This window comes from Bidens hawaiensis, unplaced genomic scaffold (assembly GCF_021521415.1).
Source record: "Bidens hawaiensis isolate Kalapana, Puna unplaced genomic scaffold, B.hawaiensis_p1.1 tig00002935_1, whole genome shotgun sequence".
In the NCBI taxonomy this organism is placed as follows: Eukaryota; Viridiplantae; Streptophyta; class Magnoliopsida; order Asterales; family Asteraceae; genus Bidens; species Bidens hawaiensis.
This window is the reverse complement of record NW_027491158.1, coordinates 2,746,789-2,818,411: the sequence shown is the minus strand read 5'-3', so window position 1 is coordinate 2,818,411 and position 71,623 is coordinate 2,746,789. Positions and strand designations below refer to the sequence as shown.

Genomic DNA, 71,623 nt, shown 5'->3' with positions numbered 1-71,623 from the left:
CTCTAACAGCAGGTTACGCAACCAACAAATTTTGGCGACGACATTAGTAACACCTCTGTATTCAGCCTCGACACTGGAGCGAGAAACTGTGGACAGACGTTTCGAGGACCAAGAGATAAGGTTATCCCCAAGATAAACATAATAACCTGATGTCGAACGCCTCGTATAGGGGCACCCAGCCCAGTCGGCATCTGTGTAGGCATGCAAGGATATACTGTTAAGCGGTCCAAGTGTAATGCCATATGATGATGTCCCATGGAGATATCTAAGTATACGTTGTAGAGCATGCCAATGTGTCATCTTTGGGGAATGCATGTGTATACAAATCTGTTGAACTGCATAAGAGATATCGGGACGTGTAAACGTAAGATATTGTAATGCTCCTGCTAAACTGCGGAAAAGAGTTGGATCCTCAAAAACAATGTCATCCGAGTTGCTTAATTTTGACTTCATATCGACCGGAGTAGGTACAGATGGGGGACGAATTTGTTTGGGTCGATGTAGAGGAAGATGTAGGCCCATTATATTGAAGGAGGGAATATCATTTGGCTGGCCTGTAGGCTTTGGTTTACGTGTGTAGACCTGACGAAAAGATTGTTGGGGTGGGCGAGCTTGGGTTTGGGTCGAGGGTTGAGTTTGGGCTGGTGTGGTTGTGGTAGCAGGTGGGATGGGTGTGGAAGATGAGTTGTTTAGACTGTCCACGTGAGGCCAGTGGAGGGGGTGAAGAGAGTTTGTTAGGAAGTCATATGAGGTAAGAGAGGGTTTGTTTAGATTGGCAAACGGGAAGGTGGTTTCATCAAACTTTACGTGGCGACAAATGATGATCTTATGAGTAGATAGATCAAGACATTTATATCCTCGATGTTGATTTGGATAGCCAAGGAAGACACAAGGTTTGGAATGAGGCTGTAATTTATGAATGGTGGTGTGAGGGAGAAGCGGGTAGCACAAGCAACCGAACACACGAAGGTGGTTGTAGGATGGTGTACGATTGAACAGGCCTAGAACCAAGAATACACGGGCTAGGATTTGGAGACCGATTACTGGTGGGATAGGGGCATGGCGGGTTATGGTTTGTAGACCATTGAAGGAGTTGTTGACATTGTTGAGGGGAGAAACCAGTAAAGTTTTGCCAAGGTTGAGGGTAGAACGAAGTTGACTGAGAGGGAGAGAACATGCCTCGTCCACGGCCAGAGTTGTTGCGTCCACAACCCCGTCCCCGAAACGACCGACCCCGGCCACGACCACGATCAGATGATGCGTAATCTGGGCGGTTGTCCTGAAGGTTTTTCGGTGTTATAGTGTCGGTCTTAGAGGCAGAAACTTGGAGGGCAGAACCAGCCACTTGAGCAGCATGAGAGGCTAAGTTATTTTTTCGAGTTTCTTCTTGACATAACCGAGACCGGGCTGTATTAAAATCTGGTAAGGGGATCGTCTGTTGAAGAATTGTAGCAACGGTCTCGTATTGCTCGTTAAGACCAGTTAGCAATTTAAGAACTAACTGTTGATTCGAGAGAGGCGCGTCAACATTGGTTAACTGATCTGCCAAAATCTTTACCTCTCGACAGTAGGCTTCCATATTAGTAAAATTTTCCAACCGGGTATTGGTGAGCTTTTGTTGAAGATGAATTGCATGAGTGGGTTTGTTATCTTGGAACAAATTTTCAAGTGCATTCCAGACATCATAGGCGGTAGTGTTGGGTTTAATGATGGTTTGAAGGAGGTCCGTCGAGATGGTTCCGTATATCCATTGTAAAACAATGGCATCGAGACGTTTCCAGGTCTCTTCGGTAGTCGGGCCTTTGCCACCGGATTCTTTGTCGCCGGAGCCTTTGTCACCGGAGGAGGAAGATGTGGTCGGTGCGGGTTTGGGAAGAAGGTGATGACTGACCTGAAAGGCAGTACAGTGAATGTGGAATAGTTCCGACCAGGTGACGTGGGGAGTGGTTTCATTATCAAGGGTGATTGGGATAATGTTTTTGATGTTAGAGACGGTGATTGCGTGGTGTATTTTGGTTTCTATTGAAAGAATAATTATTCTTTCATGCTTTGATACCATGAAAGAATAATTATTTCCCCTTGAATAATATGATGGGTTCTCTTCCCTTTATATAGTTAAATTACAAGTATATCAATTATATACTAACACAAATTCCTAATCATAAACCAATAAAAATATGAATATACTATATCCGATCTATTAGAATTTGAAGATTTCTTTATGCATACATCAACAATTGCACAAAAGATGGAAGAAAACCAAAGTGATAAACATGTCCAAGTAAGGTGCAATACATATGTAAGTTGCTTTTGTCTTACCTTCATCATTTAATCATTTTATTTGACAGATGATTATGTTGTATTTTTAGTAGCAATGATAATGCACACTTTATCTATTTTCTTTTGTTGCTTGTGGTCTTGCTTATTCAGACATGCTGTGAGAGTGTTGAAGTTGTAACATCCGGACCCTAAAATCCGTACAAATCACAACTTTCTCGTGAATTCAACGACGAAGCAGTTTGCATGAAGTTATTTTATTCGGCTTTTGATGTATTTATGTCTTATTGAGTTTATGAACTTCCAACAAACAAGTTATTTATGTTTTGTAGATCCGTCGTATAGAGAAGAAAAGAAAAAGAACCAGAGCCTTGCTAGAATGGAAATGGAATTACGTTGTCGAAATCAGCAGTTCTAAGGAATCCATTGAGATTGTTGATATGACTGTTGATGCTACCATCCTGTCTGATTATGATTCGGCATGGCTGATTCGCTAGAGAGTTTCTACAAATGACTGAACATTCCAAAAGTTTTCATTAACCGCCACTATCGTGTTGTCAAGCTTTAAGTTGGTGCTTTGTAGTTTTTTTTTGTATATTGTTTTGTGCTTTTTTGTTGGCTTCTTAAGTTGTCTTATGTTTATGTTACAAGATTACTTTATCAGTTAATATTTTAGACTCAACAAATGTTTATGCCAGTTATTACAATCACAGAAAAATCATACTTTTTGTTGTCCCTAAATCCCAATTTATTAACTAAACACATAAGTCCAATGTTGCATAAGCCCAAATTAATCAAAATGGGTGGATTATAATTATAATAATTGGCTATAGCATAGTGGGATTTAATTCTGAACGTCCGATAAGATCTAAGATTGAATATTGGCCGTTTGATAAACATTAAAAACAAACTAGGTGGTTTCATAATAGTAGTTTTTAGACCCATGTAACTACCCACTACACCTATTCACATGAGTAACCAATCACTACTAGACATATTTATATAACATTTGAAGCATTTTTTATACATACATCAACCATTGCACAAAAAATGGAACAAAAAAAGCATACGTAAGTTGTTTTTGTCTTACCTTCATCATTTTATCATATTATTTGAAATATAATTATGTTGTATTTTTAGTTGCAATGATAATGCACATTATATATATATATATGTGTATATTTTCTTTTGTTGTTTTGTGGTCTTGCTTATTTTCAGACATGTTGTAAGAGTGTTGAAGTATCATATGGACCCTACAGTCCGTATAAATCACAACTTTCTCGTGAGTTCAACGACGAGTTAGTTTGCATGAAGTTCTTTTATTCGACTTTTAATGTATTTATGTCTTATTGAGTTTATGAACTTCCAATAAAATTATGTGTACACTGGGGGTGGCTTCTCGGCAGCGAGTGGAGGTAATGCTGCCAATTCCGTTAGTGGAGGGCAACAACATGGTCGTGCCAACAGAGGCAGTGCTAGTGGTGCCGACTGGCGAGTTGTGTTTGTGTTCGAAGATTTACAAAATGGTTAGTAGTTTTGTTATTGTTTTAACAGAATAAAATCTTTATTTACAAATCTAAATTTTGTTTCAAATACCATTAAACTGTTAAACTCCAATAAAAACTTTGATTTTTGCTTGATTTGACTTTTTTCATAAGGAAAGCCCCAAATTTTTAAAAGTTTTTATTGGTTATTTTGGTTTAATTGACTAACCGGATTTAATTTAGCTAGATAACAGGATCAATTTTTTGTTTGATTAACAAGTGAAAAAAGGTTCTTACTTTAAGGGTCAATTTTAACCTGTTAATGGGTCAATATTTTGTTTCATTAACGCGTAAATAAAAATATTTTCTAATGAGTCAAGTTTAAACTGGTTAAGAGTCAACTTTTTGTTTCATCAACGGCTAAAAGAATGGTTTGTATTATTGGGTAAAAAATGTTATCCACCGTAACGGTGAACTTTTATGTTCATTAATGGGTAAAAAATGTTTTTGTTATTGGGTCAAATTTAACTGGCTAATGGGTCAACCTTTTGTTTTAAAGTGCATCATTTGTTATTTTTATATGGTTTGATTGCATGCTTGACATATTTACATGAAGGATTGGAACCAAAAGTTATCCACCGTAATGTTAATCAAGGGATATTCTCCTAGATAGAAATGGAAGGCACGTATCTTTATTCTAGAGTTGCTAAGTTATTAGGACTTGGAAAAAGCCATGTCACCACACGAATACTAGGCACGAACGGGTTAGCATCTTCCAACCCAAAAGGGTATATTGTAAGAAGAGTGAGATATTTATAATTGAAATTATTTGGTTACTTTTCTATTGTATGTAAAAAACACCAAGTATTAGAACCAAAAGAGTATATTATAAGAAGAGTGAGATATTTATAATTGAAATTATTTTGGTTACCTTTTATTTTGTACGTAAACAAAACACCAAAATATTGAACATGGATATGTTTATATGGAGTGGATCAAAAGAAAAAGAGAAATCTGTAACCAAACGTCCAAGCATTCACAATTTAGAGCATTATATTTGATTTGTTGTTTATGGGTGTAGATTCATGAGTCGATTTTTAATTTCTTATTCATCTAAGAGGCCTAAGAAAAAGATATATATGGCTCTCTTTGTGGAGGGCAAGCAAGATGGCAATTCAAAGTTATTTCGTTTTATATAATTAATGATATTTAACATTGAAGTTCTTATTTACTTTAAATGTTGTGTTTTAGCTAGAAGAATACACCCAATTGCATGTGCGGATAAGGTGTTCATACTTTTGCTTATGAAAATAGAATCCATCAAGATGGAATGTTAAACATAACATTAAAAATATGTTTTGAAAATACTAAAATGAATCTAATGAATGTGGTTTTAAACTTGAAATGCTATATATTAGATGTACCTAGAAAGTTACATGAATGCTTTTTGTTACTTTCAATAAAATTGTTCATTTTTTACTCAAATTAGTTTTACTATTATCTTAAAGATATATTATTTTTTATTTTGGTTTTGAATGTAAAGAAAGCTATGCTAGATATTAAACTTCTCAGGATGGGCATAAAAACAAGAGTTGGTTACTATTCTCTATGACCTCAATATTTCATCCAGATTTGTTATATATGCTCATTCATGTTACTGGATTAATGTATCCGTCACATTTTTGTATTTGATGTTCCCGTCCACCGGACGGGAAAAGTACTAGTTTGATTGGTCAACATTAAGTGTTTTTGATTCACTAGATGAACACATTTGTATAGTTTAACAAACCTCTTAGCAATTGAGTTTCAAAATGACGCTAAATGAAAATTTTACCTTTTTTCAGTTCACATTTGTTTATAACTCTCAGTATGCCACTCACGCACCACCTCCTCGACTCACCACCACCAATCACCACCACATCGGCATACTTAGCACTCACTAACTTAGAATCTCTTAACCATTCAAGCCTCTTGCTGGTGCAGTTGCCAAACAACCTCTAAGTAAATGGTTAGATGTGTTGTACCTTGGTTCTATTTTTAACTCATATATACATTCTTATGAAGCAAACGGGTGGCGTGTTATACAAACTCCCGATTTCATTTTTACCCATAATTATATTGTTATGAAGCAAGTGGATTGTATCCTATGTTGTACAAACTCTTAGATTTTGAGAATGAGAAATGTGAGAAAGTGGGAGGTGATGGTTGGCTAATACGTTTCACTAGGACATTAGACATTGCTATGGGTTCAACTTCAACGAAGCCTCTTTTTCTTAAAAAAAAACACCTTTTTTCCACAATAACAAGTTCTTTGTTCATAAGGAAACTGTGCTTGCAACAAAAAACAATTTCCTATCAAAAGAGAATATCTTGAACCCATAGTGATGCTTAATATGCTTGACAAACACCACGACTTATTGTTTAGCATTTAGCTTGTTCAAGCTTATCCTATCATGTCTTCACAAAATTACCTTTTTATTATTTTTATATCTCTCCTTTTGTTGTTTTTCAATATAAGAAAAAAGAAATTTGGAACTTTCAATGGGGTCTCAACAAAGGTCAATTAGAACTTTGATATGCTTTCAATGTGTGATACAAATTTCAAGTCAAGAGTGAGATAATTTATCATTAGTTACTACTACTTTATATGCTTATGTCAGAAAAGGTTATTAATAGCATATTTTTAGAGTTTTAATCCCCACATGGTCTCGAAATAACTAATGACATTTCTTGATTTCTTCACATAACGTCAAGTGTGTTGCCCGTCTATCTGGATCCATGTATGTGCGGCCCATCATTAATATGTTAATGTATTGATTTTATAGAATTGTGACACTTGTTCTTGAAACTTGTTCACAACTTCCTCTTTTCTTTACATATTTTTTTCCATTCACTTGACTAGTTGTCAATAGCCAGGTCCCTGCGTCGGTTCCCCTTTTTGTCTTTGCAGGTGGCTTCTTTCGACCAGTTGGAAGAAAAAATACTTCAAACCCAGCATCGAGATTGGTCCTAATGTCCTCATTCATGTTTGAAGCATCATCGCTGCTTAGGTTGAAGCCAATTTGCGTGTTTGAAGCTTATGTGCTATAGCCCGCAAAAGCTGGTGCCTTTTTCCTCTTTGGAGTATTATTTTTTTAAGAAAATATAGCCGATAAAGGCTAGAACTTTTGGAGAAAAAATTTCTTATAAAAGTTATCGTTTTTGAATAGTTAAAATTTGAAAAATTATTATTTTATTTGGACAAGGTCCACTCTATGCACCCTGCTTTTGATTTGAAATCACGTACCTTGATTGTCTGGACTTCTCTCACAACGCGAGTCATCCACTTCTGGATTGTTTATGTTTTATGGGCGTGTACGTTGTGGCTGCTCTTAGTATTATTTTTTTTTAGTGTAATTTAGCAAAAGAAAATGTTTTTTTCCCCCAAAACCACATGTTTGTATATTATCCAGGGACTAGTACTGTAATTCACCAATATTCTTTTAAGCATATTATATTATTATTTCTGGCGTCAGTAGGCTTTATAAATAAGAGACTCGATTAGCTCGGTCTGAAGCTAGCTACTCAAATGGCCAATGTCCTTTAAAAACTCGTTGTAAAAGAATCAGAATCCAATTCCGAAGATATACACCGATCATCTGTTCCATCTTTCGTTATAACCGTACATTCTTATTTAGGGTTTAGATGATACACTTGTACCGTTATTTTGTAGAATTAGTAGTGTATAATGTTGTAATTGATGCCATCTTGAATCATGTGTTTGCAATTCGCTCGTATTTAACCTTTATTTTTATTTAGGGTTTTGATGTTTAGTATGCTAATGAGGATAGTGAAATTATTTTTCTAGAAAATTAAATGAATCGCCATTGTAGGTTTCAGTTAGGGCTGTAAACAAACCAAATGTTATGTTAGGAAACTGTTCGTTTGTGGTCGTTTATTTATTAAATGAATAGACATGAACAGAGGTCATGTTTGTTGATTGTGTTCGTGAACGTTCGATAATGTGCCCGTTTATGTTCGTTTATTAGAGATTTTTAGTATTTTTTATGACTTTTCTAATCTTAGAGTATACATTTAAGGAAAAGTATTAACTGCCAAACAAAAATATGCATGAATATTATGTGATTAATTTATATGTAAGTGAACATATGAATATAAATGTTAAAAAAAATCAACACAAACTTGGTAAACGGATTGAACTGTTGACACCGACCATTATTGGTTAGTCAGATCAAATAAAACTCTGTATGTGTTCATTTGTGAACATGCATGAACCGTTCACGAATAAGTTCTTTTTCTTAATGAACGAAAACGAACAGGAAATTTCGTTCGGTTAGGTGTTCGTGAACCATTTGCTTGTCCGATAAAAGCTTGATAGACGAACATGAAACAGGCCTTGGTCGGGTCATTTACAGCCCTAGGTTTCATTATTTACCTAACAAATTAGTGTGTCATCATACCGTGTTCATATTATAGCCTTATAGGTGAGCAAAAGGATTTAATATTTGAAACTTTGTAAGTCCAATGAAGCATTCCAAGGATCCTTTTGAAGTAGCATTTGAGGAAATAGACGATTCACCACCCGATACACCCTACACCATGTTGGAATACCGTATGCCCGAGACACATAATTAGGTTAATGTGGCTAGTTGTGTTTGATCCAAGTCGGGTCATACCCAATAACGAGTTAGACACACACCAATTATGTATTTGTTAAGATAAGATCTATGAGACAAATACAGAACACGATACATTCAGAAAATCGGGTTTCTGAATACTTACTTGAAAGTGTTAAATAAATTAATTGGTTAATTTATTTATTCAAATAATTATTATTGGAATGATTATTTAACTATGTGTTCTTTTATAAAATGGTTTATAAAAGATGGGGTGTTTATATATTTTATAAAGTATAAAATAAATAATAAAAAAAAATAATAATAAATATATATTTTTGGGGCCGGTTTTGGGTGGGCCCCACACCCCAAAGTTTTGGTCAAACTTTGTCATGGTTTGGTGGAGCTTGAGTAATCTACACTTGACTAAAATCTAACACCATGTATGAATGATTTGATTATGTGTTGAGTGTGAATATATATATATATATATTCTAACAAGCAACACATGGGTTTTTCAAGTAAGATAACCACAAGACTTTCTTTCTTTCTTTGTTCTTGCTTACGGCCAAGATCAAAAGGAGGCTCGGGTCTCGATTATAAGTGTTCAAGCTCCCTAACAAAGTTCGGTGTGTGCTGGAGGCTCGGGGTATCTTCCGTTTGAGGATTTTCCCTTTGAAAGTCTAGCATCAACATCATCATCTTCTTCAACATCAACTACACTCTTAAAAGGTTAAGAATGTAAGTGTTTATAGCTTTGATAGTTTAGTTTTCCCGTATCATTTGATCCTTGCTTCGGGTTTCTAATATATAGATTATTGGTAATCTTATAACATGAATAAATTAGGTTATTCATGTACACATTTCTTATAAACTTGTAATATATATACATATATATACACATGGATACATATGTTTAGTTTGTTTATATCACGTTTCCGCCTTAATTGTGGCTAGTTAAATGATTAACTAAGTTTAAAATATCCATAGAAACCCAACAAATGGCATCAAGAGCCGGGATACGGGAAACTAAGCTTCGGGTTTTCGGTTTTATATTTTTTCCCCTTGAAAGATTTTATACAAAAATTAACATGCATGATTTTTTGTATTTAATCTTGTTATAATTTTTGGCTTTGTTCAAAAAAAAATATATATATATATAAAACCGAGTAAATGGGCCGAAGCCCAATTCGGGTGAAATTGGGCCGAAGCCCAATTCGGGTGAAATTGGGCTAACCGAAAAAAAAGGGGGAGAAAGCTATATGGGCCGAAGCCCATTTTTGGTTAAATGGGCCGAAGCCCATGAGACTTCCTATTGGGCCGAAGCCCATGTGTTTTGCACATGTGGGCCGAAGCCCATAATCAAATTATTGGGTTGGACTAGGCCCGATAAGGTCAAGGGGTTTTGGAACGGGTTCCTAAGACATAATGGGTTATGTTTGTTAAAACTAGACCGAGCCATAGACCAAATGGATGTTTGTTGTGATTGTTATTAATTATTCAAAGTTTCGGTTTGTAATAATTAATTAGGGGCAGTTTTGTAATTATTTATTCATATGGGTATGTAATAAATAGATTATTTGTAATATCTTTATTTTATAGAAAAAATGTATTAGGACATTTGTTTTGTAAATTTAAAGAAGATTGCAAAATTGGAAGTTTGGGCCTTATTGGGCCGGGTATGGTGATAATGGGTCTCACAAGCCCATTAAGGGGATTCAAGCCCAAAAGGACCTAAGCCCACCCATTGAGCCCAAATGGAAGCTTATGGAAGCTAAGGCCCAAGTTCAAGCCCAATGGATTACAACGGGGTTGAAGAAGATGCTTGACGCATTTGGATGCGGGATCAAGTGGGAGCTACAACATCCATGTGTCGTGTGTCCCTTAGGATCGGACCTAAGACACACACTTGTTTCGGCTAACAAGTGTGGTCTAACTTAGTGGCTCGTGTCTAGTATAATTGTGTATGCTTGTTAATTGATTGTTTGATTGTGTGGTTGTTAGATATTAGGATATCAACTTCGTCACATAGAATTAATTAACAAAGCATAAAACGGGTTCTAACAATTATCGGTAATCACGTGACACGTAGTTTAATAAAATGGATTTATTAACTAGCCGTTTCACGCCCATAATAAAATGGTTTTATTATAAATTAGAATTTTGAAAATGGTTTCAAAATAATCATGTTACTAAATGCATGTTAGAACATGATTTAAAGTTTTACAACTAGAATTATTAAAACTAAAAATCCCTTTTAAAATTAAGGATAACAAGTTAAACACCATCCTTTTGTATAACGCTTAACTTATTAGTAAGCTCTTAGTGGGAAAAAGGTCACCTAACCACATAGAGTAAATTAATATGTTGAGGTAATATTGGCATATAAATGGGAAAAAGGTCACCTAACCGTTTGTATGTTGATATTACAAGTTGATACAAGTAGGACGACTTAAATTAGAACCATGTGAAGAGGGTCACCCAAGCATAGGGTCTAATAGGTGTTGATGGGATAAACATGCCGACACGAAATATGATTTCGAACCGGTCCCATAAACTCTAGAAGTTGCAAAAGGGTTTGCAATTGTTATGAATAACTACCTTGATAAACCGACAATGGGAAAAAGGTCACCTAACCGGAGTCGGGTTTATCGTTGGATTCTAGATTTTAATTATTAATTATATTTGGTATATATAAAAAGGGTATTAATTATTAAAAAGGTAAAACACTAAAATGAACTTAATTAAAATTCTGCAGATGGCCGCACACGTCGACGACAACATAATCCCTAACGTCCAAAATGTATCTCTCCGATCTATTCTCGCTAAAGACCGTCTTAACCACAATAACTTTTCGGATTGGTTCCGAAATTTAAGGATTGTTCTAAAACAAGAAAAATTATATCATGTTTTGGAAACACCTATCCCCAATGAACCGGAAGAGGGAAGTGAGGTCGAATACATGAATTGGGTCAAACACACGGAAGATTCCATTCAAGTGTCATGCCTCATGTTGGTGACTATGGTTCCCGAAATCCAAAAGGATTTCGAAAACCATAATGCGTACGACATGATTACTCAACTTAAGGAAATGTTCCTTAAGCAATCAAGAGTTGAAAGGTTCGAAACGGTTCGAGCCTTGCATGCATGTAGAATGGATGATAATCAACCAGTTTCAACTTATGTACTTAAGATGAAAAGTTACATTGATCGCCTCGCCAAGCTCAATTGTCCCATCTCAAAAGAGTTAGCAACGGATTTGATCCTTAACTCTTTGTCGAAAAGGTTCGACACTTTCGTGTTAAATTATAACATGAACGGGTGGGACAAAAACATTGGAGAACTTCACTCAATGCTTAAAACAGCCGAGGCGAGCATGGGTAAAAGGGTTTTACCCGTGTTTGCGATCAATGAAGGTAAATCCAAGAATCGATCTCAACCCAATTCTAAGGCTAAGGTAGCAAAAAGAAAGGGTCCTCCTGTGCATCTTAAGGGTAAGGGCAAATCACCGGTTATGGCAAAGAAACAAAAGGTTGTGGAACCGAGGGGTCATAAGGATGATCCTTGTTTTGGTTGTGGGGAGACCGGACATTGGAAACGCAATTGCCCGGTCTACCTAAAAGAGCTAAGAGACAAGAGGAATGCGGGGCATGCCTCGGGTAATGTCTTTATGATTAATATTGAGCTAAATCTTATTTCTTCTAACACATGGGTATTGGATACCGGATGTGGAACTCATATTTGCAATTGGTTGCAGGGGTTCAAAAGGAATGAAGACTTAAAGAAGGGCGAAGTGAGTCTTTTCATGGGCAACGGTGCAAGGGTGCACGTGGTCGCTAGAGGAGACTTCACTTTATCGCTTCCAAGTGGTTTGGAAGTTGTTTTGAGAAATGTTTTGTATGCTCCTAGTTTGACTAGGAACATTATTTCCGTGCACCTTCTTAGACAATGTAACTTTGACTTTAAATTTGTAAAATCAGAAATGCATGTATCATCTAATGGTATCTTTTATTTTAAAGCTGTACCAAACAATGGTATTTATGAATTGGTTCATGACAATACCTCAAATAGCTCATTATATCAAACTTCCACTAAAAGACTCAAAAAGGATTTGAGTGATTCCTACATTTGGCATTGTCGTCTTGGACACATAAACAAGAATCGTGTAAATACTCTCCAAAAGAATGGTCTTTTGAAAACAAATGAGTTAGGTTCGTTTGATGAGTGTGAATCTTGTATTCAAGGCAAGATGACCGAAAAACCTTTTAAAGGTACAAATGAGAGGGCTAAGGACTTGTTAGGTATCATACATACGGATGTATGCGGACCTCTCAAGCCCACTAGTAGGAATAGTGAAAGGTACTTCATTACCTTTACCGACGATTTTAGTCGATATGGGTATGTGTATCTAATGAAACACAAATATGAAGCCTTTGAAATGTTCAAGGAATTTCAAAATGAAGTACAAAATCAGCTCGACCGAACAATCAAGGTACTCCGCTCCGATAGAGGAGGCGAATACCTAAGTGATGTTTTTCAAAGTCATCTTAGAGATTGTGGAATTGTTTCACAGCTCACTCCTCCTGGTACTCCTCAACATAACGGAGTATCCGAGAGGAGGAATCGAACACTGTTGGACATGGTTCGATCAATGATGGCACGAAGCTCACTACCACTATCATTTTGGGGATATGCGCTACTTACAGCAGCTCGTATTTTGAATATGGCCCCGACCAAAAAGGTGGATCGAATACCCTATGAAGTGTGGCATGGAAAGGTTCCATCCTTTTCATATTTAAGGGTATGGGGATGCATAGTTTATGTTAAACGTGACACCCCAAATAAGCTTGAGGCTCGATCCATCAGGTGTATCTTCATAGGATACCCAAAGGATAATATAGGATATATATTCTATGATCCTAGTGAACAAAAAATGTTTATTTCATGCAAATGATACTTCTTAGAAACTAAGTTCCTTATGGAAGGACCTAGTGAAAAAAGAGTGGAACTTGAAGAGGTTCAAGAATCACTGGATGATACACAGTTGGTCGATACTAGTTTTCAACACGAGGATGTTGAAGGTGATCAAATGGTTGATCATACACACGTTGCTCGCAGATCTAGTAGGATTAGTCGACCTCCCAAGAAATATGGATTTCTCATGGATGATTGCTACTTGGTCGATTCGAATGAACCGATCTCCTACAAAGATGCTATGTCACAACCTGATTGTGACAAGTGGCTTGAAGCCATGAGCGCCGAGATGCAATCCATGCACGATAACCAAGTTTGGGAATTGGTTGATCGTCCACTTAACTCCAAACTGGTTGGATGTAAGTGGGTCTTCAAGAAGAAGACCGATATGCATGGAAATTTAGATACTTACAAAGCACGACTTGTAGCAAAAGGTTTCACGCAAACTCAAGGGATTGATTATGATGAAACCTTCTCACCGGTCGCGATGCTTAAGTCGATCAGGATATTATTTGCCATTGCAGCTCATTTTGATTATGAGATATGGCAAATGGATGTCAAGACCGCTTTTCTTAATGGATATCTTGAGGAAGATGTCCATATGGTTCAGCCTGAAGGTTTTGTCGATCCATCTAATCCTGATAAAGTATGTAAGTTAAGGAAATCAATCTACGGGTTGAAACAAGCATCACGGATGTGGAATCATCGTTTTAATGAAGAAATCAAAGCGTTTGGTTTCGTCCAAAACGGTGATGAGGCGTGTGTGTATAAATGGGCTAGTGGGAGTATAATCATGTTCCTTATTTTGTATGTTGATGATATACTTTTATTTGGAAATGATATACCAAGTATGGAGAGCGTTAAAGCGTGGTTAAGTAGTCGTTTCTCAATTAAGGATCTTGGAGAAGCGACATATATCTTAGGAATAAAGGTCTATAGGGATAGACAAAGGAAATTGATCGGACTCAATCAAAGTGCATACATTGATAAAATCCTGAAAAGGTTCAGGATGGAAAACTCTAAGAAAGGTTTGGTACCTATTCCTAGAGGAACCGTGTTAAGCTCATCCCAAAGTCCTAGCTCTAAGGAAGAGCAGGATAGGATGAAGCATGTTCCTTATGCTTCGGCAATAGGATCTATTATGTATGCAATGATGTGCACTAGACCGGACGTCTCGTATGCTTTAAGCATAACGAGTAGATACCAGCACAACCCAGGTGACAGTCATTGGATGGCTGTCAAGAATATATTAAAATACCTTAGAAGGACTAAGGATATGTTTTTAATATATGGGTCTAGTGAGGAGGAACTCGTCGTAAAGGGTTACGTGGATGCGAGTTTCCAAACTGACCGAGATGATTCTCGGTCACAGTCGGGATATGTCTTCATTTTGAATGGAGGCGCTGTCTCTTGGAAGAGTTCGAAGCAGGATGTTGTCGCGTTATCCACTACAGAATCTGAGTACATCGCCGCTTCAATGGCAGCCCAAGAAGCTGCATGGATGAAAAAGTTCATCATGGATCTAGGGATTATCTCTACCATTCAGGAGCCCCTAGAGATATTCTGTGACAATGAGGGTGCTATTGCACAGATCAAGGAGCCTCGTGCTCATCAGAAAACGAGGCACATTGAGCGCAGATTCAACTACATAAGGGATGAAGTTTAAAAGAGAAAGATATGTATTCATAAAGTTCATACCGATCAAAATATTGCGGACCCACTCACGAAGCTCCTCGATAGGCCAAAGCATGAGGGTCATGTTTGTGCATTAGGACTTCGGTATTCTAGTGAGTGGATTTAATCTGTATTTAGTGTTTGTATAAGAACGAATGTAATGGGTATCTCATGAAAATTAGTTATGTTTTAATTATTCAATGAGTTATGTTCTATATTTGCATGTTTAATCCATGAATGACTTATGTTGTTCTAAACGTCCGTAGTCGATCATACTTGTGGGAACAAGTATGAAGGTAAGACTATTATGAACCCGGATTGGTTGATATTCATGTGATGAATATAGGGCATAGGTTTGCCACCAAGGTTCATAGATATTTGTGGGATACAATTATTGGACATGATCCACTCTCAAGGATCACTGCATGGAGTTAGTGCAACTGATCATAAGTAATCCTTGAGTAAAGGCGAGTATCATTGTGTCCTTTGACCTGAGATGCATATTGGATCTGGTTTTTCATCAAGTCTGATAACTTGACTCTCTTCTTTGTTATTTCGGTAACACGATGACGTGTAAGAAAGAGCTCAGATATCATATGAGATGTCAACGAGGATGTATGCAGTCAAGATGGGATTTGTTCCTCTTATGTGTTGAGAGTTTAGATGTCTAGGGCCTGTTAAGTTAAATCATTGAGAGAATGATCACTCTGTGTCTCTTCGATTTGACAGGACATCTAGTAACAAAGGGATGTAGTGATAAGACTTACCTATATCATATCAAGTATGGACTTGAAGGGGATGATGTTATTGAATGGCACTTAGTCAAACACACTAGGGGTGGTGACCTGTTGTTAGGCGGTATTCACCACTAGCATTAACATCTTATGAGTCACGAGCAAGTGGGAGATTGTTGGAATACCGTATGCCCGAGACACATAATTAGGTTAATGTGGCTAGTTGTGTTTGATCCAAGTCGGGTCATACCCAATAACGAGTTAGACACACACCAATTATGTATTTGTTAAGATAAGATCTATGAGACAAATACAGAACACGATACATTCAGAAAATCGGGTTTCTGAATACTTACTTGAAAGTGTTAAATAAATTAATTGGTTAATTTATTTATTCAAATAATTATTATTGGAATGATTATTTAACTATGTGTTCTTTTATAAAATGGTTTATAAAAGATGGGGTGTTTATATATTTTATAAAGTATAAAATAAATAATAAAAAAAAATAATAATAAATATATATTTTTGGGGCCGGTTTTGGGTGGGCCCCACACCCCAAAGTTTTGGTCAAACTTTGTCATGGTTTGGTGGAGCTTGAGTAATCTACACTTGACTAAAATCTAACACCATATATGAATGATTTGATTATGTGTTGAGTGTGAATATATATATATATTCTAACAAGCAACACATGGGTTTTTCAAGTAAGATAACCACAAGACTTTCTTTCTTTCTTTGTTCTTGCTTACGGCCAAGATCAAAAGGAGGCTCGGGTCTCGATTATAAGTGTTCAAGCTCCCTAACAAAGTTCGGTGTGTGTTGGAGGCTCGGGGTATCTTCCGTTTGAGGATTTTCCCTTTTAAAGTCTAGCATCAACATCATCATCTTCTTCAACATCAACTACACTCTTAAAAGGTTAAGAATGTAAGTGTTTATAGCTTTGATAGTTTAGTTTTCCCGTATCATTTGATCCTTGCTTCGGGTTTCTAATATATAGATTATTGGTAATCTTATAACATGAATAAATTAGGTTATTCATGTACACATTTCCTATAAACTTGTAATATATATACATATATATACACATGGATACATATGTTTAGTTTGTTTATATCACGCTTCCGCCTTAATTGTGACTAGTTAAATGGTTAACTAAGTTTAAAATATCCATAGAAACCCAACACACCAATGATGTCACTGAAGCTCAAACCATGGCAGGACACTTAACCATCAACTCACAAAGATATGATGCGGAGAATAACATCAATTCTTTAAACCAGCCTAGAAAAGCAGTTAAGTTCTCATCAACATCTACTGCTAATAAGAACAAAGACGAAGACGATGATGAAGAAGAAGAGGAAAACATGGACGTTGAACTCGGAAAGTTTTCATCCACAGGGGACCTGATAAAATGGCTAAGATGCAGTGAGTTTAAACTTTGATACCTAATACTATGTGCATTTGCATTGTTTGATAGTTGATAATGGTTATTCACTTATGTTGCAGATCAATATTGTCTCAGTTCACCGAGGAACAAATGAGTAGGTATGAATCTTTTAGAAGATCTGGATTTCAGAAAGCTAATATGAAAAGGGTATGTAAGTGCAAACTGAGTTGGATCAAGACTCATGAGTCAAAATGAAACTTTGAAACCTAACGTTTGTTATGTTGTGTATGAATGCAGTTACTAGCCAGCATAACAGGAAGTGCCAAAATTTCATTGCCGATGACTATTGTGGTATCTGGAATTGCAAAGATTTTTGTTGGTGAACTTGTTGAAACAGGTGCGCTCACAACTATGTGCACTTGTGTGACATATGTTATATAACTTAAGTGAGTGAATTTTTATTAGCATATATGAACATGTGTATATGTCACATTGCAGCGAAGACGGTGATGACTGAGAGAAAGGAGACGGGGCCAATCAGACCGTGTCACGTTCGTGAAGCGTACAGAAGGCTCAAACTTGAAGGAAAAATACCTAAAAGATCCGTGCCAAGGCTCTTTCGGTAATGAAACCGAGCTAGTCATATATGCAACAGTTTTGGTTTTGACTTTTCTTAAACCATCATAGATATTTTTGCTGACTTTTTGGGGAAGAGTATGGTCAGAAATCATTTTGGTGGTTTATCATATTAATAAGTTTTGGTATTTTTTCTGATTTATGGGGCTTATTTACATATGATAATAAGAAATGTAGATATGACAAATGGGTTAGTTTTTTATTTTGAAATGATATATAATTTTTTAATGTTGTTTGACTTTTTTTTTTAATCATAACTGTGAAATTAAGTGTAAGATATTAGCATCTGTGTCACCATTGTCTTATATTGTTTTAGATATGTATTGGTATTTGCATGTTTAATGAGTCATTGCCATATGTATCTTGTTTGAAATAAGGAGGATACAATGAATATCATCAATGACGGAAAAGTTGGTTGATAGATATAAAGCAGCAGCATTATCAGTTTATCACAGAGCCTGAGCATATGAGAAGGGGCATTTACTTGTATAAATATGCTGTGAACGCTTAATCTTGGGGAGCAAGGGTCTTATTCAACTTCGAACAATGACATGAACCAACATAGTATTGATGGATATCGATCTTCTAGATCTGCTTAATCACTTGCACATAATGAAGTGAGATGCAGGGTATAGAGCTTGCATGATTAAAGATAAGGAATTTGTAGGTCACATATTTTTTTAGGATTTAATTTCATAAATGTAGCCTTTTTGTGTGTTGCTTTAGTGTCAAATTTGTCACAACTACTCACAAGTGGAGTTACAGCCTTACAGGTATACTTTTGGCATCCAGTGATCATTTACTCTTTGGTGATCAAGATTAGATAAGAATGGTAAATTATTTCATATGGGTACTTCTTCCACATGGAACCCTTGAGGGAAGTCTATTGATTTAGATATGTTGATGCATGTTTTGACCCGTTACCCAACCAGCCCATTTTGCCACATCTCTATACACGTCATCTTAGAAAAAATCCACGTCATCTGATGGTGGGCCTTTCCAAATCTTTTCTTGAAGGTCTAATTGCTTTGGCAAAACCATTTCCGTTTCTTTTCCGTGGTCTGAAAAATACCTCTCTAGGACCATCTGCAACGAATAAAAATATGCACGCGCTTTAAAAACAATTACAACCCGTTTATTATGTAATTCAACAAAAAAAGAATGGATAAAGAATTGAAAAGACCAAGTCATACCATGGAAGCATACGCATCAAGACTCTGTTTGCACGCACATATTTGCTGAGGCCCCTGAAATATTATTCACTTATCAAACAAGTCATAAATCTATATAAGAAAATAATATTAGATCAAGTGAAAAAAATTTATGCATGTTGATCATACGGTTCATGGCATCCGTAGATGTTCCGTGTTCATCTTGTTAGTATACTCTCCAACCCCTACATGCATATAATAAAATATATTCAAACTGCAAGTACCCATGACTAAAAAAAAGTTTAGAATAAACTTTTGGAGATTAAGGTGATGTTTGTTTTTGCTTCAAACATCTTCAGGAGAGTAATGTCTGCAGGCGCGCAGACAATCAGCTGTGAAGACAGTTTGTTTTTTTAAAAGAATAAGATCTGCAAACAGCTTATAACTTCTTAAAACAAAAGCTATTGAAACATGCTTCAAACGTCTTCATCCTCCACAACCGGTCGTCCAGTCCTTCCAACCCTAGCCACCGCCTCCGTCGCTCCTCCACTCGCCGGCAGCCATCGCCACCGCCTCTGCTCCTCCAGGTACACTCATTCTCTTCCTCTCTCCCTTGGTTCCGGTCGCCATAACCACCGCCATACCGCCTCCTGCTCTCTCCCTTGGTTCGGTCGCCATACCGCCGCCATAACCACCGTTCGACCACCTCCGTCGACCCCCCGCTGCTTCATCATTAAACCGTTCGACCACCGCCGTTCGACCACCTCGTTCTGGTGGTTGTGTTTTGGGCTGATTTGGTCTGCTTATATAAATTGAAAGAGTCGAGAAGTTTTATCGTGATTCATACAATCCGTTCAGTTTCTCTCTCAAACATCAATGTTGTTCATCTTCTGTTAATTTAGGGTTTTGATTCTTGAATCCGTTTGTTTTCCAGTTTTAGTCTTTATGATTGTTGTAATCAGTAGATAGATTCTAGTGTACCAGATGTGCTATAAGTGTGTATTTTAGAGTTTGATTGTCTGGTTGTTTTTGTTTGAGAGTTGTTGAAGATTTATGAAATTGGTAGTAGTTTTCAGAGATATATGGCAAGATTGGTAGTAGTTTTCAGAGAAGTCAACATATATAAATGATTTCTTTTATTTTGGTCCATAAACTTTCGTCTTTAGGAAAATACATTTTAAGAAAAAAGAGTGTGTCGGTTTATGGTATTTGACCCAAACCACCTTTGATTTGTTTTTGTTAAGCCATTTGTTTTTGTTATGGTATTTGAGTATTGTGAACCCATGATTGTTTTTGTTATGCTATTTGAGTATTGTGAACAAATGATTGTTAAGAATATATATAATTGTAGATGGAAACTAATGATGGTCGACAACAATGGACGGATGACGAATGTTATGATAAGTTGAAATTAGTTGGCTTAGAGCCTATAGATCCCTTGTTTTTGGCAGCATTTAACATTTTTGGTCAGTCGATACAAATGAGACAAGCGTGGATGACTTTGCCATCAGACCCTGAGGTGTTACATATTTTCAGTTTATGCAGACAGTATCAACTTATAAAAACAAACAGTCTTATTTTTTCAGCTTACAGAGCTTCAGACCACATCTTCAGCTGCAGACATAAAAACAGATGAAATCAGCTTACAGACAGTTTATGTATGCAAAAACAAACAGCACCTAAGTCAACAAAATTTTACATCAAATTTCCATATGAAAAGTAAAATGTAACTCTTTTTTTGGGACTTGAACCGTAAAATCACTAGTTTTATACCTCTCTGCAGTTCGAATGGCGATCTACCAGCAACACTACGAATTTTATCGGATTGTGGTGTCTCTTTTCCGTCTGATGAATGGGCAGCCCGACAATAAACTCATCTACCTCCTATTTACAAAGTATACACAAAAATGTTCATGGACAGGCGTTTGGATTTATTAACTTAGAAGTTTGTATAGGAATACAATGATAATAATTCTTGTCATAATCATACGTGAAAAGTACTTAGTTGACCATTATAAGTCAAACATTAACTTCTCGGAGTTAAAAAAATGTTGTACAAACTCCGCCTTTTGAGTTTTGACACTCTTTGCAATGTTATCTCCCTGTGACCCCAAAAGGTCAACGTTTGACTTTTGAAAGCCAAATTAATTAATTCTTCGAATCAAAGCTGATCATTGTTGTTTTGATCCAAGTAAAAAGTTAATCAAAGTTGATCAAGGTTATGGTCACCGAACTGAAACAAAACCCGACGATTCGGTGGACTTTCCGGTTGAGATTATAAAATGTTTCTCTACCCTTGTTTTATGCCATAGTATTCCACCATTCCAATGCTTCTCCTTTGAACATTTGCAAGGAATATTGAATCTTCTTTTCTTATGTACACTTGCAGATGATGACAAATGGATTCAATCTCTTTTAACTTAAGAAGACCAACTATTGCACCTTTATTACCGTAAAACTCTTTAGGGCTATAAACCTTGAAGTCTTCAAAAAATTGCAGCCTGTATGGTTGTATGTATTTTCAACTTCTTTAGCTCATTATCAGCAGTTGAGCTATAGTAGCCTTCTTCTTTCTTGGAATGCACTGATTCACTTTGACTTTGGCTGAGCTTCTTTGTAGGACTTGAAGTACTCGTACTGCCACTTGTCGTGTTATTCTTTATAAGCATTTCAATAATTGGGAATACCGCTTCTTTTATCAAGTCACAGATTCCACCAATATATTCATTTGTAATAGCTTTAATGTTGTCTTCAGCAATTTATCTTATGGAAGGATTGTTGTTTGCTCTTCCTTCAGCCATACTACAATAATATAAGGACATGCTTAATAAAAGAAAAACACACCTTTTATTTATTTACTTTTTATAGTGGTACATAAAGGAAAACGCAAAACAGGACAACTATTCTCTTAGTTTCTGATCCATTTCTTAACAAGATTCTTCATGTTGTCACATTTCCTAACAATTCTCTTTTTCTCATTCATTTCTTCCTCCAGTTCCTTCATCACTGCTTTGGATTGATTTGGATTACTCATCAGTCTCTCCCCGCCCATACAAGGGCTAAACGTGATCAATTGATATCAACTTAATAGCATAAACGTACTTTATTCAACTTAATACGTCGTTTCTTCAACGGTTTCCTTATTTCTTTCCCTTTTCTAGTTTTCTGAAATACATGCTAAAAAGTATTTGTGTCAGCATAAAGTTTAGTGCATCATCTCGTAGACTACAAACAAAGCATGCTTATATACAATTATTATCCCCGCAACAATATATGCTTACATATATACTTTTTAAGTCCGGTTCACGATTCGTGTAATTTCTACTGGTAACATACCACACAACATTTGTATATTTTTATAAATATAGTAACGGTGCTGACTATATGTATATATGTCCCAAGTTAAAGAAATGATTAACATGTTGTCACTAGAATTCGGATAGTCATGTGGCAATTGGACAAATTAAATGCTGAGAACGGACTACGGATGTTGAATTTAGAATAATTTTAGCAATAAAGAAAATATGTATTCAATAGAAAAAGAATACATATATTATTGCATATTACAAATATCAGATAGTGTAAATGACTAAAGCCAAGTCAAACATGCAAATAAAGAATAAACCGTGAAAATCATTTCTCAAAAGTATCAATTCCATAATTTAGTTAATTTAAAAAGAAAATATGGTAATTTTCTCTTTAATAATAATAAAATAAGACTTATAAAAGTCTAGATGCTAGAGATATTTTGAAAACTTAATTTACGTGTTGGATTCGTGATTTGCATGGTTTGAATTTTATGATTTTGCCTCTTTTGTCGGTAGGCATAGATAGATTGATGGAAAATAAGGGCTACAATGTGGGACCAGGCTCAGATTCAAAGCCCGATTTTATATCAAGTTGATGGCTGGGCTTCAACTTTTCTGTTGTTGGTAGTGATCGGTGAGGATGGTGAAGACCGGTGTTTTGAAACCCGGCCCGGCCTAAAATGAAATATGCATGTCGGGATTCAAACTTGGGTCATTTCCGAGATGGAAGCTTTAATATTATCCATAAGCCAACTAACTAAGCTTCATTGATGTCTTTATTGATCAAACATAAATCATATATGCTCAAAAAAGAATGTATAAAACACAATTAAACATTAAAGTTTGTTATTATAATTATTTTTTATATGTATATGAATTATATATATATAAATAAATAGATATTTAAATTATTTATGACGTCATCCGGGTCAAACACCGGTCCATCCTCCCGGGTCGGTCTGACCTTTGACCCAGTAAGGTGTCCGGGTCGACATCCGAGCCGCGTATGAAAACATTGGTGAAGACTTCAGGCTATTTGATTATGCTAGACTATTTTAGTATGCCTATGTTTTATAGTTACAGCCCAACTTTAAATGCCCACTTTCCCCATTACGTTTTCATCAATTTTATTAACATTCTTCTTTACAAATTTTGAGCGGTTTATTACTAGATGTTGCTAAAGTGCAATCCTGAAAGCTTGTATGTACTCAAAAAGAATGTTTAAGCTTTGTCTCCCTTGAATTTTTCTTTTTTTGAATGGCTAACTCGTACAGTTTCTAATTCTATTCTTAAATCTATATCTTATGTCTACCATTGGACTTGAACCCTCACGAGGTACACATTTTTCTAACACCTTGGTACCAATAGGCGAAAAACCCTTTGTTGTTTGTCTCCCTTGATGCTTGCACACTGAAACTAAAAAATGTCCAAAACCGCTAAAAGAATATCTTTGTTGATATTAAAAGTATGAAGTTGCTAGAAAATAATGCTAAGGGATTTAGGAGGTGTGGAGTGCATGTTCGTTTTGAGACAAATCAAATTCCGGCTTTATACGAGGGTTAAGAGGCAGTGTCGCAAGCGATGTCATAAGCTGATCAGTTACCAACGGCCGTTGGTAACCAGACGATCAGCGGTATGCCATATGTGGGTAATTTAATGTAATCGAATGTTTCATCATATAGAAGCAATCCCTAGGAACCATATATCCCAGAATTAACTTTTAAAGTGGTAACTGCATCTTCAATATGTGCCGTATTTACCGGGGAAGCTAGGGGATATTTTTGGGAAAAAAATATCATTGCAAGACCTTGACTTTTCATATTCTAAACTGGAAGCTTTTGTAACGAGAGAAATAATATATAACAAAATAGTGGTACAGAAATAATGCAAAAAGATAAGACAGCCCACTGACTTGAAAATTAAGAGGCCTTGGAGAAATTATCAAAGCAAAAGTTTCAAATGAAGCATCAAGAAACATGTATTCTGAGCTTTATTTTCTTCTTCATTTACATCTTTTCCAATGGTAATAATGGAATATTATTGTCTTTTGTAATTTGTAACACTAACACATAGCATCACACTCTACCTTATATTCTGAATGCATTTTGGTTCACATGCAGGAGCTTTAGGGGCAACTATTTCTGTTATCAACGATTGCGGCTTCACTGTTTGGCCTGGAATCTCTGGCAACCCTGTTCTCAATATCACCGGATTCGAGCTCTCAGTGGGAGATCGGCACACCATACAAACACCAGAAAAATGGGAGGGCCAAATCTGGGGTAGAACCGGTTGCAGCTTCAATGGTTCAGGCCACGGGCGTGTAAAACAGGTGATTGTGGCTCCGGTGAGATGGAGTGCAACGGAAGATCAGCAACCCCACCAGCTACGCTTGCGGAGTTCACACCCACAAAATTCAAAGATGGTTATTATTATAATTATGATGTCAGTCTTGTCAATGGGTACAATTTACAGATGACTACCGAGGCTACTGGTGGGTCGGTTAACGGTTTACTTGGTTGCATGAAGACAGGCTGTGTTGATGATCTGAATAAACGGTGCCCGACCGAGCTGGTGTTAGAGGGAGGGGGAGGGTGCCAAAGTGCATGCAATGTATTTCATAATCTGGAGTATTGCTGCCGAAGCTCAAGCTTGATTTCTTGCAAGCCAACGCCATACAGTCGGCTGTTTGAGTCAGCTTGCCCGAGATCCTATAGTGCTGGCTTCTTGAATACTTCTTATCTGTGTGATAGTGCCAACTACACTGTTAGATTTTGTCCCCTTGCTGACACATTTTCAACGATCAAAGTTGGCGGCCAACTCGGCTACTATGATCAGCTTGTCTCCATCCGAGGAAATTTCACGTTAGGATTTTTCGAAAGTAATGGCAGTTACTTAAGAATTTGGTACACCAGTGATGTTGAAACCCGAAAGGTATGGGTAGCCAATTCTAACAAGCCAATCATGTCCACGTCAGCAGGCGACGTTGCCCTTACCATCGACCCAAACACTGGAAACTTGATCATCACTTCTGGAGGGATGACTTTGATGAATATTACTGATGTTCAAGCTGGTCCAAATCCAAACGTGACTGTAACACTTGAAGACACGGGTAATTTCCGGCTGATCAACGCAGTCGACAAGAGGGTTTTGTGGCAGAGTTTTGATCATCCAACTAACGTGGTAGCAGCATCCGGTTTGCCCCATTGCAGGAAAGAGACAGATAATTTTGAAAAGCACGATGGAGAGTTTGATCCTGTCTCGACAAGTACTACTGATAGCAACTCAAGCCTAAGCATTAGTGATTGTTTAGCTAAATGCTTGAATAACTGCAGTTGCGTGGGGCATAAAAGCCATACCACCAATGGAACTGGCTGTGATTTTTGGAGTGGAAGCAATAGTTTTTTGCTGTCTCCGCACGGATCTTCTGGCTCAAATTCTAGATCAAAGTATGTGATCAGTTCCCTAAATCTAACTAGTTCAAGTACAGGTACAGGTACGAACGATGGAAAGAAAACCGGAAGAAATACGAAATGGGTATGGATATGGTCACTCTTAGGTGCTTCTATACCTTTTGGTTTTCTCTGCTTGTTTATCTTATGTAATTTTTTGAGGAAGAGAAGAGAAGCACGAGAAGGTATGGAACTATAAGTGACATTAAATCTACCTTTTGTTTGCATGTCATAGCTGTTTCTTTTATTAAGTCATTTATACTGATTGTAGCAAACGAGAGACGAAAGAGAGGTGAATCTTTTCTTGAGTTAACAGCTTCGGAATGCTTCAAGGGTGTGCATCAACTTGAAAGCAATATCAGCACCGACGGTTTAACATCATTGAAGGAATTGCTCAGGGATTGCTATACCTGCATAAGTACTCAAGAATGCGAGTTATTCATAGAGACTTAAAAACAAATAACATTCTGTTAGACGAGAATATGAACCCGAAGATTTCAGATTTTGGTATGGCAAAAATGTTCAAGGAAAACGAGACTGAGGCAATAACTAACAGGGTTGTAGGAACATAGTAAGTTTGCTCTTTTTGTTACCAAAAACCACAAAATTGTTAGGAACAAAGCGACACGCAGCGGAACAACACACAAACAAGCACACACGATTATACACGCAGTAAACATAAAATAAATGATAAACGATAAGCACGACACAGAAATTTTACGTGGTTTTGTCCAAGCGAGGAACCTACATCCACAAGCTGTAAATAGGTTATTTCATTGATTAGGTGCAAAGATTACAATTACAACAAGGGATATAAATAGACTAGAATTAGTGTTTCCATCTTAGCGAACAAGAAACATAAATACGGGCCTAATTAACTTAATCATAACCCTGCCCAATAGCTCCTCTATGTAATCTAAAATAAGCTCAAGCCCAAAGGTTTCACTAATCCTAACAATCTCACACTTGAAGCCTTTGCAAATCCACAAATGCTATCCAAGTAAATCTCAAATCTAGTAACTCTAGTAATCTTCAATAATAGAAATCCACCAAGCCTTCAATTCCAAGAACAAGTTGAAACTTCAACAACGAAAGTTCTCCAAGTCTTCAACTCCCTGTGAACAAGCTAAGGTTTCAACAATCCAATCCAACTAGTTGCAGCTCCCGGCCTTTGCATCAGTTTCCCGAAAGGCCCATTGAAGCATCCATCTCCAATACGTTCATCATAGACCCAGTCATGGCAAAACCCGCCAATGACACATCTTCAATCTAAACCGGCACCTACTTACTCGTACAACCGGCTCTAGAAACTTCAAGAAGAAAAAACACTCCCCATAATACAGTAAGCACATAGGAGAGAATTTCCATTCAGAATTCGGGTCTAAAACCCAATGGCACTGTGTAACTATACCTGAACACCCCTGTTCTCCCACTATTACGAAATCCCTATCAAAGTTTAAAAATCAGAATATGCTCAAGCTTCCTTGTGGCTCCAGGATTCATGCTTGCTTTACGAACCCACTTAGCTATACCCAATTCAACAAGCCAAAACTTTTACAAACCCATAAAGTCTTCATTAACATATTCACCGATGCTTCATTGAAGTAGGTAATAAGAAATTGAAGCAAAACAGAATCTTGAACCTAAGAGTCTTCACTGGCTTCCACTGAGTCCCATTGCATCACCACGGACACATTCTCAGAAACATAATTTACCATATTTGGACATCGACTCTAAAGAATGACTCACACCTTCATGCAGCCCTATCAAGTCAAACTATGCCCAACTCCCATTATCCATGTTATCCAAACCCATGCCAAAAATTCATCCACGAGTCGAATCTTCACTCTTACTTTCCCAGCGAAAACCTTCACCCAATACATATACAAAGATCCTTCGAATGTGAAACAACTGATCAACATCGAACAAAATAACTTCACGGTTCCATACCAGCTAATAGGCAAATGGGTATAACAACAATTGAGCTTTCATGGAAAGCAAGCGGTACCAAGGGTTCTATGACCGTACGCACTATCAGTTAACGCAAACCTAACCGAAAGGTCATGTAACATCCCCAAAATTTCGATCCAAATTTGACAATTAAGTAAAATTGGAGGATCAAAATTCCCTAATATAAGTGTTGGGAAAATTTAAATAAAGAAAACAAGATCAGGAAATAAAAATATTCCTTAAACAAAGTTATCTTATGTTAAGGATATGGAATAAGGAAATTCCATCCCACATGGAAAGATGTAAAAAAGTGGAAGCATTCCACATGGGTATAAATAAGGAAAATGGAATCCATCCCACATGGAAAGTGGTAAAGAAATGGAATATCTTTATAAGGAAGAGAGTTTCCATTATAATATTCTTATATGCCTAGCATGCATCCAGTGGTCCTAGCGAAGGGTGCAAAGCACCCGACGCGCACGGGCACGGGCTCGTGCGAAGGGCGTTGGGCGCAATGTGGCGCACTTTGCACTTCGCACGCTCGCATCGCCGTGAGCCGCCTTAGTATTTTTGGACAATGGGAGTTAGGCCTAGAAGTGACAAGCTATCAAAGACAAAGGACTAAAAGTGAAAATTTGAGTTCAGGGACCCATAGCGCTACGCGACGAGCCCAGAACTCAGGTCATCGCGATACGCGATGGACCTTGGTGAGTCAGCGGACACGTGGTAGCTTATGGTATGGCGGCAGAGGAATTGTGGCGTCGCGATACGCGACGGGATCACCAAGACCCATCGCGTACCGCGATGGGTTACAAAATCAGCTATAAAAGGGAGGGGTCACGTCTCATTCATTCTCACACCAAACTTTCTCTCTCTAGAAATTACTCTCTCACTACCTCGGTTTCCGTGCCCCGACCCGACAAACGTCACCTCGTAATCCGTGCCGTACACTGACGAAACCTCGAAGTGCGTGCTACACGAGAATAACCCGACATTCTATCTCGAAGTACGTGCACGTCACGATGGCCACTATATGTTGCCTCGTTTTGCGTGCCAACCTCGAAGTTCGTGCTAAGCCCCGAAGTTCTGATAATCTAAGCACCAGTACGCGACATGAGTAGAAGTACTGCTCATACAAACTTAGGTATCTAACTTCGAATACCCGTGTAAGGTAAGGGTTCTGACCTAAGTCATTATGGTATTATTATTATATGGCTTAGACCATAGTTAGGGGTATAGCCCAAACCTTGATCACAATTATGTTTACATAAGCTTTAAACATACAAAGGATTATAATAGTGTTTCTTTACAACTAAGAAACATCAGTTTTACATTCATAAAAAAATATAGTTTCTTCACGATTAAGAAATATAGCATCCGTATACAAAGAATATAGTTAAAATATTGTTTCTTCATGTGTAAGAAACATAAGATTTTACATGCATAGCAGTCAATGAATGTTTTTTTCTTGAAGAAGAAACAGATTATAGATGTTTCTTCATGAAGAAGAAACTCATCATATGATTTGGTAAATAAACAGAAAGACTACGGGTCTAAATATTTTATTCAAACAAATGATCAATCAAGGTTTAAAGCTATTTAAACCAGACTAAAGGTCTATAGTCGGATCAAGAGACGATCCGGATATTTATATACCTATTTTATTATAGGTCAATCAGTCAGTCAATCAATCAGTCATTCACAGTCAAGGTTTCAAACGAAATCACCATATCATTCAGAACAGTCAATCACAGGTGAATACGTTCAAACCTTTTATAACGTGAATACGTTAGCCTTTTTGATCAGTCAAAAATATTTATACTCAATGAGACCAACGGGTGTTTGTCTTAACAAGTCAATCAATGTTTACATGAGGTCGTATGATCTCTAAAACGTTATAATACAAAGTAGAGAATAAAAACAACTCAGACCGAATACACATGTGTCTGGATCAAAACATAACCGTTCAGCCTAATCATTCAAAGGCTGCGTGGCCGCGGGCTAATGGTCATAACTAGTCTCCCAGTAAAGGGCTACGTGGCTCGGGAACAATTGTGTGTGTAGGGCAGTGGTACATAGACCAGAAGTAGAAATGTTTCTGCTGAGCTTGTAGAGAAAACTATATTTGTATTGTAATATCATTCAAATGCTTTATAGAGTCATAGGTGTTCACCAACATATAGTTGACGTATTTTTCCACACATTTCAGGAAATGCAAATTAGTACAGGTATCAAGATATTCATGGAGTTAGATGCTCGCAAGGTAATGATGGCTCAGTTTTTGATTTTTAAAAATATTGCAAACGGTATTTCAACAAGCTTTATAACTCAAACACGGGGTATTTATTATTCGAGAAAGTTTTCAAATAAATTAATATTTTATTCAACCAAAGTCTTCCGCTAAAATAACCCGCAACTCTGATGTATTACAAAACAGGTACCAACTATTGGTCACACGCCTAGGCCCTAAACCGGGGTGTGACAGGTCAAACAACCAACAGATCACATGACTTTCCACTAACCTCTTTTTTCACTTATGTCATTAACAGCGCACTCACTGGTTTCTTTTTCTCCAGATATAATCACTAGTACCACATCCAAGTTCCCATGACAAACCAATCAAACCAAAAGTCCAAACCGTCGAACATTCTGATCACGACTATCTCGTCTTCAATTATGACAATAACAAACGAATATGAGGTTAACTAACATGGTTTGGTATGACAAGAATGTTCAAAGAAAACGAGACTAAGGCAATAACTAACCGGGTTGTAGGAACATAGTAAGTTTGCTCTTTTTGTTACCGAAAACCACAAAAATTGTTAGGAACAATATGGCACGCAGCGGAACAACACACAAACAAGCACACACAATTATTCATGCAGTAAAAAGAAAATAAATGATAACGATAAACACTACACAAGAATTTTACGTGGTTTGGTCCCTGTGGGTAATCTACGTTCACGGGCTGCAACTAGGTTATTTCATTGATTAGGTGCAAATATTACAATTGCAACAAGGGGTATAAATAGACTAGGATTCGCGTTTCCATTTTAGCTAACAAGAAATAAATGTGGGCCTAATTAACTTAATTATAAACCGGCCCAATAGCTCCTCCATGTAATCTAAAGTAAACCCAAGCCCACAAGATTCACCAATCCTAACAAACATTGCACTACTACAAAACCGGGTATTTGCGACCGAGATTGTCGTTGTAAATCCTTTGTCGCTAATTTTTTATATGCGTATTGCTTCTCCTATTGTGAAACTGCTTTGCAATCGATATAGATGTTGGCAAAATTTGCAACCGTTTTGCACCAAATATGTGACTGTTTTGCAACCGAAATTAAATTGGCTATCTTTGTGACCGTTTTCTTCAGTCACAATTACCCAGTTTTTTAGTAGTGAAATGGTATATTCAGTTCAACACCATTTAGATGAGTATTGTTTGTCCAATTTTTTTTTGTTTGTTTCTTGAAACATAATTAGATCAATTTGTTGTGCGTAGCGGTTATATGCCTCCTGAGTATGCCATGGATGGAACATTCTCTGTGAAGTCTGATATATACAGCTTTGGAGTGCTAATCCTGGAAATTATCAGTGGAAGAAGAAACTGCAGCTTCATTCAAAATAATCGCACATTCAATCTTATCGGTTACGTAAGTGCTACTAAACTCATTTTTTAAATCATTCACATACTATAGTGGCGCAACGTGATATAAACAAAGAGGACCTTTAAAGATTATTTTTTTAATGTTTAGACCGATACATAAAAGTATAAAACCCTTTTTATTAGGAGAAACTAAATTTGATGTTCATAGAAAATAGTAAAACTTATTAGATGAAAATTATATCAAATAACGAAGTAAACTGAAATTCAGAAACACTTACAATAAAACATGTAAAATCTAAAAATTCAAAATAAAGAAGAGATTTGGACCCAAGACACAAACAAACTGAAGCGCCAAGTTTGTTGAGACATTTTCAATATATCTTATGAGTTACATAACTCCAAACATAGCGGAAGCTATGATAAAATTAAGTTGGCAATTTTCTTGCTAGCTTGCTTACTTTGATCTTGGTTGGTCTAAATAGAATATGCTAATTTTTGTATCAAGTCTATATCATAGAGCATCTTAAATGAAAGCGGATTAAGCCCTTGGTCCATTCATTTGGTCAGTTATGGATATATACAGGGGCAGGTCAGAAAATGTATGGAACTATTCATTTTACGTGTAAAAAAATAATATAAAGCTTGATTTCACATGTAAAAAATTAGTTTTAGCGTAAATTTTTTGAGACTTTTTACTTATAATTACATGTAAAAGACATTCCAAGAAAAAAATAAATTTTGTAGAAAAACATGTTTTTTATGTTTTTCTAACTGAAAATCAAAAACTTTTTTTAAACGGTTTTGCATGTGTTTATATTTTTTTAGTAGTAAAACTCTAAAAGTATTATGTTAAAATGTGTGTTTTACAAGAAAAATGAAAATTTTTTAGTATTTTGTTTTTGCATGTAAAATAAAGAGTTTTACATGTAAATAGAAGAGTTCCCCAATTTTTTTTAGTTTCTTCTTGAACATGTCCTTACACACACATATATATATATATATAGCTGCCAATCACTCATTTTCCTCAATGGATATTGGATTTGTTGATTTAAACCTAATAATGGCATTAACTTTGGTTAGTTAAGCCGCGAACTAACGATAAACTAGTTTAATTAACTCTAATGATTTAGGCATGGGAGCTATTACAACAAGGGAATGAGCTGGAGTTGCATGATCCAACAGTTGAAAGTACTTTTGTTGTACCACAATTCTTAAGGATTGTTCATGTGGCACTTCTATGTGTACAAGAAAGTGTAGTGGATAGACCAACAACTTCAGATATGATATCCATGCTTCTTAATGACACCATATCCTTACCCGCTCCAAAAAGACCAGCATTCTGGCATACTCGAGTCGAATTCAACTCATGAAGAAAGCGGATCAAAACATTACTCTTCTAACGATATGACCCTCACTATTGTGGAGGGCCGACTGTAGCTGCTTTTCTTTATTATTGTTGCCATTATGTATTTGTGTAATATTGGTAGATCTCATGCATGTAAACTCCATTGTGATTGTTCATTTTGAGATTACTATAACAAGCCTTTGTGCCTTGGTAAAGATTTGTTTTGAGTCAAAATAAAAATAAAAACGTTTGCTAGGTTTAATCTTAAAAGGTGGGTTTATAAGTCGGTTTTTATTAGTTAGTGATTTAGTACATATATGTTTAATTTAGTTGTTAAAACAATTATTCAAGGTTGACTGAAGTTGGTTGGATGTGAACGTTGGAGAATGTAGGACTAGTTAAGTTTGTTTTTGTCTTGTTTGACTCCACATTTTTTCATGGGAGTAATTTATTTATGTTGGATGTTTGTAGGCTATTTACTGCCATTTACTTTATTGAATAAAAAATAATTTTTATCATCTTTCCACCGGAACAAATACTTTTCAATATTATTCTTTGTTTACTTCGGTACACACATACAATATAGAAGTATTTTTGATTATGCATTGGGCCTAAAACCAACATTTAGTATGAGTGCTTCTACGTTAGAGGTCGATTAGTAAAAAGAAGAAGCACGATGATATTGTGATTAGCATAAAGAAGTAAGATCCAAGAGAAAGAAATAAAGAAGGCAGCAACAGAGAAAGAGAAAGAAAGAAGAAAGGAGGGCTGATTAAAATCAGCAATACATTTTGAAAGAAACGTTGCACGAAAGAAGAAAGGAAGTACCAGCGTCACAATACCAGAAAGAAAGATACTTGTCGATTCACATAGAAGGGATAAAGAAAACATAAAAAGGAAGTGAAGCATGGCAATAGCACAAGCAAAATAAGCAGGTTCGATGTCTTACCAAGTTCCGACTTTGTCCGCACGCAACTGTCTGTTATGGGCTATCAAAGTTAAGTCCATATTGTATGCAATACAATGGAACCAAGGTCTCTTGGGGCACAACCGCCATATGAGAATAATTCAAAACAATCTCTAGCCTTCTTGTTTCAAGCAATACTAGAAGATATAGTGATACAAATGTCAAGTCATGCTGACCCGAAGAGAGTGTGGGATGCCTTAAAAATACGATACTTGGGTGTAGATCAGGCGAGGAAGGCTAAAATGGCAACGTTGAAAAGAGAGCTTGAAGGTTTGCGGTTGAAGGAAAGATAGCTCGTTGATGATGGTGCTACTAGTGAGCGATGGTCGGGTATTATGTTTATATATTACTGTCTTAATTGTATAGTTTTACTCGTTTATTTGTAAGAACAATGGTACTTCATACATGTTTATTGTGTTATAGGTCACATGTTGGTACTGTGGATAAAATGGACTTGTAGGAGCACGGAATGAAGACACATGATGATGTGTGATAGTGTATGATCAAAACTTGAGAATTTGGGTAAAAGTTGATTTCAACATATTATTTGCTGAAAACAGAGTATCATATGCTGAGCATAAGAGGAGCGTACATCAAGAGTTTTTAAGATATGGTTTTATGAATTAGAGTATCATACTCTAAAGTTATAGTATCATATGCTGAGCCAAAGTATCATTTGCTGAAACTAGAGTACCATGTGTTGAAACGAATTAAACTACGGGAGTCACAATTTAAACCCTATATAAAGATAAAGTTTAGGTTTGAGAAAAAATCACATATCTGGTGGAGGCTGGAGACCATTCTTGGAGACAGAAACAATAACTATTTCATCAAATCAACTTTGGATTCCATGAAGATTGATGATTCCATCAACAACATGAGCGGCTAATCTCCACAAGTCATACCCGGGATGTAGAGAATTGTATATTTACAGTTTTTCTCATGTGTAATTGTTGATTATCGATCTGTGAACATTGATTTTTGGTATTATTGTGCACTCAGCTCGTTTAGGTTTATTTCTATCAGAACGATTAGTTTGCCAGTTGTTGTGATACGTTTTCATAGGGTTGTATTGATTAGTTTGAATGTGATAAAAGCATACAATTGCTCTGTGTCTAGTGTTAGCGATTATTGATGCTTAAGGCTTAACTAGTTGATTAACCAGATTCAAGTATTGATAATTAATTTGTTAAATGACATGAGATTGTTGTGTGTTACATGCTTGAACACCGGGTGTTATTTTCTTTTGTTAATTGTTTAATACTTGATCAATTAATCGCTTCATTTTAAAACTCAGATCATTGCTAGTGTGATCAGCACTTAAATCTGCTTACTTCATAATGTTAGAAATTAATTTCACGTTACACTGAAAACATACTCCTCGTTGTTCGACACTCTACCTGCCCTAACTAGTTTAAGGTGATTAGGAGCACTTGATTATTATTATTTTTGACTAGATAGTGACATTCTAGCATCAGTGAGAGGATTGTTTCAAAATTAAAGAGCCTCGTGCATGACATTGAAGAAGAAGAAATGGTGAGCAAGATACTTGATGCAACGCCAAAGTCCTTTCTTCAAATTGTAACTTCATTTGAGCAATGCTCTTTGATGAAGCGATTGGAAGACTTAAGGCGTTTGAAGGAAGACTAAAAGGCCATGGTGAAAAGGAAGAAGAGCAAGGACAATTCTTGATGGCCAAACAAAAGTATGGTGAAAGTAGCGGATGAGAAAGAGGTTATGGAAGAAGCAATGGTAGAGGTGAAAGAGGTCGAGGAAGAGGTGCGGGTTGAGGTGGTGATAAAAACAGGTTTCGTTGTTTCATTTGTGGTGCCCTCATAACTTATGAGGGCACCAAATGGAAGGATGAAGAAGCAAATTTGATGCAAGAGGGAGAATCGACACTTGGATGAATGCACAGGTCAAGATGTCAAGATTAAGGGGGTGAATGTTGGGTTTAATCGTGACGGATAGGTTAATGGGTCGGTTTCTATTAGTTTGTAATTTAGTATTTGTTTCATTTAGTTGTTAAAATAATTATCCAAGGTTGATTGAAGTTGGTAGGATGTGAACGTCGGAGAACACGGGACTGATTAAGTCTGTTTTTGTCTTGTTTGACTCCACCTTTTTGGTGGAAGTAGTTTATTTCCATTATATGTTTGTAAGCTATTTATAGCCCTTTACTTTGTTGAATAAAAAAAACCAATAATATCATCTTTACACCAACAAATATTTTCAATATTATTCTTTCTTTACTTCCGTACACATACAATACACAGAAGTATTTTCTAATTTTGCTTTGTCTACACCAACAACAGTTTGACATCCATGACCCTATATTAGACGCCATGTTTGCTCAATTGTTGTTTGGCTTGAGTGTAAGGCTCAATTCAAGAATTAGGGTTTTATTATATTTGGTAATGTCTTGGCTAGCGCGTTAGATTAGTCTATGTAAACCGAGTTATGGTTAGACATTAGAGAGGGGATGTTGGTGTAACCAAGTTAGGGTTCATCAAGAGTCAAACCGAGTTAGGGTTTGAGAGAGATTGTACTGAGTTTTTGAGTTATATTTTCTGATTAATATAAACGAGAGTTATTCGTTTAATTCGTGTGTTGATTATCAATTCGGGACTTTGAATTGGTATCAGAACCAAGTTCAAGAAATTGATAATCAAGTTAACTTTGATCGACGGTGAGGTGGATCAATGGTACAGTGATCGGCGGCGAGTGGTGGCTTGAGTAGAAGTTATCAGCGGCATATATCGGAACCGAGTTGAGTTTTCGAATCGGAGTTTCTTTTCACGGTCAAACCTGTTACCGCGGAGATCGGAATTCCTGCAACAACAACGTCTAAGAGCATCTATAGGTGAGGCGGATCTGTGGTGGAGGTTTGTTCTTGTTCGATAGTAGCGATCGAGAAAAAAAACCAGGAAGATTCCGTTGATTATTGATTTTCTTTTGTGATAAAAGGTTATTAATAAAGTGTCATAAAAGTCAACGTATGTTCTTTTTTGATCATTAAGCTTGCACAGGTTACAAAGAAAAAAAACAAAGTATAAGTTTTTGCAATTAAAGTTTTGCACAGAATTCGTTTTTTTTTTCTTTTCAAGAGTATACGTGACAAGGTTTATGTGGGCAAGCGTGTTTGATCCTAAAAAGTTGTTCAGACAACTTGGTTTGTATTTGTTCCAACGAAGTGGAGTAAAGGGGTTCAACATCGTCAATGACAAAGAAAATCCAATAATTCAGCCTAAAGTGAGTGGGAGGATATCATTGCAGGTTCCTGTAACACCCCTAAATTCTCGTAAACCGAACAATACGAGTGCAGAGTTTGTAAATTAATTTCTCGGACTTCACTCGAGGGCTAGGGGACTCTTGGACACGTACAAGAAGTAATATAATTAGTTTGGGAACAAGCGGGACGAGTTTACAAAGACCAGGGGCTAGTTTGCAACATTGTTGATATTATAACCCAACCCAACCCCCCCCCCCAACCCCTAACCCTAGCTGCGGCCGCAAGGAAGACCACCCCCCTCCCCTTCGTTTTTTGATCAACTAAATCGATTCCAAGCTGCTATAGGTTGATCAAGATGTGTAGTACACTCTCCTAATCTTTAATTTCATAGTATAGGTCGTTTAGATGGCCACTTAATCCGTTTCTTGAACTAGGGACATATTTGGATTAATTTCAATTGGCACACTTTCCGATGTCAAAAGTCGGATTTTTTGGTGTCAAAAGTTTCCCAGGTATGTCTAGTATATCATATTAAAATTCCGTGATCATTGGAGTTCGTTTGATAGCTCAATTGTTAAAAACCGATTTCTAGGGTTCTTGGGTGTTGAAATCGGTAATTGTTGTGCTTCGAGTGTTGTGTGAAAGAATGGTCGACCCGATCAGTTTGAAGGGTCTCATGGTAGTGTAAGGACATTAGTAAAATTATTTTTTAGACAAAGGGGCTGGTTAGATTGGTAACCCCTTAATCAAATCGGAATGACACGTAAAAATCGGTTTTTGGTGAATTAAAGGGAAAGAGAATGAGTTTTCAAACCCAATTAACTTGGGAGGTTAAATGATGATGGGTGGGCTATAATATGGTCTAAAGTTATTAAAATGGGATGGTTGGGTCGGTGATTCGTTAATCATTTCGTTAAACCCTCAAATTTGACACGATAAACGTAAACGCGCATAGTTTGGGGAGATCATTGGTGGCGTCTATGCTGGTAGGGAAATTCAGGTAGTGTAAGGTTTCTAGGGCTGTTGTGGGTCAATATGAATGTTGGGTGAGGACATGGACCCATTCAAGCCCATTAGGACGTCTCGTAGAATAAACGAGTCGTCGCGGTCTAGTTAGTGATTGCTGTGTGATTTGTTTCAGGGTTTTGATTTGTGAGTGGTTAGCTAGAGGATCCAGTTGTGATATTTGTGTGGTTCATTCCAGGTGAGTTCATGATGCCCCTTTTTAATGTTTTACGTTTTGGGCTAGCATACACACTTTATGACGATTTTACCCTTTTGAACCGTTTGGATGATATTGTGTAGTTTATGTTTAATTCTAAGATCGATGCTTGAAAGTTCGAATGCTTGATGTTGTTTTAATGTGTATGTGTGTCTGGCCACCATGTGAATGTTTTTTGTCACACCCGGCCCTAAACGGCGGAAACAGCCGGGCGCGCGCGAGTGGGGATTGATAGTCAAGCACGGGTCATTGCAAACATTCAAGAAAAATAAAATTTCCATTGCGCATGAAATGTCTAGTACAAAATACATTACATTGTTTAGAATTACATAAAAACATCCAAGTATGAAAATCATTGAAGATTTCCGCGCCATATCCCCTCACACGGCGGGAACAACCGCGCGTGTGGAAGGGATAGAACTAAAATCTTCCAAAAAGCTAATTTTATAGATGTTCTGCGTGAAGTGCTCTATGTGTGACTCCTTGCGCTACTTACCTATCACCTGAAAGACACGTAAAAACATTTGAATCAGTATAAACTGAGTGAGTTCACAAGTTTTGGTGACTTGATAAATCGTATTGCAACATAATCTTGATAAAGCCATATTGGAACATATTTCTGATAACATTGTTTAAACATATGCTTGATAAAACCGTCCCGCGGGTCACGCGCAGACATTCCTGAAAACCGTGGCGCTGCCACAACAATTTAGATATACCGTCCCGCGGGTTACGCGCGGACGTTGTGCCGGAAAACAAGGCGCTCGTCTTTGTAAGAGGTGCGACCTCTACGAGCGGGCTCAATCCCATAGTACTACCCCGTGACATACTAGGCACTCGTCTTTGCAAGGGGTGCGACCCCTACGAGTGGGTTGATCAAACACAGTAGTCCCTACCCTTAGAGTTCCAATGGTAAAGTGATCACTTACTCGTATCTTGCGCACTCACATTGAAAAACCATAGATAACCGTTTGCATTGCTCTAAAATATTCCATAAAGAAACATAATTTAAACACATAATCGCTTGCATTACTTGTAAGAGTACCATGATAAAACATAATTTAAGTACGTGTCCCTCGCCCCGAAAACAGTTTAAAACAGTGAAAATAGTGAAAATAGGGGCTGTGAGACTCACCTGTGATTCTTGCTAAGTATGGTTTAGATTAAACGAGATTCGGGTTCCTTGGTGTTAGCCTTGAAATTGGGAGTCTAGTGATGGAAACGGAAATGGAAACGGATGCTTGGGAGAGAATTACAGATTTAAGAGAGTTTGGGGTGTGTTTGTGTGATGTTTTATTCAAGGATTGATACATATTTATAGGCAAATTCAAGGAAACACAATCCCTTGATTTAGGGGATTAAAATCTTATCATATCTAGGTGTAATGATGACAAAGTATGGGATTTATTATTATTTATTCAGGGATGGGGGGTGATAATCCTAGGGAGTGGTTAGAAAGATTCTGATTGATTTTTGACAGGACATGCAGGACTGTGGTTGGTGGGAGTAGGTACGGCTGACAGCTGACATTTCGTGTTACAGTATACTTTTTCTGGTACTGTTGTCAGTGTGTAGTCAAAAGGTAAAAATATCTGAAACACGCTACTGGTCCCTTCTGGGCGGGGGAAATCCCCTTACATTTGAGAAATAGACTTAAGTGTTTTGTGCGTGTAGCCTTGTGCGTATAGCTTTCTGCGTATAGGCTGTTTCTTTGCTGCGGGTAGGTGCGTAACCTTCTCGCAGTCAGGGACGTTGAGTTTCATTTGTAGATTTTCCATGAGGTCTTGGTATTTCAACATAGTGATCAGTTATGTTGAAGTCAATTCCATCCTGGAGCTTCAGACAAACTAGCTCTCAATGTTCCCGCCATGCGGGGAGGTTAGCCCCCTTTCCGCACGCGCATAAATGATTTGGGATGCACCCGCCTTAGCATCAAGTAGGGCGGTCAATCCATTAGACACGACATAAAGTTAAGTTATATGAAAACATAAAGCCAAAACATCCGCGCATGGCGCATATAACATATGCCCGCGCTGATCCTAACATGGCGCGCTCGCGCAGGGCGCATATAACATGCACGCGCTGATTCTAACATGGCGCGCTCGCGCAGGGCGCATATAACATGCACGCGCTGATTCTAACATGGCGCGCTCGCGCAGGGCGCATATAACATAATTACCTAATAATTAGGTTGATTACTTGGTTTATGGGATTGGGAAATTACCGGGTGTCACATTCTCCCCCTGTTAAGAGAATTTCGTCCCGAAATTTAGAAGGCGTTGCTGGCGGGAGCTATGCTTTGAAAGAGGTGTGGGTATTTCTTGCGCATTTGGTCTTCTCTTTCCCAAGTGAATTCAGGCCCACGCTTTGAGTTCCATTGAACCTTTACTAACTTGATTCGGCTTCTTCGCAACTTTTGTTCTTTCCAATCGGTTACTGCTATAGGCTCTTCTACGAAGTGTAGTTGTTTGTCGATATGAATCTCGTCCAAAGGTAGAATTAACGTTTCATCAGATAAGCACTTCTTGAGGTTGGGTACATGAAACGTGTCATGAACTCCACTAAGTTCGGCGGGTAATTGGAGCTTATAAGCAACTGGACCGATCCTTTTCAGGATCTCAAATGGTCCGATGTATCGCGGATTCAACTTTCCTCGCTTGCCGAAACGGGGGACTCCTTTCCATGGAGAGACTTTCAAAAGCACTTTATCCCCTACTTGAAATTCCAAGGGTTTTCTTCTCACATCAGCATAGCTTTTCTGTCTGTCGCGCGCTGCCTTAAGGCGATCTCGTATCTGGAAAATTTTGTCCGTTGTTTCTTGGATCAATTCTGGACCAGTCATTTGCTTGTCACCTACTTCAGCCCAACACAGCGGGGACCTACACTTGCGCCCATACAGGGCTTCAAACGGCGCAGCCTTGAGGCTTGTGTGATAACTGTTATTGTACGAAAATTCAACCAATGGGAGATGAGTATCCCAGCTACCTCCGAAATCGATTGCGCACGCGCGCAACATATCTTCTAATGTCTGAATCGTTCGCTCGCTTTGTCCATCCGTTTGGGGATGATAAGCCGTACTCATGTCAAGACGAGTACCTAAAGCCCCTTGTAACGATCTCCAAAATCTTGAGGTGAACCGACTATCTCTATCAGAAATGATGGACACCGGGACTCCATGTTTTGAAACTACTTCTCGAATATACAATCGGGCTAACTTTTCCATCTTATCGGTTTCCTTGATCGGCAGGAAGTGTGCTGACTTAGTTAGCCGGTCTACAATAACCCAAATCGTGTTGTAACCCCCGGGTGTCCTTGGCAGTTTGGTAATGAAGTTCATAGAGATTTGTTCCCACTTCCACATGGGAATTTCTGGCTGCTGAAGCAACCCCGACGGTTTCTGATATTCAGCCTTCACCTTTGAACACGTCAGGCACTTACTGACATACGTCGCGATGTCGCCCTTCAGATTGGGCCACCAATACAGCGCTTTAACATCTTGATACATCTTGTCTGCGCCAGGATGTACTGAATACCGCGTTTTGTGAGCTTCGTTTAACACTTGCTCGCGCAATCCTCCCTTGAGAGGGACCCATAAGCGGTTAGCAAAATATCGAGTGTCATTCTCTTTGAGTTCCAAATCCTTAACCATACCCCCAATGGATTCGTTCTTGACAAACTCTGATTTCAAGACTTCTTGTTGAGCTTCTCGGATGCGGGTAGTGAGGTCTGCGCGAATGGTCAATCTTAGAGCCTTAACTCGTAGCGTCCTTGCCCGCTCTTTCCTACTTAGAGCGTCCGCTACCACATTCGCCTTTCCAGGATGATACTTTATTTCGCAATCATAATCATTCAATAATTCAACCCATCTTCGTTGCCTCATATTTAAATCCTTCTGATCAAATATGTGTTGAAGGCTCTTGTGATCCGTAAAAATCAAACACTGTACCATAAAGGTAATGGCACCAAATCTTTAGCGCGAAAACAACTGCTCCAAGTTCCAGATCGTGCGTGGTATAGTTCCTTTCATTGGCCTTGAGCTGACGAGAGGCATACGCTATGACTTTGTTTCTCTGCATAAGGACACATCCGAGTCCTTGATGTGAAGCGTCGCAGTAGACGACGATATCATCCGTCCCCTCGGGCAGAGATAAAATTGGCGCACTACATAGCTTCTGCTTTAACATTTGAAACGCTGCTTCCTGGTTTTCGCCCCAAACAAACTTCCTATCTTTCTGGGTTAGCGCGGTCAGGGGTAAAGCTATCTTGGAGAAGTTCTCAATGAAACGTCGATAGTAGCCAGCCAGTCCTAGGAATTGCCTCACCTCAGTTGGGGTTTTTGGCGCCTCCCAATTCTCGATGGCTTTGACCTTGGAAGGATCGACGTGTATTCCTTTCTCGTTTACAACGTGACCGAGAAAGTGAACTTCTCTAAGCCAAAACTCACATTTAGAAAACTTGGCATACAACTTTTCTTTCTTCAGTAACTCCAAAATCAATCTCAGATGTTGTTCATGCTCAGCTCTGGTTCGGGAGTAAATCAGAATATCATCTATAAATACAATCACAAACTTATCCAAGTATGGTTTGCACACACGGTTCATCAGATCCATGAATACAGCCGGCGCATTAGTTAGCCCGAAAGGCATCACTAAGAACTCATAATGGTCGTATCTAGTTCGGAAGGCTGTCTTCGGCACGTCTTCCTCATGGACCCTAAGTTGGTGGTATCCTGACCGTAGATCTATCTTCGAATAATAACTGGATCCCTGCAACTGATCAAATAAGTCATCAATCCTCGGTAAGGGGTACCGATTCTTGACCGTCAGTTTGTTCAGTTCCCTGTAGTCAATACACATTCTGAACGAACCATCCTTCTTCTTCACAAAAAGCACCGGAGCTCCCCAAGGTGAAAAGCTTGGGCGTATGAAACCCTTATCCAATAGTTCCTGCAACTGATTGGATAGCTCTTGCATCTCAGATGGAGCTAGTCGATAGGGTGCTCGAGCTACTGGCGCAGCTCCTGGGACCAAGTCGATTCGAAACTCGACTTGTCGCGGCGGCGGTAATCCGGGCAGATCTTCAGGAAAAACTTCTGGAAATTCGCGCACCACTGGTAAGTTTTCAATCTTTCGCTCATCTCCTTTCTTCTCTACTACGTGCGCCAGGAAGGCGTAGCATCCTTTCCTCAGGCATTTGCGCGCCTTTAGACACGAAATGAGTTTTGTCGCAACTCCACTTCTTTCCCCTTGAATTACCAAGGTTTCCCCGCTCAACAGCGGGATCCGAACCTGCTTCTCATGGCAAATAACTTCCGCGTGGTTTTCGACTAACCAATCCATGCCTACCACAATGTCAAAACTTCCCAAGTCTATTGGCAATAAGTTAATAGTGAATCCGTGACCTCCCATGACCAATACACATTGCTCAGTCCTCTCGTTCGCGCGTATCTGTCTACCATTGGCTAGTTCTATAGTGTAAGGCGTGTCTAGCCTACTGGTTGCTAGGCTAGGGAGTTTTTAAACTCAGTGGATATGAAACTTAGGTCAGCGCCAGTATCAAATAAGACAGATGCAAAATGGTCGTTAAGTAGAAACGTACCAGTTACTACATTCGGTTCTTCTTTGGCTTCGCCCGCGCCGATCACAAAGGCTCTCCCGCGAGCTTGGTTTCTCTTCTGCGGGCAATCCCGATTGAAATGCCCTGGCTTCCCGCATGCATAGCAGTTGTCGCTTCCCCCAGTTTCTTGGGTACGACAATTCATCGTCTTGTGTCCTGGCTTGTTACATTTGGCGCATACAAGGCTTGCGCATTCACCCTCGTGGTGGTACTTGCATCTGCTGCACCATGGGTGAGGCCCGTTGTACACTTTTCGTGGTGGCTCCAAGGCTTGTATCGCGTAAGCCCTTACGCTCTCCTGTTTCTTGAATGGTGGCTGCTTGGAGTCGGACCCTCGGTGGTGAGAGTTCCACTTCCTCTTGGGGTCAGAGATTCGCTGCTCGTTTCCGCGCGCAGTTAACGTGCCCGCACGGACCGTATCTCTCGTAAGAGTGATGGCCCGCGCTACTGCCTCATCAAAGGTTGGAGGCGCTGCGGCATTGAGCGGAACTCTAATGACATGAGGTAACCCAAAGATATACCTCTCGATCTTCTTCTCCTCCGTGTTCGCCATATCCGGCACCATCTGGCAAAGTTCGTTGAACCGGTTGTTATAGGCGTCGATATCGGTTCCTACCATGGTGTGGTTCCAAAACTCCTGCTGCAGACTCTGAATTTCGGCGCGAGAGCAGAACTTTCTCATCATCATGTCCTTCAGCTCCTCCCAGGTCTTGTGGAGAGCAACTTCTCGCCCCAATGTTTTCGTTTGAAGCTTCCACCAAGACGAGGCTGCTTCTTGAAACATGCAGGTCGCGTAGAGGACCTTTTGATTTTCACTACATCCGCTAATGGAGAGAACTGTCTCCATCTTGTCGATCCAGTTGTAGAGCCCAATGGCCCCTTCGGTGCCCTTGAATGGCCAAGGCTTACAGGCCATAAACGTCTTATAGGAGCATCCTTTGTCCAAAGCTCCTGATTCGGGTTCTGGGGTTTCGGTCTCCTGACGACCCTGACTTGATTCGGCCTTGCTGGCCTCATGTGTTGCGATCGCCTGCGCGATTATTTCTGCGAGTTCCTCGGGTGTCATGGAAATTCCCTTGGCTCTGGTTGGAGGCATTCTCGTTTTTCTTAAAAAAAGAAAATACATCAAACTTAGCGCATGTACCCTGAGCACATAGTGTTTTTATCCTTAATGTTCACTAGACATTGTGTGACCCGTGTTCCTAAGCGTGTGTGTGGTTTCTTTTGAAAATATTCTTTGAAAATATTTCATGCGATTCCCCTACGGTTATAGTCTAGGTTAAAACTTCTTTCCTAGTTCGCTATAACCTGGCTCTGATACCAATCTGTCACACCCGGCCCTAAACGGCGGAAACAGCCGGGCGCGCGCGAGTGGGGATTGATAGTCAAGCACGGGTCATTGCAAACATTCAAGAAAAATAAAATTTCCATTGCGCATGAAATGTCTAGTACAAAATACATTACATTGTTTAGAATTACATAAAAACATCCAAGTATGAAAATCATTGAAGATTTCCGCGCCATATCCCCTCACACGGCGGGAACAACCGCGCGTGTGGAAGGGATAGAACTAAAATCTTCCAAAAGGCTAATTTTATAGATGTTCTGCGTGAAGTGCTCTATGTGTGACTCCTTGCGCTACTTACCTATCACCTGAAAGACACGTAAAAACATTTGAATCAGTATAAACTGAGTGAGTTCACAAGTTTTGGTGACTTGATAAATCGTATTGCAACATAATCTTGATAAAGCCATATTGGAACATATTTCTGATAACATTGTTTAAACATATGCTTGATAAAACCGTCCCGCGGGTCACGCGCAGACATTCCTGAAAACCGTGGCGCTGCCACAACAATTTAGATATACCGTCCCGCGGGTTACGCGCGGACGTTGTGCCGGAAAACAAGGCGCTCGTCTTTGTAAGAGGTGCGACCTCTACGAGCGGGCTCAATCCCATAGTACTACCCCGTGACATACTAGGCACTCGTCTTTGCAAGGGGTGCGACCCCTACGAGTGGGTTGATCAAACACAGTAGTCCCTACCCTTAGAGTTCCAATGGTAAAGTGATCACTTACTCGTATCTTGCGCACTCACATTGAAAAACCATAGATAACCGTTTGCATTGCTCGAAAATATTCCATAAAGAAACATAATTTAAACACATAATCGCTTGCATTACTTGTAAGAGTACCATGATAAAACATAATTTAAGTACGTGTCCCTCGCCCCGAAAACAGTTTAAAACAGTGAAAATAGTGAAAATAGGGGCTGTGAGACTCACCTGTGATTCTTGCTAAGTATGGTTTAGATTAAACGAGATTCGGGTTCCTTGGTGTTAGCCTTGAAATTGGGAGTCTAGTGATGGAAACGGAAATGGAAACGGATGCTTGGGAGAGAATTACAGATTTAAGAGAGTTTGGGGTGTGTTTGTGTGATGTTTTATTCAAGGATTGATACATATTTATAGGCAAATTCAAGGGAACACAATCCCTTGATTTAGGGGATTAAAATCTTATCATATCTAGGTGTAATGATGACAAAGTATGGGATTTATTATTATTTATTCAGGGATGGGGGGTGATAATCCTAGGGAGTGGTTAGAAAGATTCTGATTGATTTTTGACAGGACATGCAGGACTGTGGTTGGTGGGAGTAGGTACGGCTGACAGCTGACATTTCGTGTTACAGTATACTTTTCCTGGTACTGTTGTCAGTGTGTAGTCAAAAGGTAAAAATATCTGAAACACGCTACTGGTCCCTTCTGGGCGGGGGAAATCCCCTTACATTTGAGAAATAGACTTAAGTGTTTTGTGCGTGTAGCCTTGTGCGTATAGCTTTCTGCGTATAGGCTGTTTCTTTGCTGCGGGTAGGTGCGTAACCTTCTCGCAGTCAGGGACGTTGAGTTTCATTTGTAGATTTTCCATGAGGTCTTGGTATTTCAACATAGTGATCAGTTATGTTGAAGTCAATTCCATCCTGGAGCTTCAGACAAACTAGCTCTCAATGTTCCCGCCATGCGGGGAGGTTAGCCCCCTTTCCGCACGCGCATAAATGATTTGGGATGCACCCGCCTTAGCATCAAGTAGGGCGGTCAATCCATTAGACACGACATAAAGTTAAGTTATATGAAAACATAAAGCCAAAACATCCGCGCATGGCGCATATAACATATGCCCGCGCTGATCCTAACATGGCGCGCTCGCGCAGGGCGCATATAACATGCACGCGCTGATTCTAACATGGCGCGCTCGCGCAGGGCGCATATAACATGCACGCGCTGATTCTAACATGGCGCGCTCGCGCATGGCGCATATAACATAATTACCTAATAATTAGGTTGATTACTTGGTTTATGGGATTGGGAAATTACCGGGTGTCACATTTTTGTTAACCCATGACCGGGTCAAATGTGAATGTAGAAAATTCCTTGATTTCCCTGTTAGGGGTTAAGGTGAAGGGTTTCGGGACAGGAAGTACTGTCCTTGGAGCGAATGAATGTAAAATCCCCTAACAGCTTGTCTGTCCTTAGGTTGAAGGTTAATCGAGTACTTAACCGTGTGTTTTGGATTTGATCGAATGTGACCAGTGTTACGTGCGTAGCTGAGGAAAAATCTTTTAATGATTTATTTATTCATTATTTTGTGGAAGTCGAATGTTGGATGTTTTGATTGTTCTTTGGTAACATTTTGATTTTAAAAGCATTAACTCACTCGGCCCAAGCTGATTTTGTATGTGTGTTAGATTGATTGCAGGTTGAATACAGAGGGATTGCTGCTTGGAGGTGCTCAAGACTACCCGGGATCTCGAGGCAGTTCTAGTCAAGACTCATTACTATTTCAATAACTAAGACAAACTTCAAAATACTTTTTCGGTCTTAAACGCCACGTTTGGATGTTTGTTTGATTTATTTCCGCTGCAAGAATACTCTATTTGAGTTTTGAATTATTTGAAATTACTCTATCTTTAAAAATTTGAATTGTTGGAATGATTATCAACTGTAGGACTCCCGGGTTTCGGGGTCTTACAGTTCCAAAGCTGAATGGAACTAATTACATCACACGGGCGATTGTGGTGGAAGCGATCTTGGATGATCAAGAGTTATGGGAAGTTGTTCAACCGAATGAGGGTGCGGTTATTGATGCGAAGAAGAATAAAACGGCAAGAGCATTTTTATTTCAAGTAATAGAAGGTGATATTCTTCTTCAGATTTCTCAATACAAGAATGCCCGGGATATATGGACGGCTTTGAAAGCACAATATGTTGGGGTCGAGCGAGTTCAAAAGGCTAGACTGCTAACGTTGAAAAGTGATTTTGAGAAACTCAAGATGGTGGAAGACGAGACCGTTGATCAGTTTGCAGGAGAAATAAAAAGTATGGTTTCAAAGGCAACGAGTGTAGGTCACGTGTTCGAGCAAGATGTCTTAGTGAAGAAGTTACTAGATGCGGTTCCAGATAAGTACTTTCAACTTGTAGCCTCAATCGAGCAAAGTGTAGATCTCGATAGTATGATGTTTGAAGATGTTGTTGGAAGACTTAAAGCGTTTGAGGAACGTCTACAAGGGAGAGAACGCGTTTTAAATTCACAAGGTCAGTTACTTTTCAACTGGTCGGAAAGTAATTACAAAGGTAAGTCGTATGATCAGTCCTGTAGCCGAGGTAAGGGCCGGCTAAGTTCACAGGGGCGTGGAAGATGCCGGGAAACCGGAGGTCAAGACCAAGAGGATGAGGATCAAGATGGTCGTGATAACCAAGATGGTCAACATCGTGGGTCAAGGTATACAGATCAAAGAAGAACGAAGGATCGTTAATGGAGAAGGAAAGATATGTCACAGGTTCAATGTTACCGTTGTGATGAGATCGGTCGCTTTGCGTCTACGTGTCCAGAACGTATGAAGAAAAATGAAGAATCTAATTTGAACAAAATTGATGATTTTGATCCAAGTTTGTTTATCTTAAAAGGTGATCAGAAAAGGTTTTTTCTTAATGAAGATGGTGTGATTCCAAAGCGTTTCGAAACTGAACCGATGGAGAAAGATGTTTGGTACCTCGACAACGGAGCATCGAATCACATGACGGGTAATAAAGCGTATTTTTATGAATTACATGAATGTGGCACGGGGAAGGTGAAGTTCGGAGATGAATCTTGTATTGATATTCGGGGAAAAGGGTCGGTCTTAATTGAAGGAAAAACGAAGGAGCAACGTTTGTTGACCGATGTCTACTACATCCCGAGCCTACAGTGAAATATTATAAGTCTTGGTCAAGCAACGGAAGGTGGATGCGAGATTCACATGAAACATGATTTGCTAACCATTCAAAATGATACATGTATGCTTTTGATGAAGGTGACAAGGACCAAGAATCGATTGTACAAGATTTGCCTCAAGATAATAAGTCCTGGTAAACGAGCTATCAGTGGAATGAAGAATTTTGCAGGTAGGGATCTTCAAACTATTGGACTGAAAGAAGACAAGTCGGTTACGAGTCAGATTCCAATCAAAGATCCAAGTTCCCAAAATTCAAAGTCTAAAGAAGAGTGTTCAAGAAACTAAACGCGTGGTCAAGAAAACGATTCAAGTCCAAGGGAAGACGTGTAATGATCAAACGAAGCAAATGTGTCTTCTAGCCAAGTGGAGCCGAAAGAACAATGCAAGAGATCATGAAAAGCCTCGGAAGAATCAAGAGAATGATGACAAGCGTGAAGTTGAAGACCTGTCTATTTCGAGTAGGAAATAATGTGGTGAGTCGGGTATAACAATTGTGGGGGTGATTGTTGGCTCAATTGTTGTTTGGCCCGAGTGTAAGGCCCAACCCAAGAATTAAGGTTTTATTATATTTGGTAATGTCTTGGCTAACAAGTTAGGTAGTCTATATAAATCGAGTTATGGCTAGACATTAGAGAGGGGAGGTTGGTGTAACCAAGTTAGGGTTCATCAAGAGTCAAACCGAGTTAGGGTTTGAGAGAGATTGTAATAAGTTTTTGAGTTATATTTTCTGATTAATATAAACGAGAGTTATTCGTTTAATTTGTGTGTTGATTATCGATCCGGGACTTGACGTCAACCTTAATTACCCTATGTTAGGAGATATTTGTTTATTTATATAATCATCGTCAGTGTTCACCTCTTTGATCATGCTCTCAAACTCCTTAATTATCGTTAAGTTGTTGGCCCGTGTAGTAATCTCTTACAGACTGATACAACAGAACAAGGTGAATCACAAGAAAGTCAACACGAATTTATTAATCTATCTGTCCTTTTAACATGGGATGGATGAATATTGAGTTGAGATTTGGATTAGAAGCAGTATTTCTACAAGTTTTTTAAATGTTTGGCATCATCTCTCTCTTCGATTTAGAAGTCTCGTTATTCTTTTTAAAGTGTGTAGTAGAGTACAAATAGAAGTCGTTTGAGATATAAAAACATTAATCTCGGCCCCACAGATTACTTCAGTCGGTAACTATGTACTGTTTGGTCCCGAAGATTTGAAAGTGTTCCGAGAAGTTTGAGATTAGAAACAGTTTACGTACTCACCGCCGAGTCAGCATATATTACACAAACAGAAACCAAATGTAAGTTACCTGAAGAAAGTCACTTTAGACATAAAACTCGAGCCCAAATGTAAGGTCTTTGTTCCAAGTCCCGAATCTTTGCAGCTCAGCTAAAGTTCTTGGTAGCCGTTCTGAGTAAAGAAAATGTGAACACCATAAGTTTTCTCGCCAAACACATCAACCGCTCCAACAACATTTGTGGCCTATGATGCCTCGGAAGACGAACCCAAAAATGTCATATACGAAGTAAAATTTTGAACTTGGATATACACATTCACATACTTTCATCAAAGCTATATATCCTCCATACGCGTCAATATCAAAAAGGTTGATGCTCAAACAATGTGTCTACAAATACAAGATTTGAATGAATATAACATATTTTCGGGTCCTAAAGGCCAAATATTGATCATTCTATTTGATAGCGTTCACTGTATAGATTAACCCACTTCATGCCGCGGGTCTATCATCGCAAAAGTCAAACTCAAAAGGTCCGTGAATACAATTACAAGTTCAATTAAAGAGTTAAGATTCATTCCAATAATAAACTTTTCTTAATCTTATTTAAAACATAATCATTAGTAAAATCCAAGAAAAAACAAGATAAGAACATATTTGTTAGTCGACCCACCCTATTTTTGACGATTCTAGTTACATTTTTTGACCCGTTATCCAACCTGTCCATTTTGCCACATCTTTATACATGTCATCTTAGAAGAAATCCTCGTCATCTGATGGTGGACCTTTCCGAATCTTTTCTTGAAGGTCTAATTGCTTTGGCAAAACCATTTCCGTTCCGTTTCCATGATCTGAGAAATACCTCTCTAGGACCATCTGCAACGAATAAAAACATGTACGCGCTTTAAAAACAATTACAACCCGTCCCGTTTATTCATATCATAGTTCACATTTTGTAGTTCAACAAAAAAAACGGATAAAGAATTGAAAAGATCAAGTCTTACCATGGCAGCATACGCATCAAGACTCTGTTTGAGCGCAGATTTGCTGAGGCCCCTGAAATATTATTCAACTATCAAACAAATTATAAATTTATATAAGAAAATAATATCAGATCAAGTGAAAAAAAATTATACATGTTGATCATACGGTTCATGGCATCCGTAGATGTTCCGTGTTCATCTTGCAAGTATACTCTCCAACCCCTACATTCATATAATATAATAAATTTAATTGCAGGTATCCATGACTATATTCAACCGAATAAACAAGATTAAAATTAATAAATGTATACCTTTCTGCAGCTCGAATGGCGATCCTACCAGCAACACTGCGAACTTTATTGGATTGCGGTGTCTCTTTTCCATCTGATGAAATCGGCAGCCCGACAATAAACTCATCTACCTCCTATTTACACATATGCACAAAAATATTCATGGACACGCGTTTGGATATATCAGCTCAGAAATTTGAATTATAGTACAATGCATATAGCTACAACTTTCCTACACAATGATAACAATTCTTGTCAAAATCATAGGTAAAAAAATTACTCGTTTAACCATTAAAATTCAAACATCAACTTCATCGACTTATTTTCCAAGTTAAAAACTTTTGTACGATCTCAACCTTTGGAGTTTTGACAATCTTGGCATGCTATCTCCCAGCGACCACAAAAGTCAACGTTTGACTTTTGAAGGTCAATTGAGTTAATTCTTTGAATCAAAGGTGATCAAGAATGTTTTTATCCAAATATTAGGTTAATCATAGTTGATCAAGATTGTGGTCACCAAACCGAAACAAAAGCCACCAGTTTGGTTTTATGCTTATGTAAAAACCGTACTTACAGTTCGATTTTGGTTATTGCATGTAATAGAAACCGAAAAAACCAAATTTCTAGATTTTCAATTTTTAAAAAAAATTTACTTAAAGTAATTTATAAGAATTCAACAAATATGTAGCTCAAAAACTTATCCCAAGTGTATAACAATCAATTAGTTATTAATTAACAAAACGATTCAAGCCTAACTTCATTATTCTAAACCAACTTTTTTCTATTTTGGCCCAAAATTTTCAAACCGAAACCAAACCCGTATGGTTTCAAAAATCAATTTTATCCAGAAACCGAACCTGTTGTTGAGCAATTTCTATCAGACTCATCTCAAGCTTTTGCCCCCTTAACTCCAAAACCTAAACAAAACAAAACAAAACAACCCAAATAAAAAAAAACTTAAAAACCAGTTCAATTTCTGATAGAATTGGGCAAAATTGTGCAAAATGAAACCTTTAGAGGACGAACAGAGAAGCCTTTACTGATAGCAAGTCCAGTTCTTGACAAACCCAGATCAATTCCGAGGCTGAATCCACCGATCCATGTTGAATCAAGCTTTCTACGCATGGCGTTTGGGGGAAATGGGTGTTCTTGGAGTGTTGTGATTTCTGCCTTAATCTTTGGAAAATACATTCGTGAGTGGTTATTAGAGTGTGGTTTTGGGAGATTAGTGGGTGTGATTGGGATTATTATTGATGGCAGTTGATGCGATTGAGCCATTTTTGTGCTCTGCTTTCTGATGCTTGAGTGGGGGGGATAATAATAATATTATGACTTGTTATATATACCCTTTATCTTTGAAGGATTAACATAACATCCATGAAGTTTTCTAAACTTTTACTTTTTAAGATATATTTTAGCGGAAAAAATAATATTTAAACAAAACAAGTCAATCAGGAACTACACGACGTCGACTTATTATTGTTATTGTTATTGTAGACCACTCCCATCGAGTGAAAAAAGTTCGGTCGACTGGTGTGTAGTATCAAAAAGAAAAATGAAATTTCAACTGAATAATTCAACTTGTTCGATAGACCGATTTTAAGTACGTTAACATTTTGTAATGTTTTTCCACATTGTGAAATTCTTATTGGATCAAGTGAAAAATTTAATTTATTTATTATCTACTGAAAGTAAAACATTTTTTTTAAAATAAATAATTTACTTTTAAATTTTCTGTTACTTTTTAATAAGAAAACTAATTATAATATAATTATTCAATAAAAGTTTTAGTGGATTTAATACAATTATACAACAAAAACTAATTATAATATAACTATTCAATAAAAGTTTGGTTCAATGTGAATGATAGTAGAAATTTGAGTTTGGTTAGGTTGTGAAGATGGAGAGAAATTAGTTTTTTTTTAATGAAAAATTGGGTTGTGTTAAATTGGTTTAGCCAATCTCGATTTTAGACATGCTCAGGCTTATCTTGACTCGTTTACAACCTACACATATTAGAAATTGCACTAATTTTGACGTTACTTTACTAATCTCGTGAAAATAACGTTAAAAGTGGCGGAAGGTTAATCAGGCATCATGTGGTGGCATTGATAGCCGAAAGACAAGGGTACATGCACCAATCAGCCGGTGTCCCAATGATTGAGTGTTATGCGCCTTATGTCCAGGGCTTGATGCAAAACTACTATCGAGCCGGGGGTCTCACCGGAAGCAGCCTCTCTATCCCTATGGGGTAGAGGTAAGGCTGTCTACATCTTACCCTCCTCAGACCCTACCATAACTTTGCTATTGGCGGGATATACTGAGTACGACGATGATGACGACCACATATTGAAGGTATGTTGATCCTGGTCTTGTGCTGCAAGCAAGCACCCCAGAAATCAAATAACTTTAGGTTATTCAAATACTCTATTTGGTTATGTGTGGGGTATCAGGTACGGAAACCATTATTACAACTTTAGAGCTAGTACAAAATTCATACTTTAATGTACTCAAAACAAGTGACAACTTAACCATACCATTATCTTACAAATGACCTCGCTTCAAAATGAAAAGTTGCATAGTGGTTTATACAAGTTCAACAAGCTAGACTCGTCGGATGGTGAAACAAGTCAAGTCAACTCGACAGCATTAGGCTTGTAGAGTTCTATTTGACAAACTATATCACAAAGTGACGGAACCCGTTGAAGGGGTCACAACAGATTCTTCTACATTAACTCAAGATGTCATTGAAACCTGTTCTGCATTTTCAGACTCTCGTCTCATGTTGCAGCGCTCAACAATCTTCGTGAAATCCTCAAGACTTAGCTGCCAGAAAAAACATTAATGAAAACTCAAAACCGGTAACAAAAGAGTTTATCGAATAACAAAAAATATTGACTTTACTAAAGAATGAATAAAGTATGATTAAATGCTAACCTTCCCATCTCCATCACCATCAAAGAAATGAATCATATGCTCCATTTCCTCATCCTTCCATGTAAAATCATGTGAAGCCGCTACTCTCTGCACGTCACGTAAACTTATCCCACCTTTTCCTGCTTCTGCAATAACAAGTATCCATTTCGATGTTAAAAAGACTAAATTACCCTTTACTAAAAAGACTAAGGTATCCATTTCTACGTTTTATGGAATGGAACATTGTAAACACAACTTGATGTTAAAAAGACTAAAACACCCTTTATTGCAAAAAAGAGAGTAAATTTGGAATCTTTATTATTTGTTCCAAGAAGTTCAACAGAGAATAAATCGTTGAGATTCTTAAGAAAATGAAAAAATGTAACTATAATGAAGTTTGACGAAAGATTAAAACCATTAGAGTTAATTTGAGAAATTACCGTCGAACTGGAAGAAGTGTAATATCAGCTCATCCTCAGTCATTTGCACTCGACTTTTGAACTGTTTACCATAATCAAATTAAAGAAATTCAACAATCTTCATAAAACTAAAAGACTAGAACTACCCAAAAAGAAAACAAGCACGGATCTAATAAATTAACTACCAGATTTTTCCTCTTCCGTTTCCCAGAATCATCCTTACGTGCACTCTGCTTTCTTTCAGGATTTTCAACATTTGCTTCAGATATTTGAGGAGGTGTTTTGTTCTTTACATCCAAAAAGCCTTGTGAATCTTGTAGAGAAAGAGCAATGGCCTGCACCAATAGAGTTGATTATTCGATTGAAATCTTTAAATAAACAAGAACCATATATTTATGCAAATAAATGGAGCTTACCTTCAGTAAAGCTTCATCTTCATCATCAACAGCATTTGAGGTGCTTGAAAGCTTAGAAATTTTCTTGCTAGGTGTTGACTTTTTCGGCTTTGACTGAAAAACAAGTTCAAAATATTAAGATTACAACTAAATTGCCTTTTTGAAGGACATTTTGCACCATCTTCTACAGGTTACACTTCACAATTTTGGGTCACCTCATTTACTTCTAAATCTATACCTAATAAATGAGTAACTGGTTGCGCCGCGTGTCACAATTCTGTAAGCCCCAAGTTTTTACCACCTCTCTTATTTCACCCCTTAAATATAGTAACATATACGTAATTTCAATCATATTTTATCTCAAAATTGTTTCATAATTCCTAAATCTTCAATACTAAGTATTAAATATTTTCTTCGTGTTAATACTAAACGAGCCAAGCCTCTCGCGAGCTACTCTAGTTCGGCTCGTGAAAAAGCTCAACCAAGCCGAGCTTAAACGAGCTCGAGCCTAAAAATACGCTTGCTTAAAAAACGAGCCCGGCCTTCACGTATCAAGCTCAAGCCAGCTCGCGATGCTAAATGAGTCTATTACTTATATAATCTTTAATAAATATATATATTTTTAGCAATTGCTATTATACATAAAGTTATAAAAACTATACTAAATTATATATATTATGTTATATATACAATTATAAACAAAAATAATTGTAAATATATAAAGATTAACTAGTAAATAGTAAAGAGCCGAAACCAGACCAATCTTGAGCTTGAAAAACTACTCACAAGTCAAGAGCCAAGCTGGAGCTATAGAGATAGAACTCGAAACAAGCCAAGCTCGAGCTCTGTGTAAGTTAAACGAGCCAAGCTTGAGCCTAGTCGAGCTTGTTTACACTCCTATTTCTAACCTAGTGCATAACATATCTGCATTCTCTAAACAAATTGATCATCATACTTGTATTCATTCATATGATATAAAATCCAAAACACTACTTTTTATAATAAACTTCAACTTTTAAGTAAAATATGGGACTTTTTTTTTTACTTTTTGAACGAAAGTCAAAATACCCAAACCCGAGCAGAAATAACCCCCTTTTGAATCAATTTGTTCTGACTCTAACCCATCTGACCCGTGACCGAACATGCCCACCCGACCCTAACCCGTCTGACCTGTGACCTGAACATGCCCACCCGACCCGTTTGCCAGTCATACTAATAACTATTGTAGTATTTTCTTTATTCAACAGCATACTGGATATAAACTTCCTAAACAAATTGATCATCATTGCTGTATTCATTCATATGGTCTAAAATCCAATATACCAATTACCACTTATATAAAAAGCTTCAATTTTTAAGTAAAAATATGGGATTATTTTTACTTTCTGAACAAAAGTCAAAATACCCAAATGTACCCAACTACCTTCTTCATTCGAGATGCGCAATATTCATCATCCGACCCGCTCGAAGAACTCTTCGATTCTTCCTCAGCTGCAGATGGGTTATACTCCTCATCATCATCGTCATCCAACCCCACCTTCTTTTTGCCTTTTTTCTTCTTCTTGTTATTATTATTTTGTGAAACCGGAATCGAAGACGTAAACGCAGACGCCATTTTATCCAGACCCATTGCTTTCATTCTCGCTTTGTTCTCTTCGATTCTTTTCAGCCTCTGTTTCTCGTACTCCGTCATCTTCTCCGATTGCGGCATGTTTTGGTGGCTTTTGATTCTAGGGTTTGTTTTTGTTGTTGTTAACGCGGGAATTTAACTGTCGTAAAAGGAAGTATTTCGTTTGGGGTGGGTCTTGTTTTTAGCAAGGGGTGTAAATTAAAACCAGTTTGGAAGAAACTGAATCCGGTTTAAAACTAGTTTGGACAAGGTCGTATTCGAGAATTGCTAATTTTTGTTTTGGGCCGAATGCAGAAAATAATAATAAATTGGGATAATTGAGTTTAAACATTAAGAATACATTTATTTTTTTAGAAAAATATATATATAATTGATAATAAAAATCGAGCCTATCGGGGGCCGGGGTCCGTCAACCATCAGTCCCTGCCTCATAACCAACCCTAAGTTTGGAGGCAAAAATGTTCTACACTACCCAAACGACTTGGGACAAAAACGGATTTTTGGGCATGATTTTTAAATCAGGTCAGGTCCAAAATGGTTTGAGAGAACGAGACTATGATGTGATCACAAACTGTTGGGGTTGGGTCTTGAAATGAATCAGTTTAGGCTAAACCGATTTGAGTTGCGATTAGGTCATTGGAAACCGGTTCATCAGTCCCAACATTTTTGCACATGTCTACTTAAAACAATTTGAATGGGGCCTTACGAATGTTGAGTATGTTTCATATTACAATTGACCCAAAACCAATTTATTATAACTAGACATGTACAATTTGGTTTATAAACCCAAACCGGGTTGGATTATAAACGGATTGAGTTTGGTCAAAACCGATTTGGCCCAATCAGAATCGAAGAAATAATGAAGTATGTAATATAAAATTACATAAAGGGGAATGTTAACAAAGAAATCGAATCTTGATTGAATAAATATTGACATAACAAAATATAGGTGTGGTCCACACATACTTGAAGGGTGAAGTAATGGAAATTGAAGGGTCGAGGAAGGGAATTAAGGTTTGTGAAAGCAATCTTTTTTTAGGTTGTAACAAATATACTTGATCCATCTTAGTCGGGTATAACTTACGTGTATAGTCAAGAAAGAATTAAGAAATGACAAAATTTATAGATTTTATTAGAGGTTACGGTTACAAATATATTTATAAATATTTTGAGTGTGGATTGAATACAATATCACCATGTTCTCAAGATATATATAATATTTTCTCTAAATAGAAACCATAACCAATAATATCATACAAAAAGTAAATTTAGTTTTACCATACAAAAGGTCATAACTCATGACATATCTATATCTATGTGTAAGGATCCTTTCTAAATGTAACACTACACAATACATTTGATGTGTCATCATGAGTCATGGACTCATGGGCCTCGTTCCGTGAACCACAAATATTATTATTAATGTTATTGTTAACTTTAGCTATATTCCAAAACCAACTTTGAAGCTCGACTTCCAAAAACCAAAAAACCTAGATTAACTTTTTTAAGTTATGTTAACTTAAAAATGATACGAAATTATTGGCCAATCTATAAAACTAAACATGAAAAAAGAAAAGAAATCATTAATTAGAGATCGGAGGAATAATGTGACACCCAACAATGTCCACCGGAATATCCACCCACCGAATATGACGTGTACGCTTATCCATCGATAACGAATATATCTAAATCTAATATTAATATTATTATTTTTAGAATACCTTGGAGGCTACCCAAAACCCCAAATATATATATATATATATAATCAATCACTCATCATCCGTTCAATTCAATTGAATATCATCTCTCTTTTCAATCCAATCCAAATACGCAACCCATTTCCTTACTCAAACCCATTTCATTATTATTATTATTATTATTATTATTATTTTTTTATACGTTACCCTTAGAATTTAACAAGGAAACCCAAGTTTCTGATTCATTTCCAGTTCAATCCGGTAATCAGATGTATGTATTCTTGACTTTTAGTATTGAATCAGTTCATGATGTTTGTTGAATTGTTATATGAATATATGTTTTGTGTTTAGATTATTATTAAGTCAACGGGTTAAGTTTTGTGCAAGATGTTGTTTTTTGATCCGTATTTGTTTCAGTTTATGATATAATAATATATGGTTTGTTTATATTGATTAAATAAATAAATACTTGTTTTTTTGTTGATCATGTAATAAGGGTTTTGTTTGCTGGTGTTTGTAGTTTTTTGATTAAGCTATGGCTAAAGGTTGCTTCAAGCAAGAACATGAATTCTGTAAGTTTTTTTATATACAAGATTTGAATACATGATCAAGTGAATCGTGTTTTGAATTAGCGCGGTTATTTGGTGTTGAAAAATATTAACTTTTTGATTGTTATGTTGTCCAGCAAAGAGGCATGCTGAGGCTTCAAGGATTAGGGAGAAATATCCTGATAGAATTCCGGTATATGACCTTTTTTATTTCGAATCTTATTTGTCCATCTCTATGTATTGGTGTGTAAACAATAGGGGTGTGAACAAGCCGAGTTGTTTCCTCAAGCTCGGGCTTGGTTCGTTATTTATTAATTAATATAGCCTAAGCTCGTGTAGTATCTTAAATGAGTCAAAGAGTGTAAAGTTAATACAAAGAGGTCCAAATGAGGTAAAACTTAAAAATGCACATGACGAGCCTAAACGAGCTTCCCTTACATAGCTTCAGGCTAGATAATTAAAAGAGCTTATTCGAGGCTCGGGATTGGTTCGAGCTCGATAAAGCTTGGCTCATTTTGAGATTTTTTATCGATCTGAGCTCGAGTAGCTTGCGAGTAGCTCTACTTGTTTGCACCCTTAGTAACGAGCCAATCCAGAGCTTGTCTAGGCTCGAGCTCAGCTCTTTTTAACCAATTGAGCCATATGTCTTAAGCTCGAGCTCTGATCTCTGAGTAGTTTCTTTAGCCTATTTCTTAAGCAGCTTGGCCCTTTTATACCCTTAAGATTGACTATTAGTGCAATGCGATGTTTATGATCATTATCCCTGTGATCTGCAATCGGTTTAGTTTTGATATCGTCAAAATAAAAATTTCAAATCATGTAAGCAAATAGACCTCGATACAGTTGAGCCAAAAGTGTGTTATCAATCAAATATTAAGTTGTTATTTGTAGCAAAATCTTGTAAATCGTTTGTAATATGCTTTTTGTGATCTTATACAACATATTAATAACTTACAATCTTACATAACACCAAAACGGGTTTATTGGTGCCCACGCTAAAGAATTACATGCTTTCACCACTTTGAGCGTTACCCAAAATAGTTGATTTTATTGTAAGAGTTTGTTCCATGTCTTACTCTGCATATTTTGCTTAAAGGTGATTGTGGAGAAGGCGGAGAAAAGCGACATTCCTAATATTGACAAGAAGAAGTAAGTGTTGTTTCTTTTGTGTAACAAGTATTAAGTAATTATCTTGTTATGAAGAAGTACATGAATATTTAAGAAATTGTTCTTTTATTTTTGCAGATACCTTGTCCCTGCTGAGCTTACTGTCGGGCAGTTTGTGTACGTGATTCGTAAACGAATTAAACTGAGCGCCGAAAAAGCTATTTTTATTTTCGTGGAGAATGTCCTTCCACCTACTGGTATATTTTATAAACCTTACATCTTTTGTTAATTCTCCTTAATATTTACTTGTGTAAGTATGGTATTTATTTGTGGTTTTGATATGTTTGCAGGTGCGGTAATGTCTACAATATATGACGAGAAGAAAGATGAAGATGGATTCCTATACGTCACCTACAGCGGGGAGAACACGTTTGGGTTCGGTCTGTAGGCGTGCTCTATTCGATATGAAACTAATAAAGTTGTGTATAGTTGTTTGTTTCGTACATATTTAATTTCTACAAAATTGTTAAAACCTATTCCAGTTGATTAATAACAAAGTCTCTTTTAAGTTCATATATTTATGTTTGTTTGGTAAGTTCTTTGTGAATCCACATGATTTTTCGGCTTCAATATTGTTTGGTTTGGTTTGGTTAGATATGAAAGAATTAGGCCAATGTTAACAAAGATATGAAAATATATACAGTTCTTGAGGAAAACAGAGTAATATAATCACTGTCGAATCAGTTTTATTTCAAAAAGAACATTAAAAGCAATACAGAAGTGATGTTGTAAAATAATTTTTAAAATCAATTTACTGTTAAAAAAAATATGGTTTTGATGAAATTGATCAGTATTAGGAAAGAAAAATAAAGATTGTTTTTTAAGTAAAGATTGTATCTTTGTGTTATCAAATATTCAAATTGCACACTTGATGACATTTTGTCAAAACTTAAAAACAAATTTAGACTAATTAGAGGTTAAAATACGTAAGACACAATTTTAACACACTTTAACAGAATTTGACATTGGCATTAACCAACCATATGGTGAAGTGTTGGATGCTGAATTATATGAAAGTGTTTTACAGACTTCATTTGATCAACATCAAGGATGTATGATGGTGAACTGTTGAATTTATGGCCGTATTAAGAGTTGATGTTTAGGTTTAAATATATTGGACTTTTATTTTAAGTTTATGCATATTTGTTCGTCTAGGATTTTTGTTGATATTGTTTAAAGGAATTTTGTGTAATTGGTTGCCAAGGGGACTCTTTGAAGGCTTAATGCCAGATACAACTCACCTTACTCGAGTTCGAATCATTAAATAATAGCACATACTTGTTGAAAATCGAACTGCAACCCCCTAGGTGGTCCTACAAAATTCTTGTTGTATGCGTGATTTGCTCGTCTTTGGTTGGGCCGGGGGGAAACATGCTTGTGTTGACCTCACAGGGGTATCTCCCTTAGCTGGTTTGAGGGATAATGCGTTTGTAGCTGGGCAAGCAATGAAAAGAGCCGAAACGAAGAAGGTGGAGAAACATGATAAAACCTGTGAAGAGAACCAACATGTTTTTGTCCCTTTGGCTTTTGATACATTTGGCTCCTTGGCACCGGAAGCTATCCGTTTCCTAACTAGGGTCCAACGGGTTGTGCATAGCAATGTGTCGACTCCAAAGGGGCAGGGGTATGTCTTTAGCAGGTTAGGGTTTGCAATTCAGAAAGGGGTGGCGGCGCAGCTTGTTGCCCGCCTACCTGCTATGTTGATGTAATATCTATGTTTCTATATAATGAAAGAAGTAAAAAAATAAAATATTAAATGCGTGATTCAAGCCTTGCCTCACACCTAACCCTGCCAGCATTTACACGACAAGTAGGCTGGCATATTGTGTATTTTCGTACACGACAAGACACGAACATGAAACGCATATACTTGTACACGAAACGAAAACTTATTGCGTACCTGCATCCCAAACCCGAACACGAATCTGTTAATACATGATATACATGATAAGATGAGTCTCTTAGGTGGTGGAGAATCGGAGATGTGGAGAGGTAGACCGGAGAATCGAAGAGATGTGGAGGGAAACCACCAGACTACCCGTGATTCGTAGAGGTAGAACTGGAGAAGGGTTTGTGCGCGGTCTGTTTGATATTGGATTGGAATGATATGCGCCGTGTTCGGTTGTTTATTTTGATTTTATTATAGAATTGCCAAGAAACAATTTAGAAAGCTAGATATAAAATAAAAGGCACAGAAACAGAACAGATCGGCATGGATGTGAAGCAAGCAAGCTTATCACTGGACTCCTTAGTCTCATCCTTCAACGCTCGCATCGCAGAGCTTCAAGATCTCGTCGTTGCTCGTAACAGTAAGTCAGTCACACAATCTTGTTTCAAATTAGGCCATTTTATATTATTATGCTTAAAATTGGTTTGGTTAGTGTATCCTGCGAGTAGTGTCACCGATTTATCAGCAGTTGATGCGACATTGAAGGCTATGGAGCTTCAATTGCAGCAGATTAAAGATCGATTGCGTGAAGAAACCCTAGCCATTCCTAAAGCTAAAGTAAGTAGGTAACTTCAATTTAGGGTTTGTATTGGTTAATTATCCTTTTCTATTACATAATTAGGCTTTTTTTAATCGTTTTTTAGTTTAAGTTCTCATTCAACTAGGGGCGTAAACTAGCCAAGCTTGAGATCGGCTCGTTTCGAGATCTTTTTGTAAAGCTCGAGCTCGGCTTGGCTTGGGTTGAGTATTATTTGGTGTTTACTTTATATATGTTTTTAGTTATTTTTTTGAGAAAAACCTTAACGAGTCTAAGCTCGGCTTGAGCTCATGTACAGTACCTTAAACGAGCCAAAGTTTGGCAAGGCTGTGTGATGTGAGATTAATATACAGAAGTCCAAAAGAGTTAAAAAAAATAAATTAAAAACACACTAGGCTCGTTAAGGCTCGACGAGCCTAAACGATCTTTCCATACATGCTCGAGCTCTGGTTTGATGACTAAACGGGCTTTATTTGAGGCTCAGCTCATCATAAGCTTTTTATTGATCTGATCTCGAGTAGCTTGTGGTCAGATAGTCTTGTTTGCACCCCTTCCTTCAACATAACAAAACGCTGTATCATGTTTGCCTTTTTTATTTAGCAATGTGTTTGTCACTAGAAATAGTGAAATCTGTTGAATCTAACAAGTGAGGCGATGCAAACTGATGTAACCAATAATTGATTTTGAGAAATTGCAGAACAAGACAAAACTAATATTGCTATGTGACTTTGTTCCTTCTGTATATATAAAAAGGAACTAATTGTAGGGAATTAGTTGTAACTTTAGCCGCACACAACAAATCTTACGCACACAATTTTTGACAAACAAAAATACTTCGATCTTTTATTAAGAAAACGACTTACGAAAAAACTTACTAATACATCAAATACCAAAGGCTTATATAGATATCCTTTGGCCTAGTCCTATTCGAAATCAAATACACAAGTTGAAACAAACAGACTTAAACGATAAGACTAACTTATCATTAAATAATGAACTAATTATTCACTTAAATTATTTCTTCTAAGCACACCCCATGAGATTTACTGAACCGCCTTAAATATTGTCTCGTTTAACAAATCCTATGTTTCTTTTGGGTAATAATGTAAGATATTAGGAATCCATCCAATTAAACAGTATACCATGTATATAAACATTACAGGCAACAAAAATTGTTTGGATCCAAGGCTCGCACTCGACCTATTAGAAAACATGAATAACAAGAAGACACATGAATACTGACTCAGGTTTCTTGATCTATATGTAGAAGCTGATTCAAGCATCTCTACAGCAACAGAAAAAGTTGCAGAATATGTCTGCCTACGCGCCATCATATATGCCTGAAAGGGATAGAGTTACAGATCAATATGAGCAATGGTGCCTTTTTTTATTTCTCTATCTTGCTTTACATATCATCAACAGTTCCCTTTAGTAAATAATTTTCTTCATTATTTGTTTCCAGTTCTGTAATGGAGGAATCTTCAAGGAAAGATCATTGTTTTGGGAACTATGAACCTAAAGAGGAGCCTCAACCATTACCGAAAGTAAGGACCCATCGGTGCTTGTTTCCTTGTGGTTTAAGTTATTATAATTACGAACATTGAACAATATTGTTGCACATATTAGGAGAAAAAGGGCCGTGGTTCACCGCCCTTGTGGTACATTACTGTTAGTGAACTGGACTCCTTGTCGTCGTAAGTGTAATATTTGGTTTAAATTCACACCATAGTATCTGCTTCATGTATCTATGATTTTTGAATAAGATTATATGCCATATTTGGTTAATATTCTACAATGCAGATATATGAGAGGAAGGTTAACTCTAGATAAGATCAATGCAGCCATTAATGACATGGCTGCTTATGCTGAGGCAAATTCCCAGCTTATGACAGCCCCAAGAAAGAAGGTATCTCTTATTAAATTCTTATTATATTTCTACTATTTAGTTATAAAACAAGTACCATATTTTCTGATTATTATTTCTTTCTTTGTGAAGTTGACAGAAAGTACCTTAGAGAAAGCTTTGGTGAGTGCATGTTTTATTCTTTTATACAAACTTATGAACTTTTGGTCATTTTAGATTTAATAGAAGGAATGTACATAAAGTTTAAACACTTTTGACATGTGATGGCTTTTAGAGTAATTAATTATCCATATAATTGCAGGAAATAAGAGAAATAGGAATGACAGAAGGAGTGAAGGGCAAGCACTTCTTTTTAGAAACCGATGTTAAAGGACCTTCATTGAAGCTTGATAATACTGGAAAAGCAATATTTACAGTAAGTTGACTTTCTTTTGGTCAACTATACCATTAACATTTAAAATCTTGTAATCATCAATTTTGGGAATTAATGTGCAGGTTCTCCGTCACCTTGGTCGGTTAAGTGAGAGCCGAATTGGTCATCATCGAGTCTTCGTTTTATTGAAACCTCATTGAGGACGTGTTAATTCTGCAATTCATCTTCTGAGGTATAAACTCATATTAATAGGATTTGAATGTTTGCTTTATTTGTTGAATGTGTTATAATGTGTGCTTATACATTTATTATAAACTTAAAGCCTCATAGTTTACATTTTCTTACTGAAAACAAGTCTCATTAACTTGAAGATACATTCAACAAACAATTGTAATGATTCATCACGGGATTATTACACAAATAAAAATGAACATGATAGCAGTACAAAGTAAATCAATGCGAATTAATCATGCTACAATTACTTATCATGGACATTTAAACCCTTCTGGAACCTTTTTCCCACAAGAATTAACCACCAAACTAAGTGCAACAGGCACTTTAACCTTGAGGACACCAAGCACATTAGCCTTAATTGCTGTGCACAGGCACACTGCTGCTTCAAGGTCCGCTAGACCCTTGACCAATGAGCAACATTCACTGTCCGGTTGAGCCCCAATGGCCTCGTGAACCAACCCGAGCCAGTCTCCACAAACACCAAACTTTAGGGTATCTTTTGGACACTTGGTTGGTGTTTTTGGAGGGCATGGTAGCTTGTTTGCTGACACATTTGCCAAGAGAACCACATTAACAAAAATGAATGCTAGAGTAAAAACCTTAGAAGGATTCATCTTTGCCACTAAACAAAACACCAAGGTTGAGTTACAACTCTGACAATTATAAGTGTGTGTGTGTGTGTGTGTGTGTGTGTTTTGTGTTAAGATATGAGTAATATATTGATGATAGAATTTGTATGAATGAGTGGTTCAGATGAATTAAATCATTGTCAGTATCCTGCTTATGAGCATGACCACATGCAGTCATACACTATGTTGCAACTCTTGTGAACAATTTTTCTTTTTTAATTTTGTATATGTTAAGTGTTTTTCTATCGTGAGATTTGTTGTCGATAACTTACTCTACCTAGGCATATGCATAATCATGTATTATCTATCATAGTAGAGCCAATCACAAGTGAAGAAACACTAATCGACCCCGGGCATATTACGGATAATCTGGGGGTTAAATAGATGTTTCCCACGAGGGGTTAGATCCGGCAAAGATGGTTCTTCTGATAACATGCAAAACAGACACCGTGAGCTCGTCACTGAGAAGGGGGGGGGTACCTCCTTGTGACCACCCTCCGGCGTGAGAATCAGACTAGATTGCTCTTGAATATAAGTGTATATTAAGAGATTGCTAGAGCAGATATCAGGTATAAGATATAAGATACAAGATAAGATAAGATGATCATACCATTTGGGGTATTTATAGCCGAAGGTAGATTTCCAAGAAGGTATAGCCGGCTGAATAGTATTCCTGTTCTACCAACTGTGGCCTACGCACGTGCCATGCTGTTAGTTGGTGGGTAGGTAGCGGCTGACAGTGACCAGGCCTGCTGTGTACTATTCCTTTTCCACCAACTGCAGGCTATGCACGTGGTATGACAGGAGTTGGTGAGTAGGCAGCGGCTAATAGTGACATACAGTACAAGAGCATTCTGCTCGCCATACTGTTGTCAATGAGCTGTCGTATCTCTGGTCAGATCTTTTGCCCATACCTCGTCAGGTACAGTACAAAAGATCCTCCAGTATCGTACGGACTGGCTCATTTGGGCGGGAGTATTCCCCCTCCCGCCTTTGTGCGGGATTGTTCCCGGCTTTGCTCATTCCTTCTTCAGGTGACATTACTGAATTATTTTGAGAGCTAAGTGCCTTGTGCGTGTAGCCTTGCTGCGCGGGTGGCCTTCCCTGATGGCTTGTATCCGCAGCTGCGGGAACAGGCGGAGTACACCATTGGGAGGCATTTTCTGCTGGAACAGCTTGCGTACTGCGCGTAAGGACGTCACGTCTCTGAGCATGGTGGGTCCTGCGGATCCAGTTGGTTTCCGCGCAGACGTCTCTCTTCAAGGTGAGTCCTGCGGGTCCAACTGGGCTCTGCTGGGACCTACCTCTTCAAGTCCCCCCAGTCCAATGTTCTTCTCATGAATGTTTAGTAAGTGAGGTGAACTTTTGGACTTAAGCAAAGGGTTTTGAAAAGGGTTTAGTTTTAAGGTTTTCCATGGGGATTCTTCCCGCGGAAGTCCTAATGTCACTTGCAGAAATTCCCGACTTTGCTGCTTGATCTTTGGGTATGATGCGGGTAGGTCTGTAACCTCCTCGCAAGTCAGGAGCGTTGAGTCCCACTTGTGTAGATTCTCCATGAGGTTTTGGTAGTTTTGACCATAGTGATCAATTATGTTAAAACCACTAATTCCATCTTGGAGCTTCAAACAATGTAGTTCTCGACGTTCCCGCTATGCGGGGATGTTATTCCCGTTTCCGCAAGCATTGCCCAGAAGATCCTTCTTGGTTTCAATTCCATGCGGAGCGCTAGGTATGTGAAGGGTTTTGCCTTGACACTGTACCCGCACTCGTCTTACGGTTACTTTACTTCCAATGTATTCCTGGCGTCAATTCCCTGCGGGTGCTCAGTATGTGAAGGGTTTTGCCTTGACACTGTACCCGCACCCGTCTTGTGGTTACTTGGTTGCCGAGGTATTATTGGCTTCAATTCCCTGCAGGTGCTAAGTATGTGAAGGGTTTTGCCTTAACACTGTACTCGCACCTGTCTTATAGTTACTTGGTTGCCAAGGTAAGGGGTATATTCCCGCTTACTTTTGAATCTTTTTGAAATTTTGAAATTCGAAGAGTTGGTGAAAGGATAAGGACAGTCCAAACTGTTGAAACGTCGTCCGACGGTTTCTTCTGACTGTGTCAGGACGTGCAGGAAGTTATGGTGACGTGACAGTACATGGTCATTCCAGACGCTTTTTCAGGCGCGTGGGCGCGATTTTTCGGGCGCGTGGCCGCGAAATTAATGGCACGCGTCCTTTCAACAGCTGTTGCCAGCTTGCTCTTTGCCACGTGTCATAGTTTCATTGCACCTGCGATTTCTCTCTCTTCCGCATTAAATTCATCGCATTAATTGCGATGAGTATATAAAGGGGGAGAGGGTCCTTTGCAATCCACACTTTCACTTCTCTCTTCTTCTAAACGATTTCCGGCGAATACTCACTATTCCGTCGAGCATTCTTCTGAAATCGTTTCTGTTCATCCAAACATGTCTTCTTTTGCCGAGGAGTCTGACGTGTTCGTCGAGAATTCGTCGTCCACTTCTGATAAGGATGACAAGAGCACTGCTGGCGAGTGCCAGTGCGCTCTTCCTGCCGAGCTTTTTCAGTACATCGTCCGGAAGTTCATGCTCGAGCCGTTCGAGCCTGAGTTTCCGGAGCCACACCAGACGGTGTACGATGCCCCGAAGGGCAAGATAGGGGTGTACGCTGCATTCTTCGTTTATGGGAATCTCAGGTTCCCATTGACGAAGTTTGTATACCGTGTCTTGGAGAGGCACGGTGTGCATCTGACGGAGGTACACCCGATGGCGATTGTCAAGATCCGCCACTTTGAGTGGGTGTGCCTCATTCTGGGCGTAGAGCCCCATGTTAACCGCCTGATGACCTTCTATTCTTGGAGGTGCATCCAGGGGTGGTATACCTTGGTCAATCGGATCAAGGGGTTGAAGATCTGCGCAACCGAGCGCAATCTTCGTTCGTGGAAGCGGGAGTTCTTTTATATCTCCGCTCGCGTCGTCCCGATAGCGATGACGTTTAAGAATGGGAGAGCACTCCCCGCCCTTCACGCCCCAAACTACCAGGAGGCGGAATGGTTCGCCAAGATCTCCCGGATCCAGACTCCGGTGTACCGCTTTGCGGAGTCTGGGATGGTGATGCTTGGGATGAGCCGGGTGTGGAAGGAGGCGTCCCAGATTCCCATCATCCTCGAATACGGTTTGAACTCTGTCCCTTACGGTATGTTCTGTCTTCTTTGTTGATATAGGTTTTTCTTCTAACTGTTTCTTTTTTATTTCAGAGGGGAACGACTTGCAGTCTCTCCTGCAGCCGCGGGAGAGTGATGGTCCCGCTCGGATGGGTACTCGTGCTCTAGATGAGAACGAGTTGCCCATCCTTGAACAGACAGCGGATCGGTTCGTGGAGGTCTACCCGCCAGGCCACGAGATCCTGAGCGTCAGGCGGCCAGGTAAGGCGTTATTCAACCCTCGACCTCTCAATGCTGAAACCTCTGCTGGAATTCCTCTAATCTTGTCTTCTGATGAGGAATCCGCAGATAGTCCTCCGTCGGTGCGGAAAAAGAAGGCTGCCGGCGAGAAGGGGAAGGCGAAGGTTGCCTCCACTGCTGATCCAGTGCATCGGTCTGATTCAGAGACCGAAAGCGAGGAGGTGGCGGGGAACCCTGGTGGTGATAAGACCACTGCTACGGAGGCTGAGACGACCGTCACCTCCGAGCAGCCCAGGACAACTACGGTGAGCGGCGTGAAGAGGCCGGCTCCATCGGGTTCGTCCCCGCCTGTTCGCACTTTTAGGCTCAAGAAAACCCGTAAGTACAAACTTCCTTTACTTTTTAACTTCATATCTTTCCGCCAATATACTTATATCTTCTTTGTACAGGCGTGGATGCTGCCGCATTCCAGGGTGGAGCGGGGAGGAGCACCTCCGGACCCATGACGGTAGGCTTGGTCAACCTACCTGAGGCGGTGACCCAGGCGACTGCGCCTACTTCAATTGGTTCAGTTGCTCACCCAGTTGAGCCAACTGTTCCAACTGTGATGACATCTCCGCCGGCTGTCAGTGCCATATTTACTGAATCTTTCACTGAGCCGGCGGTGACTATTTCTGCGGGCTCTTCCGCAGCGGCGACCACGGTTGTGAGTTCACCTCCGGTGAGTTCACCTCCGTTGGTTTCTACCGCGGCGGCCTCCATGCCTCCTCCGACGTCGGCAACTACGGCCGATTCTTCAGGTATGCTTGGGGCTTCTCGCCAACCTCTGCCTCATTCCCATCTGCCTGACCTCTTGGATGGGTTTCCCTTGGGTTCAGGTGATGGGTTTGGCGGCTATCGGCCTGTTGTCGACCCTACAGGTGCGTAGGGTTCTTTTGGCCTTTTTTTTTTTATATATATATATCATCTTTTCCTAACTGCTTTTTGTTTTTTGCAGTGTCGGATTCCAATGAAGTGTATGTTCCACGATGGAACATCCGCCGAGGAACAACCCTTCGCACGCCTGTGGAGTGCTTGGAGTGGGCTCGTCACGCAGCTCCCAGTGGTGCGTTGGGGGAAGCAATGGCTAGCTACCAGGAGGGTAGGCTAACCAACGAGCTTCGGATTCTCCTGGCCCGGATGCAGCCGCGCGTCGAGCTGCTCTGTCGTGAAAACGACAAGTTAAAAGCAGCTCGTATGTAAGAAGTAGCTTAGGCGCGGGCTGTCCGGGAGGAGAACAAGAGGCTTACCGTAGTGGCTGCGGAAAAGGAGAAGGCCTTCAAGGCCCTCGAGGTTGAAGTTCAGGCCCGGCTCGAGGCCCGTTTCAAGGCTGCCCAAGCTGTTAACGAACAGCTTCGGCTGGCTAAGGAAACTGCACGGAACGCAACTGAGAGGGCCACCAAGGCTGAAGCTGTTGCTGAGCCTCTACGCCTCGAGAATGAGGAACTTAAAGCCAAACTAGAGGCGCTCCAACAGGCTCATGATGCCTTGGCGATGGAAGACGCCAAGAAGCTCCAAGAGATCTTGGACCAGAGGGGGATGCTTGACCACACTGAGCGGAAGCTAAAGGGCGTTGAAGAGGCTGAGGCTAAAGAAGTGTTGCTTGCCAACCTCAACAAAAGTGAAGCCGAACGCGCCCGTAACCAAGCTCAAGCTGCCCTCCAGGAGGCTCTGGTTACCAAGGAATGGCTTCTTCGAGAAGCGTTGTCGCAGGTAAGCTTAGCTTCCTAATGTCTTCACGTTTTTCTTTGTAAATAGAAAAGGTTTTGATACTTGTATTTTTTCTTGTAGGTTGTGCATCGAGTCTTCACGGACACATCATACGACGATGCCATGAGCGCAGCCCTCAACGCTTCTCACGAGGATGGGGAAAAGGCCGGCTTCCTGCTTGGTCTTGGGTTCGTTGAGAAAGGCATCCCGCCTTCCAACTTCCCTTTATATGATGTTGATACTGAAGCTGTATATGACCAAGCAGTGAATCAGTATGCCGCCTTCCCGCATCCGGTGGTGGAGAAGGTGAACGAAGTTGCTGCTGCTGATGATGGGCTAGCCATTCTAAAGACCTTCCTTGAACTGCCACACTCTACTGATGGTGCTGGTCCAAGTGGAAGTGGTCCTGAAGCTTGATCCTGAAGATCCCTTTCCACCATTAGAGTAGATTTTTATTTTTGTATAGCTTCTTTTTTATGCGGGTATGTACCCAGCAATCTTTGTAATATTTGAATTTCGATGGAATAAAGATTATTTGCCAATCTCTTGCCTTGTTTATTTCACGCATATTCTGATTTAACTTAGCAATTTCTTTAGTACTTAAATAAGTTAACTTTTCAACGTGGTAGATAATAAGTTAAAGTTTTGCGTCCTCTTTCATGATTGTGCGGATAAGACCGT

The 71,623-nt window shown here is 38.5% G+C and overlaps 4 protein-coding genes and 3 pseudogenes across 6 annotated transcripts; 4 read left to right on the top strand and 3 right to left on the bottom strand.

Annotated features, from left to right (window-relative positions):
• The first annotated feature begins 16,973 nt into the window (after positions 1–16,973).
• Positions 16,974–17,972, top strand: LOC143621706 (transcription initiation factor TFIID subunit 11-like; annotated as a pseudogene). Its single transcript, XR_013151585.1, has 4 exons — positions 16,974–17,187; positions 17,269–17,356; positions 17,447–17,546; positions 17,648–17,972. The product of XR_013151585.1 is annotated as a transcription initiation factor TFIID subunit 11-like (transcript).
• A 6,231-nt stretch (positions 17,973–24,203) lies between these two features.
• LOC143621705 (PR5-like receptor kinase) lies at positions 24,204–32,693 on the top strand (annotated as a pseudogene). The gene is made up of 7 exons (XR_013151584.1): positions 24,204–24,267; positions 24,365–25,737; positions 25,856–25,878; positions 25,965–25,985; positions 26,092–26,264; positions 31,152–31,302; positions 32,387–32,693. The product of XR_013151584.1 is annotated as a PR5-like receptor kinase (transcript).
• An 18,107-nt stretch (positions 32,694–50,800) lies between these two features.
• On the bottom strand, positions 50,801–52,727 carry LOC143621786 (uncharacterized). Its single transcript, XM_077093106.1, has 6 exons — positions 52,436–52,727; positions 52,282–52,341; positions 51,446–51,558; positions 51,288–51,356; positions 51,156–51,207; positions 50,801–51,027 (listed from the first exon to the last, which is right to left on the bottom strand). The coding sequence occupies exons 1-6, from the start codon at positions 52,700–52,702 to the stop codon at positions 50,905–50,907; spliced, it is 684 nt and encodes a 227-aa protein (XP_076949221.1). The 5' UTR covers positions 52,703–52,727; the 3' UTR covers positions 50,801–50,904.
• A 1,182-nt stretch (positions 52,728–53,909) lies between these two features.
• On the bottom strand, positions 53,910–56,869 carry LOC143621742 (uncharacterized). The gene is made up of 6 exons (XM_077093070.1): positions 56,578–56,869; positions 55,176–55,268; positions 54,945–55,094; positions 54,781–54,841; positions 54,362–54,486; positions 53,910–54,250 (listed from the first exon to the last, which is right to left on the bottom strand). Exons 1-6 carry the CDS (start codon positions 56,863–56,865, stop codon positions 54,161–54,163), a joined length of 807 nt encoding a protein of 268 aa, XP_076949185.1. The 5' UTR covers positions 56,866–56,869; the 3' UTR covers positions 53,910–54,160.
• A 1,755-nt stretch (positions 56,870–58,624) lies between these two features.
• On the top strand, positions 58,625–60,709 carry LOC143621784 (autophagy-related protein 8f-like). Its single transcript, XM_077093104.1, has 6 exons — positions 58,625–58,752; positions 59,002–59,053; positions 59,167–59,222; positions 60,126–60,178; positions 60,275–60,393; positions 60,487–60,709. Exons 2-6 carry the CDS (start codon positions 59,017–59,019, stop codon positions 60,582–60,584), a joined length of 363 nt encoding a protein of 120 aa, XP_076949219.1. The 5' UTR covers positions 58,625–58,752; positions 59,002–59,016; the 3' UTR covers positions 60,585–60,709.
• A 1,694-nt stretch (positions 60,710–62,403) lies between these two features.
• LOC143621785 (SKA complex subunit 1 homolog) lies at positions 62,404–65,482 on the top strand. Its single transcript, XM_077093105.1, has 9 exons — positions 62,404–62,505; positions 62,578–62,702; positions 63,950–64,059; positions 64,145–64,226; positions 64,309–64,376; positions 64,483–64,588; positions 64,679–64,708; positions 64,848–64,961; positions 65,042–65,482. The coding sequence occupies exons 1-9, from the start codon at positions 62,409–62,411 to the stop codon at positions 65,117–65,119; spliced, it is 810 nt and encodes a 269-aa protein (XP_076949220.1). The 5' UTR covers positions 62,404–62,408; the 3' UTR covers positions 65,120–65,482.
• LOC143621704 (putative lipid-binding protein At4g00165 pseudogene) lies at positions 65,405–65,767 on the bottom strand (annotated as a pseudogene).
• Between the last annotated feature and the right edge of the window lie 5,856 nt (positions 65,768–71,623).

Bases quoted from the DNA above. Each gene is read 5' to 3' on its own strand.
- LOC143621786 (XM_077093106.1), bottom strand. From the start codon at position 52,702: ATGGCTCAATCGCATCAACTGCCATCAATAATAATCCCAATCACACCC. The intron at 51,559-52,281 runs GTTCGGTTTCTG...ATGTGTAAATAG, and splicing joins TAGAAATTGCTCAACAACAG to GAGGTAGATGAGTTTATTGT. The intron at 51,357-51,445 runs GTATACATTTAT...ATATGAATGTAG, and splicing joins GCCATTCGAGCTGCAGAAAG to GGGTTGGAGAGTATACTTGC.
- LOC143621742 (XM_077093070.1), bottom strand. From the start codon at position 56,865: ATGCCGCAATCGGAGAAGATGACGGAGTACGAGAAACAGAGGCTGAAA. The intron at 54,842-54,944 runs GTAGTTAATTTA...TATGGTAAACAG, and splicing joins AACGGAAGAGGAAAAATCTG to TTCAAAAGTCGAGTGCAAAT. The intron at 54,487-54,780 runs GTAATTTCTCAA...TTGTTATTGCAG, and splicing joins ACACTTCTTCCAGTTCGACG to AAGCAGGAAAAGGTGGGATA.
- LOC143621784 (XM_077093104.1), top strand. From the start codon at position 59,017: ATGGCTAAAGGTTGCTTCAAGCAAGAACATGAATTCT. The intron at 59,054-59,166 runs GTAAGTTTTTTT...TATGTTGTCCAG, and splicing joins CAAGCAAGAACATGAATTCT to CAAAGAGGCATGCTGAGGCT. The intron at 59,223-60,125 runs GTATATGACCTT...TTTTGCTTAAAG, and splicing joins AATATCCTGATAGAATTCCG to GTGATTGTGGAGAAGGCGGA.
- LOC143621785 (XM_077093105.1), top strand. From the start codon at position 62,409: ATGGATGTGAAGCAAGCAAGCTTATCACTGGACTCCTTAGTCTCATCC. The intron at 64,060-64,144 runs GTGCCTTTTTTT...ATTTGTTTCCAG, and splicing joins ACAGATCAATATGAGCAATG to TTCTGTAATGGAGGAATCTT. The intron at 64,962-65,041 runs GTAAGTTGACTT...ATTAATGTGCAG, and splicing joins CTGGAAAAGCAATATTTACA to GTTCTCCGTCACCTTGGTCG.